The 71190-nt window shown below is 40.3% G+C and overlaps 6 protein-coding genes across 10 annotated transcripts; 2 read left to right on the top strand and 4 right to left on the bottom strand.

Annotated features, from left to right (window-relative positions):
* The first annotated feature begins 5973 nt into the window (after nt 1–5973).
* On the top strand, nt 5974–6645 carry LOC147866101 (uncharacterized). Its single transcript, XM_087316711.1, has one exon. The coding sequence runs from the start codon at nt 5974–5976 to the stop codon at nt 6643–6645; it is 672 nt and encodes a 223-aa protein (XP_087172837.1).
* Nucleotides 6646–10423: 3778 nt separating this feature from the next.
* LOC147866100 (uncharacterized) lies at nt 10424–12280 on the bottom strand. The gene is made up of 4 exons (XM_087316710.1): nt 12130–12280; nt 11857–11982; nt 11023–11670; nt 10424–10755 (listed from the first exon to the last, which is right to left on the bottom strand). Exons 1-4 carry the CDS (start codon nt 12278–12280, stop codon nt 10424–10426), a joined length of 1257 nt encoding a protein of 418 aa, XP_087172836.1.
* A 13114-nt stretch (nt 12281–25394) lies between these two features.
* Nucleotides 25395–32375, top strand: LOC147866099 (protein SLOW WALKER 1-like). Its single transcript, XM_087316474.1, has 14 exons — nt 25395–25662; nt 27138–27200; nt 27577–27645; nt 27976–28028; nt 28590–28686; nt 28767–28843; nt 28954–29026; nt 29136–29196; nt 29361–29560; nt 29713–29958; nt 30024–30143; nt 30315–30421; nt 31448–31553; nt 31849–32375. The coding sequence occupies exons 1-14, from the start codon at nt 25462–25464 to the stop codon at nt 31951–31953; spliced, it is 1578 nt and encodes a 525-aa protein (XP_087172600.1). The 5' UTR covers nt 25395–25461; the 3' UTR covers nt 31954–32375.
* Nucleotides 32376–33806: 1431 nt separating this feature from the next.
* LOC147866098 (uncharacterized) lies at nt 33807–37960 on the bottom strand. 4 transcript variants are annotated; one of them, XM_087316473.1, is made up of 3 exons: nt 36518–37960; nt 35595–36487; nt 33807–34820 (listed from the first exon to the last, which is right to left on the bottom strand). In XM_087316473.1, the coding sequence occupies exons 1-3, from the start codon at nt 37227–37229 to the stop codon at nt 34710–34712; spliced, it is 1716 nt and encodes a 571-aa protein (XP_087172599.1). In that variant the 5' UTR covers nt 37230–37960; the 3' UTR covers nt 33807–34709. The 4 variants fall into 4 exon arrangements, with proteins under 4 accessions (XP_087172599.1, XP_087172597.1, XP_087172598.1 ...); XM_087316471.1 differs by having other exon boundaries at nt 35595–37389; nt 37471–37960; XM_087316472.1 differs by having other exon boundaries at nt 35595–37408; nt 37558–37960.
* Nucleotides 37961–50608: 12648 nt separating this feature from the next.
* Nucleotides 50609–53482, bottom strand: LOC147866097 (uncharacterized). Its single transcript, XM_087316469.1, has 7 exons — nt 53167–53482; nt 52296–52402; nt 51964–52180; nt 51783–51875; nt 51553–51690; nt 51351–51468; nt 50609–50946 (listed from the first exon to the last, which is right to left on the bottom strand). Exons 1-7 carry the CDS (start codon nt 53470–53472, stop codon nt 50840–50842), a joined length of 1086 nt encoding a protein of 361 aa, XP_087172595.1. The 5' UTR covers nt 53473–53482; the 3' UTR covers nt 50609–50839.
* A 3530-nt stretch (nt 53483–57012) lies between these two features.
* Nucleotides 57013–69689, bottom strand: LOC147866096 (DUF3754 family protein, putative (DUF3754)). Of its 2 annotated transcripts, none has more exons than XM_087316466.1 (14): nt 69064–69689; nt 67912–68328; nt 67611–67799; nt 66149–66284; nt 65604–65914; nt 65260–65389; nt 62099–62212; nt 61649–61693; nt 60312–60391; nt 60067–60163; nt 59890–59979; nt 59705–59758; nt 57993–58058; nt 57013–57766 (listed from the first exon to the last, which is right to left on the bottom strand). In XM_087316466.1, exons 1-14 carry the CDS (start codon nt 69654–69656, stop codon nt 57533–57535), a joined length of 2556 nt encoding a protein of 851 aa, XP_087172592.1. In that variant the 5' UTR covers nt 69657–69689; the 3' UTR covers nt 57013–57532. The 2 variants fall into 2 exon arrangements, with proteins under 2 accessions (XP_087172592.1, XP_087172593.1); XM_087316467.1 differs by having other exon boundaries at nt 69051–69191.
* Nucleotides 69690–71190: the final 1501 nt, after the last annotated feature.

Raw genomic sequence — 71190 nt, 5'->3', positions numbered from 1 at the left:
TAACTGTTCGAGTCGTCTGCATACATATATTTATATACATACGCTAGCGTTCTTATACTCTATCTCCTGCTCAACTCGTGTCTCCTGTGTTGTTGGACCGCGTTCCCGTGCGCTTCTTGTCACCCTTTTTCTCTCTCTCTCTCTCCCTTTTTCTCACCTATTCCTCGGTCCAAGACCCCAGTGGTCCCGCCTTGGTCTCCACGCACACGCGTAACAACGCGACATCTTTTGTGAACCCGACATGAAGAGCCGGCGGCAGAGGAGTAGAAGATGAGGGGGTCGGACCTCGCAGAAGCCATGGCTTCGGCTGTGGACCGTATAGTGAGTGTGCGCGAAGGCACCAGCACCCTTGATAGGGCTATCGAGGCGGTTGTCGGTACGATCGGCCGGTTTAGTGGGAAGGATGCCACGAGCTACATGGCGTCCTACCGGTCCAAGACCCCAGTGGTTCCGCCTTGTTCTCCACGCATGCGCGTAACAACGCGATAGCGTGGCTGCCCTCCACTGTCTCTCCGAGCCTGTGCGATCTGCAGGTCGCGCACTATTTGTGTCAGCTCCTCAAGAGCCGCGCCGGTCGACGCTAGGCCAGTTTCAATCCAATCCTGGGCTTCCTCCCTTCGTGCCGGCGAAGGCTCGTCGAACTTCCTTGCCGAGGTGGGTCCCGTCGCCGAGGACTTCTCGTCGCCCCACTCTCGTCGTTTGTCGAAGCGGTTGTAGATCCCTTTGACCACGGCCCAGTCGGTCATCAACCCATCATTTGTCTCCAACAGGAGACCCACCTGGCCCCTATCCCGCACGTCCACCGATTTGACAAACAATAGGATATGGCTCGTGTCCAGCACAGTCCTGTCCAACGTTGAGAGCCGTGCGAAGAGTTCCTCGAACTCCCGGAGGAGCGCCAACGCATTCCTCCCCTTCCCGGGGGTTTCCACCCACTCCAAGAAGTCCCGCTTTAATAACCGAAGCGCATCATCAAGCTCGTACCTCTCGAGAAGCCGTTGTCGTGTGGACAACATTGGAACCCAAAATATATAGGGGAAACCAAAACATATTCATTCTATCAATGTCTGGAGCACAGAATGTTCAAGATGACTTGGGCTACATTGTGTGGTGTGCATGCTTTAGGCATACGCGTGTATGCACGACTGTGTTAACGCTTCAGACGTACGCGTGCATGGACGTCTTCAGATGTATGCGTGTGTGCAAGTTTCGGACGTACGCGTGTGTGCTAGCCGCGTGGACGTTTTCAGACGTACGCGCGCATGGACGTCTTCGGATGTACGCGCGTGTGCAAGTTTCGGGCGTACGCATGGACGTTTCGGATGGACGCGTGTGTGCGCATGCGCAGATGCGTACACTACGGCGCGGTCGAGACTTTTGCGCACGGATGCGTACACAGTGCGGGTTGGACGTGCACGCGTGTGGATGCGGTGTGCATGGCCGCATGGACGTTTTCGGACGTACGCGCGCATGGACGTCTTTGGATGTACGCGTGTGTGCAAGTTTCGGGCGTACGCGCGTGTGCTGGCCGCATGGACGTTTTCGGACGTACGCGCGCATGGATGTCTTTGGATGTACACGCGTGTGCAAGTTTCGGGCGTACGCGTGGACGTTTCAGATGGACGTGTGTGTGCGCATGCATGGATGCGTACACTACGGCGCGGTCGAGACTTTTGCCCGCGGATGCATACACGGTGCGGGTTGGACGCGCGCGCACGTGGATGTGTACACTACGCGGTCGAGACTTTTGCGCGCGGACGCGTCTACGGTTTGGTTGCGACGTATGTACGGATTGTGCACGGGCTAAACTTTATGGATGATTGTGTCATTTGGCCGAATTATACAGACAGTCGCATGCAACCAAAAGCCAAGGCCATGCAACTAAAAGTAAAAGGCATGCATCTAAAAATGGAAGCATGCAACTAAAAGCAGAGGCCATGCAACTAAAAATAGAGGCCATCCAACTAAAAGTGGGCATGCAAAGTAACATTGGGGAGGAGGATCAACAAGGAGCTCGATATATGTCCCATTTTTTCCCTCCTAGTTTTTTTTTTTTTCCTTCTTTCTTCTTCCCTCTCGGATTCGAGAAACAAATTATCTCACATATTGATATCAAACTTCTAGCTTTGTTTACTTGATCTTTCTTGTCAAAAATTATCTCTTGTATTCATATCGAACCACTCCTTGCATGGTTGTTGGCTCCTTCCTTTGAAAAATTAATCTCTCATTTCCATACCCAACCCATTGTAACACGATTCTGAAATTATAAAGAATCGATTTTCTTTTGCAATAAACTAATGATTTGTCTCTCCCACTTGTCTTATGCTTAAAACTTGCTTGTGTTGTACATGTTGCACTAAATCCTTCTAGTCTAGAACCCCGACGGTTCCGTCTCACGATCCGCACATAGTGACGGATTTTCACGACATAATTAAGTGGTGAACCCGACGTGAAAGAGGCGGTAGGGAGGATATCAAGTGCAACGATAGCTTCCACAAACAGAACTCAAGGAGAGGAATTAACGAAAGGGATGGTGTCCGTAGTGGAATACATGTTGAAGGTGAGAGATCGAGAAGCTTTAATTGACAAAGTTGTAGATCGTACGATCGAGATAGCTGGACGATTTGGTGGCAAGAACATCACGGATTATCTTGCTACCTATCGGAACGAGATGCAACAAAGGGATGTCAATGATCTCAAACAAATTTCTAGCTTCAAACGTGTGGTGGAACCAGGGATCCGCGAGCGCGTCATGGACATCCAAAACAACCATGCAACTTGGGTGGAGTTCGAAAAGGCGCTTCTTATTGCATACATGCTTGAAGACACGTCACGGATGACTCGACATACGCTCATGACGTGGATCGAGAAGAAAGGGAAGAATATGTGTGCGTCTGGAGTATATGCGGAATTCGACCAAAAGTACAACCGACTTCCGAGTGTTGATCAACGAGTTCTCGATGGAGATAAAGTCCTACTATTCCTGAAGGCAGTGGATGCGAAAGATCGGCGAGAATTGGGCAACTTTTTGGAGGACGAAACACAACCGAATGGCTTGGTAGCGAACTGGGCGATGGTGAAGAAGGCTTGTAGCCGTCTTGACAAGTGTCGACAATGGCAAGAGGAAACTGATATGGAGAATCCACAATCGTGGAGGAGGAAGTTGCCTATGATGATCGAGCCTAGCAAGCCGATCAACAATTTCGACAAGAAAGCGATGGAAGAATCCATAATCGAAGAGCTCTCCAAGAAGTTTGAAGTGTCGACAATGGCAAGAGGAAACTGATATGGAGAATCCACAATCGTGGAGGAGGAAGGCGCCTATGATGATCAAGCCTAGCAAGCCAATCAACAATTTTGACAAGAAAGCGATGGAAGAATCCATAATCGAAGAGCTCTCCAGGAAGTTTGAAGTGGTATCGTTGGCCAACTTAGGTCGACGCGGGCCCAAGGGAAAAGAAGCGTATAGATGTGTGTGGTGCGACAGCTTCAAGCACTCGCGAAGGGAGTGCACTGACTTGCAAGACGCGATTCGCAAGAATGTCGTCTATTTGGATGGCAACATGATTCACTTGAGCGAGACCCGAAAGCCACTACAAGTGAACTTCGGAAGAGGCGGGCTGAAAAAGATCGTGGAAGAGGAAGATGCAAGGCATGTGGAAGCCATGCACTACGCCGCATCGGCGGGAATACGAGTCGGAAGAGAGAATCTAAAGACTATCAAGCCGGGAGTTGGGTTTTGGCCAACGGTATTCGAGTGTGAAAAGAAAGGAAAAATAGATTTGGAGGATCTAAAGCATGCTGATCGGAATGTGCAACGAGTTATCGGATGGTCGGATCCAGTCGATGATAACAAAAGTTTTGCGGAGGTTGTGTGCGACAACTATGAGGCTCTTGTCGAAGAGAAGAGGAAAAGAACCAATGAAGAAGATGGCACCTCAAAGAGTCACAATACAAGGAATGCAGGGAAAGAAGGACAAGCCCAACCTACGCCACGAAAAGAGATAGGAGAAACAAGCATGAAGGCCGGTGGATCGAGCCAACCTTCTCGGATGGAAGTCGATGAATCTGTGAAGAAAGGAAAGGAATGAGTGGCGCCAACTTACAAGCTAAGATCGGACATAGAACAAACAACCAACTTGCAGAAGGTCCTTGAGGAGAAGGTTTTAGACAGTCATGTCGACCTTACTTTGAGAGAGCTACTTGGGATCGCTAAGAAGGAGTTCCACGATACTATCGTGGACTTGATTAAGCAGAAGCGGCAATAATTAGATGAAGAAGAGGTGAAAACAAGTGCCATAACCATGGCAAGATCCGAAGAGGAGGAGGAAGAAGAAGTGATGGCGGACAACCATTACTCTCGGCCTCATTGAGCAAGAGCGACAACGGAGACGCCGGTGAAGATCGGAGAGAAGAAGGAGACCGTGGTAGCCTTGATTGACCATGGTTCGGAGATCAACCTCATGTCGACTGAATTCTACAAGAAAGGAAGATGGCTGATCAACACAAACCACGGATGGAAGATACGAGCGGCAACGAAGGCCACGGAAGACTTGTACGGAGCTTGCCCCAATGTTAAAGTCACAATCGGAGATGTGGAGATGGATCAACACTTCTTCGTGCAAGACTCGGCTTCACATCTTGTCATCCTAGGACAACCATATATCACATCGTCCCGGATGGAGACTAAGGTGTTCGATAATGGAGCAGCCTTCGCGCGAGTCAAGAGCCTTGACAATCAAAGGTCTGTTCAATTCCTTACGGTGCATGCTAATCACGAAAGGAACCGAGATAGCCTTGGAGGCGAATCCTCTGATTTTTAGAGCGGACTATTGAAGCGTGGGGCACAAATAGTCCGAGCAATCATAAGTCCCCACAAGGAAGCGAAATAAGTGGATCGCAAGGAGAAGCAACATGTGTGACACCTAGTGGCGCATGTAAACTAACACTACTCAACAAGAAGGACAAGCGTTGGATACAAGACTTCGAGAAGATGATGAAAGAAGAAAGCATAATCGAAGAAGAAGAATTTGTGTCTCATATTCTAGAGGAAGCCTCATTTAACGACACCATCGAATGATATCTGGTTGTGCTACACCGGATATTGCTATGTTGCGATGGATTGCCTATATCAAGTCCCTCAACCCCGAGATTCGGCATATAAATGGAAAGCATAATGTGGTGGCCGATATGTTTTCAAGGGCGAGGTATGAGGGTGAAGAAGATTTGCACCCTGACGAAGAGGATGTTGGCCTAAACTTCTTTACGGTTTCTTGTGCTCGGGTGCTAGCAGTGTTCAAAGTAGAAGATTATGAGGGTGAATTCATCGAAATTGGCAAATACTTAAGCTCTCTTACAAAAGATGAATCATGGTCAAAGGAAGACTTCTACCGAATTAGGAAGAAGGCCTACAAGTTCTTCCTCAAAGAAGGACATCTATGGAAGTTTCCGAAGAAGAGGAATGGAACTCCACTTCGAGTGGTGTGCAAGAAACAAGATCAACAAACACTAATTGTTGAATTTCATGATAGTGTGTGGGCAGGTCATCGTGGTATATGGGCAACATTTGCAAAGCTCAAGGAGAAGTATTGGTGGCCGGGTGTTTACAAAGATGTAGCAAGCTATGTTGAAACATGTGAGCAATGCCAATTATACTCGAATATTCAACATAGGGATGAACTTCATCCGACATATCCATTATCAATGCACTATAAGTGGTTGATAGACATAGTGGTTATGCCAATGGGATTGGGGCAAATGAAATATCTCGTGCTAGCAAGAGAGGATCTCACCAACCAAGTAGAAGGATGGGCGCTAAGGAATAAAACAACTTCGGTCATTTATAAGTTTCTCCTTGAAGATGTTATTTGTCGATACGGATGTGTCGGCAAAATAGTAGCCGATAGGGGAGAATTAGATGTGAATGAAGCTAAAGAGTTCTTTTCAAGAATAGGCGTCAAATTATCGCTCACCATGGCATACAACCCGGACGCAAATGGGAAGGTGGAACGAGGACATAGTCCAATTGTAAAAGCTCTAGCAAAGACTTGCGACGGCAAGATGGGAAATTGGCCACGATTACTACCTTATGCATTGTGGGCAGATAGAACTACACATAGCACGACTACAGGATATATGCCCGCCGAACTCATATTAGGACAAAAACCAATAATGCCTATTGAGCAAAGTGTTGCTTCGTGGACATCTTGGCCATGGCAAGAGGAAATGAGTCAGGAAGACTTGCTAGCCACGAGGATTCAACAATTAGAACGAAGGCCCGAAGATGTAGAGTTGGCAATAGAACGGTTGCGCCAAGCTCGATTGAAGAACAAGGAGAATTTTGATAGAAAGCATCGTCTTCGACAAAGAAAAATTGAAGAAGGAGATTGGGTTCTTGTCTATGATAGTAGTCTCGATAATCAATATAGCACTACTCGAAAGTTCACAAAACGGTGGTTTGGCCCGTATATGGTCAAGAAAATAGAAAGCAATGCAACTTATTTTTTAGCGGAGTTAGATGGAACTCAACTTGCTTTGCCAATAGCAGGGAAGAGGATCAAGATCTTTAAGAGAAGAGAGACCCCAAATCTTGAGATCGAAGCTCTAGCTAATGTATCCTCGAACATCGACGTTGAAGAAGAGTAATTAAAAAAGAGGAACCTCACCACAATTGGCACATACCGGTGGATGTGCAGGTTTGGTGGGGGTGAATGTCATGTGGTTTTTCACACACGATATGAAAACTAGTAAAATAATTATTTACTATTAGCTTAATATATTGATATGGAAATATAGATGTGTTCAAGAGCTTCATAGCGTATTTTACTACACATAAAACGGATAAACGAGTATCAAGTTATGTGAGTGTGAAGTTTGAAGAAAAGAAAAGAAAAGACAAAACTGTGAGATATCCCACATAGATATGACAACATTGGAACCCAGAATATATAAGGGAAACCAAAATATATTCATTTTATCAATGTGTGGAACACAGAATGTTCAAGGTGACTTGGGCTACACTGTGTGGTGTGCACACTTCGGGCATACGCGTGTTTGCATGATTGTGTTAACGCTTCGGGCGTACATGCGTGTGCATGGTCGCGTGGACGTTTTCGGACGTACGCGCGCATGGACGTCTTCGGATGTACGCACGTGTGCAAGTTTCGGACGGACGCGTGTGTGCGCATGCGCGCATGCTTGGATGCGTACACTACGGCGCGGTCGAGGTTTCTCGATTCCTCTTCAGGTTGGTTTTCTTCATGACACCGGAATACAACATTGAGGCCGAAACATCGGATCGAAGTGAATCCAATGAGGTCAGAAACAAGGAAGGACCTCCAAAAACGGGGTCGAAGTTGGCTAAGAGGGCCATGAAATCGACGAACCAGAAGTTACGTCGATCCACCCGTCAGAAGAATCCTGTAATATGGTAGGAGTATATGGCGCATCATTATGTGTATATGGCGAAGGTGGCTGATAGGCATGAGCCAAAGAGCTAAGTAGAAGTGGCGAAGGACGCCAATTGGCGGAAATCCATGGAGGAACATATGCGAGCATTATCGGAAAACGAGACTTGGGACTTGGTTGACGCCCCCAAGGCTATGAAGCCGATCGGATGCATGTGGGTGTACAAAGTCAAGTACAACATCGACGACTCCGTCAACCGATATAAGCCTCGATTGGTGGCCAAGGGCTATGCACAGAAACATAGTATCGATTATGACCAGTGTCTGTGTTTTGCTAGCGGTAGCAACGACAAAGGGGTGGCATTTACATTAGATGGATGTAAAGAACGTGTTCCTGCAAGGCGAGCTTGAGGAATAGGTGTACATGGTACAACCCCCCATATTTCTATCCGAATAGAACACATCGATAGTTTGCCGATTGAAGTCATTGTATGGACTTAAGCAAGCCCTATGTGCCTAGAACACAAAGATCATGCAACGACTACGTAAGATGAGGTTTGCTCCATCAAAATCGGACTCTTCATTGTTCATTCGGCTGAGTTAGATTGGACCGATTAGCATTCTGCCATATGTTGATGATTTAGTCATCGCCGGTGCTGACCTTGGAAAAATCGGTCGAGTCAAGGCAAGTCTCAGCTTGCGGCATCATTCGAAATGAAGGATCCGGGGGACCTTCATTACTTCCTCGGGATCGAAGTGATCCGAACCCCCGAAGGCATATTGATTAGCGAACAACATTAGGTGTTGAATATGCTCTTCAAGTTCGGGATGACGGATTACAAATCCGTCTCAACCCCTCTGCACAAAAACGTGAAGCTTCGCCAAAATTCGGGAACAACGTGAGACCCGACATGGTTTTGACAAATTGTCGGAAGCCTCATCTATTTGACGAACACTTAACCGGACCTTAGTTACCCGGTCGGTCGGCGTGATCAATCAATTCATGTCACAGCCAAAGGCTGAACACCTTCAACGCGCGCAAAGGATATTGCGATATGTTAGCGGTAGTAAGGATAGGGCGTTGTTGTATCGGGCAGGAGTAGCCGAGGAATTAGTTGGCTACATGGATGGCGATTGGGCAAGAAATGCCGGCGATCATAGGTCAACATCCAAATCGCAGCAAGAAGCAGTTGATAGTGGCACTGTCGAGCACTAGTGTTGAGTATCGTAGTCACTACATGTGAAGCTATTTGGCTCAAAAGGCTATTGAAGGATCTGTAGGTGGAGGTGTCTAAAACGACAATGATATATTGTGACAACCTCAGCAACATCCAACTTGTGAAGAACCTTGTCTTCCATGCCTGAACCAAGCACATCAAGGTGCACTATCATTTCATCCGTGAGCGAGTCCTCTCTAGTGAAGTCGGATTGTGTATGTTTCGATTGATCAGCAAGTTGCACGAAACGTCTTGGCGTTGACAAGTTGCGACATTTTTCGACTATGCTTGGCTTACAACATCTTGACATGCCAAACTTGAGGGGGAGTGAAACCAAAAAGGAGAGAGATGAAGTCCAAAAAACCGAATCAGATGAGGAATTCAATTTCGGTAGGACTGAAGAAGTCAAAACGTCTAGAAGCGTAGCGTTGCGTAGACAAAAGATATCGTGAAAGTGAGGAAGGAATCACTGGGATTATGGACGGAAGAGACGAAAGTGTAGAGATAGAGTAAATAGAGATCAACAAGATATGACAAGATAGGATATTGAATGATATTTGAATGAATAAAAGAGATTTATAATTCTTGCATTACATGTGATGCATGATAGGCATCTCGCTCATTTGAGCTTTCATGTATGAAAAAATATATGGCGTAAGAATCAACATGAAAATATAGTACGTGTGTTGACTTTGGTATATGAGGTTGTGGGTTCGAGTCTCTCAAATATTATTGAATACAACATGTAACGTCGTTTTTATTTCATGAAGCAAATCCTTTATCTTATATATATTATTAGTATAGAGTAAATGGTAAGATTTGAAAGTCATAGGGCGGGGTTATTCGTTCAAGTCCTCTCTTGTTCGTGTAATATAATGTATTTATCTATATATATATATATATATATATATATATATATATATATATATTATTTTTCTTTACATATATATAATATTATCATATGCGTTGTTAACATTATCAAATTTTATTTTAGTTACGTATTTATCTTATTGTAGACTTTTAATGTGAAGCTTTTTTACTTCATGACATCCACCCCACCCCCTCTAGACCTGCACATCCTCCAGCATGTGCCACTATCTTTCATCTTCATGTTGATCTATTGGAGGAGGTTCAAGCTCAAACCTTTTCTTAAATACTTTTATCCTCTTTCTAGCTACCACGTTTAGGATTAGTGTCCCATCCAATTCACTAAGCTTATAAGTAAAGTTATCATATACTTTTCTTACGATATAAGGCCCAAACCAGCTTTCAGCGAACTTGCGGACAATGCTATGTTGATTATCTAAACTGCTATCATACACAAGCACCCAATCCCCTTCTTCTATCTTCTTATGTTGAATTCTGTGAGTTTTATCAAAACAAATTTTATTCTTCAATCAAGCCTCCAATCGTTGTGCTGCTAATTCGACATCTTCAGGCCAACGCTCTAATTGTTGAATTCGCAAAGCCAACAATTCTTCTCAGCTCAACTCTTCTCTCCATGGAATAGATGTCCATGACATAATTGATCCTTCTATTGGCATGATGGGTTTTTGGCCAAGTATCAATTCAGCTGGCATATATCCTGTTACCGAACTTGCGGACAGTGCTATGTTGATTATCTAAACTGCTATCATACACAAGCACCCAATCCCCTTCTTCTATCTTCTTATGTTGAATTCTGTGAGTTTTATCAAAACAAATTTTATTCTTCAATCAAGCCTCCAATCGTTGTGCTGCTAATTCGACATCTTCAGGCCCACGCTCTAATTGTTGAATTCGCAAAGCCAACAATTCTTCTCAGCTCAACTCTTCTCTCCATGGAATAGATGTCCATGACAAAATTGATCCTTCTATTGGCATGATGGGTTTTTGGCCAAGTATCAATTCAGCTGGCATATATCCTGTTACCGAACTATGTGTTGTCCGATCTGCCCATAGTGCATACGGTAGCATGCGTGGCCAATCTCTTATTTTACCTTTACAACTTTTCACGATCGCCTTAACTATTGGGCTATGTCCTCTTTCAATCTTTCCATTGGCTTCTGGATTATACGCAGTTGTAAGCGATAATTTGACCCCAATCCGGTTGAAGAAGTCTCTAGCTTCATCAGAGTCAAGTTCTCCTCTATCTGCAATTATTTTACCAACACACCCATAATGACATATTACATCTTCTAACAAAAATTTACATACAACTCTAGTTGTTTTTTGTCGTAGTGGTCTTCCTTCTACTTGGTTTGTAAGGTCTTCTCTTGCTAGTACTACATATCGCATTTGACCTTCCCCAAGTGGCATTGTCACTAGATCAACCATCCATTTATAATGCATTGATGATGAATATGTTGGTTTTAGCTCATCTCGATATCGAATAGTTGAATACCTTTGACATATTTCACAAGTTTCCACAAATTTCATTACATCTTTATACATATGTGGCCACCAATACTTTTCTTTTAACTTCATAAATGTCGCCCATATGCCTCTATGTCCTGCCCACAAACTATCATGGAATTCAGTAATTAACTTTCTCTTAATATCATCCTTACAAATGACTCGAAGAGGATTTTCGGTTGGCCTTTTTGGGCGCCTCCATAAATGCCCTTCATGTAAAAAAAACTTGAATGCCCTTTGTCGAAATTCATTTAATTGTTTCTTTGACCATGATGGGTTGGCTTCTTGAGTCTTTAAAAAGTTTCCTATTTCTAACCATTGACCTTCATATTCGGTGTCTTTGAACATTATGCTTACATTAAACTCATCATGAGGCATAATAGATACTTGATGAGCAACTTGATGGCTTGCAGTTGCCCAATTCTTATCTTCAGCTTGCATCACCCTTTCATTTATGAACCTTGCTCTTGACAACATATCTGCGACTGGGTTCTCTTTGCCCTTTATATGTTGTAATTCTGGGTTCATGGTTCTAATGTATGCAATCCACTGAAGCATTGCAATATCTGGTGTGGTGCAACTTGCTATCATTCTGATGAGTGGCAGACAATCTGTTTCAACCACTACATCTGCTCCGATCAAGTAATCTCTATCTGTTTTTAATGCAGTAAGCAAACCCCCCAATTCTCGTTTAACTTGTGCATAGTTTCTTTGTCTTTCATTTAATATCTTTGCTCCAAATCTGATAGCATATCGATGTTGGTCTTCATCTTCTTGGTTGATAACCCAATCGATCCTTATTGGGCTAGTATCAACTGTTACTATAATTGGTCTTTCACCTTTGTAGTCTGGTTGACAAAGAACTAGTGCTTTCAATAATGCTTCTTTCAACTGTTGAACAACTTGTGTATGTTCATCAGTCCATATAAACTTCTTCCCTTTTCTTAAAAGTTGATATAGAGGATCTGATACATGTGCAAAGTGTGGTAACCAAATATGATAAAACACACATGCACCTAAAAATCTTCTCACCTCTGTTACCGATTCACAAACCTCCTTCATATTTTGTATTGCATTAATTTTGATCGGTGACGGCTTCCTCCCATACCAACCACACATATGACCAACTATCAGAACTTTGTTCTGCCCAAAGCTTGACTTTGTTCCTGATAGTGTCAAATGTACCTGCTCAAGCTTATTTAAATTACTTTCACAATCATTAATGTGATCCATCACAAACTTTCTGCAACCATTTCCAACCATAGTCTCATCTTTCTCTCTTTCTAAGCATCCCTTAATAGGAATATCATCTAAAAATGGCATAGTTACCTTTGGGATGTACTCTTGTAGAACCTTGTTCATTGCATTCATCATATGAGCAACTGAATTTGTCCCACCTTGAGGTATAGTGCACATTCGAACCAACCCAATTGGTGTTTTCATTGTTGTGATATTGCGACTATCAATTGCTAGTTGAAATTGGTCGTATCCTGAATATAGGTCTCCCATAGAGTAAATTGCTCTCCCAGCAAAAGCTTCCGCAAATTCATCAACGATCGGGCCGATTCCTGCATTTCGGATTGTGACTTTGTTGACTGGTTGTAGATCTTGAATGAATCTTAGAGAACCATCTTTCTTTGGAACTGTGAACCATCGGTTGGAGTATGGTGCATTTGAAGGCTCTAAAATCTTCATCTTGACTTTATCCTTCAATAGCTCCAACAATTGAGGTAATCAAGCTCTCGGTACTGCAATAGGTTTAAAATTCCAAGGAATATGAGGGATAGTAAATATTACCATTGGCGTTACCACCTTTGGATCGACACAACCAATCTCCTCGGCTTTGAATGCGAACGCTTTCCCATGCCTAAAGATCATGTCTTTGAAAGTCGTGATCTCCGATTGTAGAAGAAATTCACCCCCTCTGACTCTTAAGTTATTTATTGTATCCGAAGTGAAGTGATGTCCAATCTTCTCTATTGGTCGAAGCATAGACTCGGTTGATGTTGCCTTTATCTTCTCTTCGCTACCAATAGGTAATGGTACTGCATTAGGTTTAATCTTTTTATCTATTGTTTTATATTTTGTGTTACATAAACCTTCTACTTCTTCATATTTATAAGTATACTTATCAATTTCATAATACATATCAATTGAGTTTACATGTATCTTTCTAACATTCTCATCATCTTCTTTCAAATACATTTCTAACTCTTCTAAAGTATTTCCAAAAGAAATTTCTTCCATAACACTTTCAATCTGCTCTTCCATTTCAAGTACTCCATTATCCTTCAATGCCTGCTGAAACAGATTAACATTCTTTTTCAAGTTCCTCTTGCATTCATACATCCTAGTCACACATATAACACCACTTTCAGAAACATGAAATGACTTATTCATATGTTGTAATGCCCTATATGAGGGTCTTTTAATAATGGGACTATTGCAACCCTCACTCGCAACAGTCCTAGTCAAAAACCTAATTATCAAAATCATCACAGTCTTTTGGTATTGAATGATCACGAAGCTCTTGCTTGTTCCTCTCATGATTTGGGCGAACTGTCATAAATTGTACAGACACCAGCTTCCATTCCCCACCGAAAGAAATCGAAGCCGTAACAAGCTCGATCTTATCCATTCGGATGTGTGGGGACCGGCACAAAATGTTAGCATTGGCGGGAGTCGATATTTCGTCTCCTTCATCGACGACTACACGCGGAATACGTGGATCTACCTCATTGAGCGGAAGAGCGAAGTCTTCGAGTGTTTCCGGAGCCTCCAAAAGATGGTGGAACGGGAATCGGAGAGGAAGATCAAATGCCTACGGTCGGATGGCGGAAAAGAGTACTTTTCCGGCCAATTCAACAGCTATCTACAACAAAAAGGAATTCGGCGAGAATTCAACTGCAGATACACACCGCAATAGAACGGTGTGGCCGAAAGGAAGAATCGGTCGCTGATTGACGCGGCTAGGGCAATGCTGGAGGAAAAGAGCATGCCCAAGTTCTACTAGGCGGAGGCGGTCCAAACGGTCGTTTACATCCAGAACCGGATCGGGGACAAGGTGTCAGCTCACGAGCTGTATTTCGGGCGCAAGCCGAATTTGAAACACCTCCAGATATTCGGCAGCATAGCCTATGTACATGTGTCGGATGAGAAGCGGAGAAAGCTGGATGCAAAATCGGAAAAATGCATCCTAGTCGGCTATGCTCAAGAGCAAAAGGGGTATAAGTGTTATAACCCCCAGACGAAGCAGGTCTGAGTCAGCCGAGATGTCGAGTTTGATGAATCGGCATCGTGGTATTCCTTACCGACTCCAACTTCCGATCCCGACCCGATGTCGGAGGATGGGGCTAGTGAGCCCGAACCGACCCAAGTAGAGAAAGATGAAGTCGGGACTCAAGATGAGAGTCCGGAATCGTTCTAGTTAAGCGGACCGAATGAGAGACTGGATCAGTCCAACCAGTTGGATGATGAGACGGCGAGTAGTGGAGACTCTGTCGTGCTCTCCCCGCACAAGGAACTGAGGAGACGGTTCACACGCAACGAGAAAGGGAAGCAGAAGATGCCGAAATTCGAGACCGACAATGATGAGTCGGATCGGTGCATATCTGACTTCGGCAAGGACATAGGCAGATCTTCGGGAACGAAGACCGAACCGGCCAAGAAGGGTCTCATACCGGGTAACGGTGAGTTACGCCGGTCCACCCGCCAGAAGGATCCTATTAAACGGTACGAGTATAATGAGTACATGGCGCATCATTATGCGTACATGACCAAGGTCGCGGAAGTGCGTGAGCCGGAGAGCTACGCGGAAGCGGCAAAGGACGCAAATTGGCGTGCCGCTATGGAGGAAGAAATGCGGGCACTAGATGCCAACGGAACTTGGGACCTGGTTGACCCTCCCCGTCACTGTAAACCGATCGGATGCAAGTGGGTGTACAAGGTAAAGTACAATGTCGACGGTACAGTTAACTGGTACAAGGCCCGGTTAGTGGCGAAGGGATATGCGCAGACCCACAGAATCGACTACAACGAGACCTTCGCTCCTGTAGCGAAGATGACGCCCAGATGACGACGGTTCGTGTGGTACTGGCGGTTGCTGCAGCAAGGGGGTGACATCTTCATCAGATGGATGTGAAGAATGCCTTCCTTCAAGGAGATCTTGAAGAAGAAGTCTTTATGAATCAGCCCCCCGGATTTCAGTCGGAGGTGAACAAGTTGGCGGTATGCCGGCTGAGGAAGTCGTTGTACGGCTTGAAGCAAGCCCCCCATGCTTGGAATGCTAAGATCACGCACCGGTTGCGAAAGATGGGGTTTGTTGCCTCTAAGTCGGACTCTTCCCTGTTCATCCGTCAAGGCTCAAACGGTCTGGTATGTATCTTACTCTATGTTGATGATTTAGTCATCACCGGCCCAGGTCTTCCGGAAATCAACCGCGTCAAGTCCCAGTTGTCGGATGCATTCGATATGAAGGACTTGGGGGACCTTCATTATTTTTTGGGGATCGAGGTGATCCGCACCCCCAACGGCATATTGCTTTCTCAACGCCATTATGTGTTGAATATACTGTACAAGTTTGGCATGCCGGAATGTCGACCTGTCTCCACACCCCTAGACCGGAATCAGAACATCCATCCCAACTCCGGACCAGCCTACGATGAGAAACGGTTCCGACAAATAGTCGGAAGCTTGATCTACTTGACCATCACCCGACCCGATATTAGCTATCCGGTCGGAGTGGTAAGCCAATTCATGTAGAAGCCGACCGTGGAGCACCTTCAGTGCGCGCAACGAATACTAAGGTATGTAAGCGGCACTAAGGACCGGGGGCTCTTATACCGGCAAGGTATAACCGAAGAGCTTGTCGCCTACACGGATGCCGATTGGGCTAGCGATGCAACGGATCGTCGCTCAACTTTCGGCTTTATGTTTTCTCTTGGGAGCGCAGTTGTTGCGTGGAGCAGCAAAACACAGCCAACAATGGCTCTATCCAGCACTGAGGCTGAATACCGGGGCGCAACTGTTGCCACCTGCAAAGCCATTTGGCTTCGGCGACTACTGCAAGACCTGCAGATCAAGGTACCGACCCCAATCCTGATCTACTACGATAACCTCAGCAGCATGCAACTTGCCAAGAACCCTGTGTTCCATGCTCGCACAAAGCACATAGAAGTGCATTATCACTTTGTGCGTGAGCAGGTCCTGAGCAATGAAGTTGAACTACAATATGTTCACACGGATCGGCAAGTTGCCGACATCTTTACCAAGCCGCTCGGGTCGGACAAGTTGCAGCACTTTACCGAAATGCTTGGTGTTCAGCATCTCGACGTGCCGCACTTGAGGGGGAGACGCAAGGGCAAAGATGACGGGAACCCAACGTTCCTTATGCACAAAGCTCGGCCACAACCGAGATTCTTTTCATACACAGAAAACGGGAAATAGAACACAACACAAAGAGGAGAAATGGTACACAGGAGGTTAACATGGAAAACCCCAAACTAGGGGAAAAACCACGGCAGCCCACAGGCTGCAAACTATCACTATGTAGGAATATACAACAGTGAGTTCACTGAGGTAACGACCTCGTGCTCACAGATCTTCGCCACAGGCGGCGGTTACAACAGAGGCAACGACCTCGTCTCTCTCTCTCTCTCTGTACAGTTACGCACTCTCTTCTTCTTGCACCAACAAGGAAGAATAACAACAACAACAACAACAACAACAGTTAAAAGTTTGCCCTAAGTCATATTTATACTAATATGACTTTTCGGCTATTTATAAATATAGCCTCGATGGGCTCTCAGAAACATATTTACGAATATGTCTCTTCCTCCGGTTCGTACCGGGCCTGCACCACCCGGCTCTCCGTAGCCGGGTACTCCTCATCTGGTTCGTATCGGGCCTGCACCATCCGGCTCTCCGTAGCCGGGTGCTCCTCATCCGGTTCGTACCGGGCCTGCACCATCCAGCTCTCCGTAGCCGGGTACTCCTCATCCGGTTCATACCGGGCCTGCACCATCCGGCTCTCCGTAGCCGGGTACTCCTCATCTGGTTCGTACCGGGCCTGCACCATCCGGAGGGACCTGTTTCCCAACAAACTCCCCCTTCACTCCGGCATGGGGTGTCTTACCAACCCGATCTTCTTCCGGCATGCGTCCAGCTTGTCGGGTGTCAGCACTTTGGTCAGCATATCTGACCCGTTCTCGGCCATGTGGATCTTCGTCAGTACGAACTCCTGGTCATCTACTCTTTCCCGGATCCAGTGATACCTTCGCTGGATATGCTTCGTCCGGGAATGGTAGGCCGCATTCTTAGCAAGGTGGATGGCACTTTGACTGTCGCAGTAGAGTCGGTATTCCTCTTGCCGGATACCGAGCTCTCCGATGAAGTCCTTCATCCATAATATTTCCTTGCCGGCTTCCACAGCCGCCATGTACTCCGCCTCTGTGGTTGACAATGCAACCGTCTTCTGCAGCCTCGACTGCCACGAAACAGCTCCCCCTACATATGTCATCACATACCCGGATGTAGACCGGCTGGTATCCACATCAGCCGACATGTCCGAATCGGTGAAACCGTCCAGTTGAGGTTTTCCGGAGCCGAATCGGAGACACATATTTGAAGTGCCCTTCAAATACTAGAGTATCCATTTGATCGCGTTCCAATGCTCCTTGCCGGGATTACTCATGAACCGGCTCACCACTCCGACTGCGTATCCTATATCCGGTCGGGTACACACCATAGCGTACATCAAGCTCCCGACGGCAAAGGCATATGGAATCTTCATCATATCCGCCTTCTCTGCTTTCGTCTTCGGGCTTTGCTTGCCGGATAGCCTGCAATTTGCCGGAAGTGTCGATCCGACCGGTTTCGCTTCTGACATGTTGAACCGGTGAAGCACCTTTGTCACATACTTCTCCTGTGACAGCCATAATTGCTTCACTGACCGGTCCCGAATGATGTGCATCCCCAACATCTGTCTTGCCGGACCCAAGTCTTTCATTGAGAAGGTCCGGTTGAGAGCCTTCTTTAGCATCCGTATTTTGACTTGGTCACGTCCGACGATCAACATGTCATCTACGTACAGGAGGAGTATCAGGAAGTCCCCTCCTTCGAACTTCTTCACAAACACGCAGTGATCGGCCTGCGTCTTGTGGTACCCTTGATCGGTCATGAAGGAGTCGAACTTCCGGTACCATTGTCGGGGAGCCTGCTTCAGTCCGTACAGGCTCTTCTTCAACCGGCATACCAGGTGCTCCTTCCCTTTCTCCACAAATCCTTCTGGTTGCTGCATGTAGATCTCCTCTTCGAGGTCGCCGTGAAGGAATGTCGTCTTCACGTCCAGCTACTCTACCTCGAGGTCCATGCTTGCTGCTATACTCAGCACCGTCTGGATGGAGGTCATCTTTACTACCGGGGCAAATATCTCGTCGAAGTCCACGCCCTTCTTCTGCTGGAACCCCTTCACCACGATCCTGGCTTTGTATCTCGGGGGTTTGCCGGCATCTCCCGGTTTCAACTTGTACACCCACTTATTTCGGAGTGCCCGCTTTCCTTTCGGCAACTCCACTAATTCGTATGTATGGTTCTCATGCAGGGAATCCATCTCGTCCTGCATGGCACTTAACCATTTTTGTCTGTGGGTGTCTTCCTTCACTTCTTCGAAGCTTTCCGGCTCCCCCTCATCGGTCAGCAGAACATGCTCTGCATCCGGAAATCTCCGGGGCGCCCTTCTCTCTCTGAGAGGATATCTACGTCTTCGGGCTTCGGTAACCGGCTCCTCCATTTGCTCTTCATCCGAATCCGATTCGGAGTCTTGGCCGGTTCCGGTCTCAGCTTCCTCTACTTCTTCTTCTGCCGATTCGGTATCCTCACCGTAACCAGCTGGTTCCTCGAGTGCTAACCGGTCTCTTGCCGGTTGGGTCTGCTCATCGTAGAGTCTATCCTTACCGGTCGACTCGGAGTTCATTATCTTCTTCTCCGACTCCCAGTCGGCGAGCGTCTTGTCCTCCATGAAGATAATATCTCAACTCCGGAATACCTTCTTGTCGACCGGGTCCCACACTCGGTAGCCGAACTCATCGTCACCGTAACCGAGGAATATGCATGGCCGGGTCTTTGGATCTAACTTTCCTCTCCAATCCTTTGCTACATGCACGTACGCGAGACACCCGAACACCTTCAGATGCCGGTAGGATACTTCCTTACCGGTCCACACTCTCTATGGCGTGTCTCCGTCCAAGGGTACTGAGGGTGATCTATTTATCACGTATGTCGCCGTCGACAGTGCCTCAGCCCAAAACTTCTTGGGTAGTTTTGCATGCGCTAGCATACTCCGGACCCTCTCCATTATGGTCTGGTTCATCCTCTCGGCCAATCCGTTTAGTTCCGGTGTCTTCGGCACGGTAAATTCGAGCCGGATTCCCTTCGAGCGGCAGTACTCCTCGAACTGCCCCCGGTACTCTCCTCCGTTATCTGCTCGAACCGCCTTCAACTTCCGGCCAGTTTCTCTTTCCACTCTCGCGTGGAGCTCTTTGAAGACGGATAACACCTGATCCTTCGTCTTCAACGGTGTGGCCCACAACTTCCGGTTGTGGTCATCTATGAACGTCACGAAGTACTGCGCTCCGGCATGTGACTTCGTGTCTACCTGACACACATCCGTATGCACCAACTCCAGTGGTGCATTACGTCTCATCGGTGGCCTTGGTCGGAAGGAGGTCCGGTTCTGCTTACCGACCAGACAATCAGTGCACTTCTCTAAGTGCACGTTCTTCACTGGAATGAGGTTGTCGTCTACAAGCCTCTTCATCCCCTTCTCGCTCATATGACACAACCTCTTGTGCCACAGCTCACCGGCAGTGTCAGATGCCACGTTCACTTCTTCCGGGCATAACCGGGCATTCATCAGGTACAGTGTGTTGACCTTCCGGGCCCGAGCCACAATCAGGCTCCCTTTGCTGAACTTCATGACACCGTTCCGGATGCTACCCGTGTAGCCTTCATCATCTAGCCGACCGGTTGATATCAGGTTTAGACGAACTTCCGGAACGTGTCAGACATCCTTCAGCAGCAACTTGCATCCGGTTGGTGTTGTCAGCCACACGTCTCCTATGCCGACAATTCGGCATGTACCTTCATTCCCCATCCGGACACAGTCGTGGTCACCGGCTGAGTAGGATGCGAAGCATTTCCGGTCCGGGGTAAGGTGGAACGACGCTCCGGAGTCTACCACCCAGGTCATCTCGTCGTCGGCAAGGTTTATCTCACTCTCCTCGGTGATGAGCATCAACTCCTCTTCACTTGCCGCGATTGCCGTCGTTCCCTTCCGCGTTCCGGTCCGGGGTTTGCTTCGAATCGGTACCGTCGGTTTCCTTGTCTTTACGGAAATGCCGACAGTTCTTTTGGAAGTGTCCCGGCTTGCCGCAATAGAAGCAAGTAGGCCTCCCCCTTGACTTTGACCGTGTCCCCGACTTCTCCCAGTTCTGGGGATTACGGTTTCTATGTCTTCTGCGTTCCGATTCGGTAAGAAGCGCTTTGGAGTCGGAGCTTGTATCTTTGTCTTTCCGACGCGCCTCCTCATCTAGCAAGCTCGACTTTACTCTTGCTAGGGATAACCGTTTTCCTTCCGGCCCGGCGTTGCCCAAAGTGACAACCAACGTCTCCCAACTATCCGGGAGGGAACCGAGCAGGAGTAGCGCTAGTACCTCGTCGGCAAGAGGTACTTCCAATGACGTTGCCTGGTGTATCAGCCCCTGGAAGGCATTCATATGCTCCGCCATGCTGGAGCCATCTTGGTACCGGAGTCTTACTAGCTTCCGGAATACCGAAACCTGATTAACAGCATTTTTGTTTTGAAACATTATGCCGATCTTCTCCCATAGCTCATGAGCCTTGCTCTCTTCATTGAAGTTGTTGTACAGGCTCATGTCGATGAAGCACCGTATGTACGCCGTTGTCTTCATGTGCATCACCTCCCATATCGCGGCGTCGATTTTGTCTGGTCTCTTGTCCCCGAACTGAACCGGCAGCCAGAGGTCTTTAACAACGAGCATGTCCCTCATCTTCGACTTCCATACTGAATAGTTGGAGCCGGTGAGCTTGAACATGCCGCCAAATGATTCGTCCATTTTCTGTGTCGATTTTGCTCTGATACCAATTGACGGGAACCCAACGTTCCTTATGCACAAAGCTCGGCCACAACCGAGATTCTTTTCATACACAGAAAACGGGAAATAGAACACGACACAAAGAGGAGAAATGGTACACAGGAGGTTAACGTGGAAAACCCCAAACTAGGGGAAAAACCACGGCAGCCCACAGGCTGCAAACTGTCACTATGTAGGAATATACAACAATGAGTTCACTGAGGTAACGACCTCGTGCTCACAGATCTTTGCCACAGGAGGCGGTTACAACAGAGACAATGACCTCGTCTCTCTCTCTCTCTCTGTACAGTTACGCACTCTCTCTTCTTCTTGCACCAACAAGGAAGAATAACAACAACAACAACAACAACAACAGTTAAAAGTTTGCCCTAAGTCATATTTATACTAATATGACTTTTTGGCTATTTACAAATATAGCCTCGATGGGCTCTCAGAAACATATTTACGAATATGTCTCTTCCTCCGGTTCGTACCGGGCCTGCACCACCCGGCTCTCCGTAGCCGGGTACTCCTCATCCGGTTCGTACCGGGCCTGCACCATCCGGAGGGACCTGTTTCCCAACAAAGCAAAGACACTACCGAAACGGGCAAAGGCAAAAAAACTGTTGAACCCGTAGGTAAGAGAAGAACTGGTAGAGGTGGAAAAAAGAAGAAAAATGAAGCTGAGTCGACAAAGGAAGTCGGCACATCCAAACAGGTCGGAGGAAGAGAAGTGCATGCTATGCGGAGGTCATCACGATCGTAATGGCCATGATGCGGAGTCGAATGAAGAATTCGACTTCGGTGAACTGGCTGAAGAAGCCAAGGGAAGCACGGAGAAGGCCAAAGACCCGGACGTGGTCCGATGTGGTGAGAGGCCTGAAGCCGAAAATCGAATCGGAGGATACCGATTCGGACAAGAGCTGGAACGAGTCGGAGACAGCCGATTCGGATCAACAGACGGATCCTGATGAGTCGGATCAACGAGAGGCCAAGGAGACACGGACGCAGCGGAAGTCGATGCCATCGCGGAGGAACCGACGGATCGGCAAGCGCCGGAGTCATAGCAGCGAAGGAGTTGAGATGGGCCTATTGAGCAGACATGCCGAAGGTCGAGGCGCGCAGAACCAAAGGGGTCGTGGCAAACGGGACCGGACCAGACAAGGAGCGCGAGCAAGGCGAAGCAACGCCAGGACAAGTCGATTGGAAGAACCAGCTGCCACAGAGGTTGACACTACGACCCTACCTCAGGTTGAGCTTGAGGGGGAGTGTTGAGCGGCAAGCTCAACCGGAGCCGGATCGGCTGAATAAGCCTGAGCCGGTAAGCGAGATGAATCGATATGCCGGTGAGCAACCGAGCCGGTAAGCAGTAAGGACCGGTGAGCTGGGGAGCCGGTATGCCGGATCCAATCCGTAAACGGAAGCCTAGTATAGGTTAGACTACTAGGCAGTTATAGTCTCATAGTTAGTGTCAGATGCTCATGTGAGCATTGAAGTACACCGTACTTCTAACAGTCCCGTGTGGACTTGTATAAATAGCGCTGATGAGCGCGTTGTAGATACAGAGCACAGAGTATATCATATAATTTTGGAAAATAGTGTGTCCTACTCTCTTCTTCTTTTTTATTATTATCGTAATTAGCTTACCCTAGTGGTAAGTCGATAACACTACAAACACTGTGTCTTGGGTTCGAAACCCAATTTCCTCACCTCTCTATTATATACTTCATCTCAATTTCACTAGATGCCACTGTGGAATGTAGGGGTTGAACCCATGACCACCTGGTCTCCATTGGGCAACCTTACCAACTGAGCTACATCCATCTGGGTTGTGTCCTACTCTCTCTCTCTCTCTCTCTCTCTCTTTGTGTATTGTTCTTTCTAACGCTTCCGCAAGCAATCTTTAAAAGTAGCATTACACCATTCCTTTGCATTCTTTTCATAAATTTATTACAAGCATTTGTTACCTCATTCCAATCTGTTGTTATACCATCCTCGGTATTTGGCACTTCAAGCATAAATTCCAATTCTTTTCTATATCTCTTGTCAATTGCCTGCAAAAATAAAGCAACCTTTTGCCAAGACAAAGAATTTCTTTCTTTTGGCTTTAAGTGTCCATACATCCTATCAAACTCTTTTTTTGTGTCAGCCACATATAACCCTTTATCTTCTTTTAAGATCCATTCATGAAATGAACGCATAGTAACTCGAGAGAAATCTTCATGAGAATATTCAGACACAAGTGCTTCTTTGAATGCATTCCAATCCAAACTATGTAATGCTTGTATTTCACGAATTCTATCTCTTAATTCCATTTCCACTAATTTATAAAAAGTTTGCTATCGTATTGACATCATTCACACCAAACATTTCCATTTCATCATAATATATATTGACATACTTTGAGATATTTGTGTCATCAAACACACCAATCTTCTCTCGGACTTCTCCTAAGGCATGAAATAATTTATCCTAATTCAATTTTTCAATAAATAACCTTACAAGATCCATTGTACTCGTACTTGCCATGTTGATGTTGATCTTTACTTTAGATGTCTCTTCTACTTCCCCGTTTCACGTCAGGTTCACCAAATTGTGTCGTGACGTGGCTTGCCTAGAAGCGTAGCGTTGCATAGACAAAAGATATCGTGAAAGTGAGGAAGGAATCACTGGGATTATGGACGGAAGAGACGAAAGAGTAGAGATAGAGTAAATAGAGATCAACAAGATATGACAAGATAGGATATTGAATGATACTTGAATGAATAAAAGAGATTTATAATTATTTGATGAAAGAGTTACAAAAGTGGTTGTAAGCGTCGTTGATCCTTCGAACTTGGTCTCACAAGATAATCGCTCTTCTCTTTCTTGATAGTAGGCCACACCAATCTTCACTTCAATATTTTGATGAAGATAAGGCTCGAACCGCCTCCCTCTTGTTGAGAGTTGACCACCACGATCGCCAAGCTAGAGCTCCACCTTTATGTTGAACTTCTTCCTTTCTTTTTCTATTTTATGGTATCTCTTATGTAATATATATTTGATTGATATCTCATACTTCTCCCCCTTTGATCTTCTCTTTCACCATTTAAATAGGTGCCCCCATGCATATGATGCATTGGAGGGTACAAGTCATGCATGTAGTGCATGTGATGCATGATAGGCATCTCGCTCATTTGAGCTTTCATGTATGAAAAAATATATGGCGTAAGAATAAACATGAAAATATAGTAGGTGTGTTGACTTTGGTATATGAGGTTGTGGGTTCGAGTCTCTCAAATATTATTGAATACAACATGTAACGTCGTTTTTATATCATGAAGCAAATCCTTTATCTTATATATATTATTAGTATAGAGTAAATGGTAAGATTTGAAAGTCATAGGGTGGGGTTATTCGTTCAAGTCCTCTGTTGTTTGTGTAATATAATATATATATATATAATTTTTCTTTACATATATATAATATTATCATATGTGTTAACATTATCAAATTTTATTTTAGTTACGTATTTATCTTATTGTAGACTTTTAATGTGAAGCTTTTGTACTTCACGACACCGGATTGGACGAGGAGCACAAGCAAGGTGTCAAGACGCTAGAAGAGGTTGGAGTGACAAACCAACCAAAGTTGACACGGTGGGACCTTGAGTTGATCTTGAGGGGGAGTGTTGAGAGACAAGTTGAACATAGGCCCCAATCAGTTGAAGAAGCCAAGAGCCGTATCAAATGGAGTTCAAATTGGGTGAGCCGAGTCAGAGGAATTTCGGTAGGCCGTTGGAGGCCTATATTCCTATTTTAGTGAATATGTTTTGAGTTTAATAAAAAAGGGGTAGATATTTACAAAGATTGATCGAGTTCCATTGAGGTTTAATTCTTCTTTATTATTACATTCCTTATTTGATGTCTATATACAACAAAATTTAGGAAGAAGAAGAAGAAGAAGAGAAGGCTGGTGGAGAAGGGCATATTCTGTAATTTAGGAAAATTAGCTAGCCACCGAGAAGAAGAATAATTAGAAGAAGAAAGAAGAGATAGCTGGTGCAGAAGGGCATAATCTGTAATTTAGGAAACCAAGCTTACCACAAAGAAGAAGGAGGAGGAGGAGAAGAGAAAGCTGGTGGAGAAGGGCATATTCTGTAATTTAGGAAAACTATGTTGAATTGCCCATGCTCTGTTTTTTACTTCATTTTGTTTGTTTCTTCTTCCGTAGAACGTTTTCAGGAGGCGAGGGTTTATGCAGAAGCAGAAGAAGCAGAAGAAGAAGAAGACGTAACAGAAGGTTTTTGCAGCGATGGACGGAGAGATGATGATCACAGACTACAGACCTGTGAAGGCAAAGAAGTTCTCCGGGTCTAGGAATCCCCGGGCCGCTGAGTCGAAGTACTGGAAATCTTTCTCTTCCAAGGACATCCAGAAGCAGATCGCATCAGTTTCAAGCATACATTTCTGTCCAGAACCTCCGTATCACTTTGCGGTTACTTCTTCTACTCGGGTATGTATATTATAACTTGTTTCCTTTCTTTTTATTCTTCTTTTTCTGGGATGATTCTTTTGTAGTTAGCAAGTTTTTGTCTTGTTAATCTTACAGAGTCGCTTCTTCTTTTTGGTTGCTTATCTTATCTGTTCTCTGTGCAAGATTTTATGTGCTACTTGGCAACTGTTTACTTTATGTGCAAAAATTGCTGTTTACTTGCTAAAGCATTCTTCAATTTTTTGTGCAAAGTTGCTATTTTTTATGTTTAATGTTGGCAAGTTTCTCTTTCTGTTGTCTTTGTAGGTGCTTTTTGTTTTTCAAGTTTTTCTTTCTTCTTTGCACAGTTTCTTTTTTTGTTTTCATTACTGGAATTGTGATGTCAGCATTCATGGGAGGTTCAATACGAAGAAAGAAAGATATGTTTACTGACTTTAGAGGTCAGAATGGCCTGTAAGACTCAACAACACATCTTAAAAAATTCTCTTATCTTTGAGAAGAAACCAAAGTAAATGTAGCTAAATCAGTAAAAACGGCATTACATGATAGATATTTTAGGTATTTAAACATTCAATGCCTGAGTTTAGATGGTCTAAAATCTTTGCATTCAAAAAGTCCCTAGCATGGACAATCTTTGAGATTAAGAGGGGTCTGAAGTGAGGTAAGAACCTTTGGTGTTTGGTGATTATTTCCTGGTTAAATTCTTTCCTTCAAAAGGTCTCTAGCATGGGCCTCTCTAAGATGATGAGGGCTCCAAAGTGAGCTGAGCATGTATGACGTTAGTAGATTATTGCCTAGTGATAAGTAGACAAAAATAAAAGAATGATTGAGAGTTTGCCACTTGGAATTGTGATTTCAACTTTCAAGAGAGGTTCAGCATAGAGAAAAAAATAGGAGAAGAAAAGATAATAGAGAGTTTCATAGCAAACCCGAGTCAAATAAGATTCTTATTCACTAAAAGTTTGTGCTAAAAAGAAAACCTCCTTTTAACTTGTTGATGGTCCAGAATACAAGGTGAGTCCATTTTGGACACCAAGGTCGTGTGCAACAAATTAGATTACTTGGTTGATTCATTAGATTATGTTCCTTGTGGTTGAACTTGGAAGGTTGCTGAGAAGCTCGTTAACACCTAGAAGTTTTAGTTGCATATAATCATTGATATCCCAATAAGGCACGTTATAGTTCATGGATTGCAACTTGTGGAATGCATTGTCAAAAGAAGGAGATAGTGTCATGAGTATCAATATAAAAAATATGAGTATATACGTACATATATAAAAAACCATAATCATCATTGCATCACGAAAATGTCATAAGACATATAAGGACGGAAAATGGTGTATCCATGGATATACTACATGAGGATTTTACAATAAAAGGGTCCTTGCTTATGGATAATTTTGATTAGTATGGATGAAATTTGTGGTGCTATGAATCTTAGAGACCATTTGACAAATACTTGAACGTTTTTCTTTTATGTCTGATTCTTTGTGCAGGTTACTGTCTATGATGGTGAAACTTGCAAAGTGAAGAAAACCATTTCACGTTTTACTGATGTGGTAAGTTTCAATTTTGCAGCTTTTAAGACCAGTTCGCAAGTCATTGATGTGATAGGTTACATTTTACAGCTATCAGCAGAATTTCCTTTTCATCCATGGAATATATACTCCTTACAAGAAAACCCAACAAATGTAGTAGGAAAAATAAATATTTCTCTCAGATTTATTCCCTGAAGTATTTCCAAACGTTCATCATAAAAATAAGTTTCTTGGGTAAATGAGTTTTTTTTTTGAAATATATGTTTTAGCTACAGCTTTTAAGACCATTTCATGCATTACTGAAATGGAATGCTACCTTTAACAATATTTTCATGCTTATGTGGTGGATCATTTGTCAATGATTTTGATATGTTGTGTCTAATTTTGCTGCAACCAGGCTTATTCTGGTGTTTTTCGACCTGATGGGCAACTGCTTGTTGCTGGTGGTGAGATGGGGATTATTCAGGTATTTGTGTATTCATTTCTATGCATATTTGTGTATGTGAGTGGATTGATCCTGAACATATACAAGGTGTCCTTAAACTATACTATTTCAACCTTCCATACTTGTGGGAACTTTTCTTGAATGGTTGGGTTATCATCATTTAGGTGCCTGAAAATTCAACCCATGCGTATTTATGGACTTAAGATTGAAGAAGACATTAAATTTTCTGTTTGCAAAAAAACAGCAATTTGCATGCTTGTTTAATGGTTATATTTATGTAAAGATGCATTCCTTGATTGCTATGCAATTAATCTCCTATATATGCTGACAATGCTGTGTCTGTTCATGCAGGCCTTTGACATGAATAGTAGACTAGTTCTTCGTCAATTGAAAGGTCACACAAGGTAATAGCTGCCTAATCCTGCTGTGTATATATTTAGTCATTCTAGAATCCAACACTCAGCTATAGTTTTCTCCTCACACTGCAGCCCACAGCTCACAGCCCACAGCCCACAGCGCACAGCCCCATGCTGTGCTGGTAACTTTGAAGCATGTAGTTATTTGTCTCATTCTCTTCACTATTTAGTTGGTCATCTAAAACATTGTTACTATCTAAAACAATTGTGATTTATCCTCTGCTTTTGAAATAAATACTAAGTCAGTTATACAAGGTAATAGCTGCCTAATACTGCAGTGTATATATTTAGTCATTCTAGAATCCAACACTCAGCTATAGTTTTCTCCTCACACTGCAGCCCACAGCCTTCAGCCCACAGCGCACAGACCCTTTTTAATGAGCTGTTTCCTTTCCAACTGCAAAAAACATGATTGTATGCCAGTGGAAGTATAGTAATCTACTGGGGAGTGCATTTCATCTATATTTGATTAAAGGAAAAAAATATGAGTATTCACTCTTAGGTCTGTCAATGATTAGTGTGTTCAATATAGTAATATTTGTGGAACAGGGCTGTGCACTGGGTACGTTACTCTCCATCAGACAAGCTACATTTGCTTTCAGGAAGTGATGATAACACGGTCCGGTGGTGGGATGTGGCAACCCAGGTAGGTCATTTAATATATTCATCGCATTGTTTTAAATTTTAATGGTTGTGAGCATTTACGATTTATTTTGTAAAATGCAGACTGAGTTGCTGAAACTAGAGGGTCATACTGACTATGTCCGTAGTGGATCTGCACATCCATCAAGTGCAGACCTCTGGTAGTTTAGAACCGTTTTATTATGTATTTGATCATGACAATTAATTAACTGTTTACTGCTAGCAGTGGATATCATCATTTAATTTTAACTTCTCATAATCTACTCCCAAGGGCTACAGGATCATATGATCATACAGTAAATTTGTGGGATTTACGGACAGAAAAAACTGCTCTACAGATTCAGGTTCTTTTTTTTTCTACCTTAACCTTAATCGAATATCCAATAAGGTGTTTCAGAAACACATTGCAACCTCAGCATATTTACTATGTGATGTATTGTCTGTGATAATCAGCATGGAAAGCCACTTGAAGATGTTCTGTTTTTTCCATCTGGGGGCCTAATTGCCACAGCTGGTATGGGCTGTTTTAACACCAAACCTTCATTTATGAATAACAATTCTTATTGAATACTTAGGTGTAAAGAAGCATAATCTTTGATCTTGATCTGTTCAAATTTTGTCCTCGTTACATAGAGATCATAATTTTGTGAAGATATGTAATGTTTTATTCATATACAGGAGGTAATGTTGTGAAGATCTGGGATGTTTTGGGAGGTGGAAAGCTTTTGCATGCGCTCAAAAGCCATCAAAAAACTGTGACATGTTTATGCCTTACTCCATCAATGAAATTGAGTCAATCTGACACAACACTTGCACCACGGCTTTTGACGGGGTCTTTGGACGGCCATGTCAAGGTGTTTGACATCAGCGATTTTAAGGTATTTTCTTTTTGTCCTTGTAATGATGTATAGTCTATCTTTCTGAAAGCTTGCTCAGCTTTTATTATGATATAGAAAATGCACAGATAATCGTCAAGAATGAAGGTTTACTGTCAAAAGTTCTTATGGAGTGGTTAATTGATTTGTACCAGGTAGTACATGCTTCAAAATACCCATCCCCAATTATGTCAATGGACCTTTCCCAGTCAATGTGGACAATGGCTGTCGGGACATCATCTGGAGATCTGTTTATTCGTCAGAAAAGGAAGATGGTAGTGGCTGATTCAGAGGTTGCTGGAAGTGTTTCAGGAGTTATCCAGGAACAGCCAAAAACAGAGAAAGTATTGCGGCCCAGTAATTACCGCTATTTTCTGCGAGGACGCACAGAGAAAGCCACGGTATGAGCAAGAGTTGGTCCTCTAGCTACTTGTGTTTTTCAGTAACTAATCACTGGTGAATACAGGAAGGAGATTACATTGTAAAACGCCAACGACTACCTCGTCTTGCAGAGCATGACAAATTTTTTCGCAAATTTCAACACAAGGATGCACTTGTTTCGGCTCTAAAGACAGCCGATCCCACTGTTAGTACTTATTTTATAATGATATGTTGCATACTTTTAGTACTAAACTGTTTCCATTGTTTGAATAGTTTGCGTATGGATGAGTAAAGAAATTCTATTGTTTTGTATTCTTATATTACAACTTGATGTTGTAACGTAATTCATGCTAAACGTAATGTTTTGCTGTTGCAGGTGATAGTTGCTGTGATGGAAGAGTTAGTTTTTCGTCAGGGGTTGATTTCATCAATATCTAACCTGGATGTGGCATCACTGGAGCTACTTCTAATTTTCTTGCATAAGTAAGCATGTCTCATGTTGTCATGTAATGTTCTTCCATGTGCAAAATATATGTATTTTCGTTAAGTGGGTTATTGTGAGTTTCTTTTCTTCCTCAGTCTTCTTTCTCAGAGATGCATTAATAAGCCCGCTGAAGCTTTGTTGGTTGGTTTAGAATGCACTTGCTGGCAGTGCCACTTTTTCTGTGTTATTTGAAGGAAGAAAGTAACTGGTTGATTCTTTATTCATTTACATAAATTTAGGAACAAGAAGCTTGAATCACATCTGTATAAGATCCCCTTGACTCAAAAGAGATGAATAATCTGTTGCCATCATGCTGAAGAGAAAGTATGGGGGAAGTATATAGGAGATTGCGTCTTGCTATTCTGATAATTTTGGATGCATCTGCAGAGAGCAAAGCACTATCCTAGAAGGCACTGACCTGTTCGTGTTTGTGACAACCGTCTCTGTCTGGGCAGTTCCCTGCATAAAGTCCCTGATATCTACAGAGTTGCCGCATGTCCTTGCTTTGGAGGGTTTTGGCAACTCTGGATTGTCTTTACTATTATTCTATTGGTTTCTCTGCTATAAAGAGCAGTTTTTTACCCATTGCCTTCAGAACCAGTTCTTTCACTGTGATCTCCTCCTCTATAGTTCATGTAGGTGTGTTCGAAAAAGAGCAGAAGTCATTATATACAGAACGCTGTCACTTTATGACAAGAAGTTATGTACCCTCCATGCTAAAGTATAGGGAAGTTTATACAATTATTAAAAGGGTTGAAGACAAATGATTCATTCAACAAGACTAGGAACTAATTTTTCTCCTAGCAGAAGTCTGTCTTAGAAGCATTATAATAGCCTTATCAAATGCTTGAAATTTTTAAATTGGAGAATCTGGGGCAAATGATTTGTGGTATTGATAATACTTTGTGATACCCTCTGTCTTATGCGTTTGGATTTTGCTTGCTGATTTACTTCTGCTACATTTTAATTGATCATTTCGTAGATTCACCTATTGTCTGTGACAATTCCCAAATTTTGTTTCATAGGTATGTGACAATTCCCAAATTTTCAAGGGTACTAGTTCCATTTGCACATAAGGTGCTTGACAAATGTTCTTCAGATTTTACTCAGAGTACATCAATTTTGCATCAGGTAAATATCGACTTCTCTTTTCACTTCCAAGTTACCTATTTGTTTATACATGCATGTGATAGAATTAGAGATTCAGATTGGACAACTTGCACAGATTTAGACTATACTTCATGCCTGAGCGCAATGTCCTTCTCATAATGAAATGATTACTTTAGTTGGAGCACAACATTTGTTCTTATTAATCCAGAACACATATAGTGGTTGTTTTGCATCATATTTTGAGAACTTAACTTTGTTTTCAATCTTAATTTGATTATTAAAATGGAAAAGTCAAGTGGTTAGTTATATGCTTTAGGTATCGGTTTTAAGAGAAAAGGTTCGAGATGAAGTTCGTCTTCAGGAAAGCCTGCAATCTTTACAAGGGTTGCTTCAGCCATTACTTCGTGCTTCTCTTCAATGATTTTGATGTCAAAAGGGATCGTGTCTGAGAAATCCTGCAATCTTTACAAGGGTTGCTTCAGCCATTGTGTCAGGCTTCTCTTCAGTGCTTTGGTGTCGGGAGGGATCATATGACAGTAGAGGAATTGTGAACACATAATTGCCTCTTTATCTCTTTATTAATATACCCACATAGCACATGTGCAGGGATGTGTTTATATTGTGAGGTCGAAAAGCACATGTTGTACAATGTCGAGAGCTCATGATCATCAAAATCTCTGGTGTTTAAAGGTGGAAATATCTTCCCCTTTATAACAGGGAGAAATCACATTGATCGAGCTATGTTGTGGATGCCAAACGCTCATCTCAACAACACAGCTGTGATTCAAATTTTGTAATAGAATTGTTTTGCCATTGAAAGTTTTTTTTATCAATTTGTTTTTTAACAGGATTCAAACAGATAGTTTTGCAAGCCTTTGAAAAGTGTTTATATAGTGGTTAATACTCTGGATAATGTTTCTACTGCCATGACACTATTCGGGGCTGCAAGTAGTGAATACCCTTGACAATGTTTCTGCTGCCATGACACGTGTCATATATGGTCTTCCCTAAAAAACATTGATGTCATATTTTGCATGTTTTGGAAGATTGAGATGCATCATGATTGCTTCATGATGTCTTAGGCAAATCATATGATTATGTGTTCATGATTCCTCTGCAAAGATTATATCCTACCAGTTCTATAATGTCTTTCAGTCACAGTTTGGAAGAAGGGTGGAATCCCATGTTGTACAGAAGTATGAAATTGTCACCTTTGTAATCATGAAAATTGTAAGTGGTCATACATGCTAAAGACCATCCTTGGTTGTCAACGTGCCCTTTCTTCCTTAAAATTCAGCTCACAATCACTTCTATGAGGAAATTTAATGAGATACATTAACCATGTAAAAAAGTATGTTCGTTCTGCATTTAAGGGGCTTCTGTTCATATTTTGCTTTCCACACATTTCCTTTAAGGGATTGTTATGAGGAGACTCATTAATCACACTCAATTGTGATGCCCTACCTTTAATAACTGTTTTCACCATGGTTTTAACAATAATCAATTCTTACAATTTTCTTTGGTTGGTAACGATTTGCGCTTTCAATAACAATGCACATCATTAAAACAGTTGGAGAGTAACTTACCAACTCCACACGCTTGGTGTAAATGTTCCAACACTAGCATTTGTGTGTGTATTGATTGTTGCCCGGCACATGTGAATATGGCAAGATGGCGACAATGTATATGATGTGGACATAGGCTAGGTTAGGAAATTGAGTGGTGTCTTTAAGTAGAGAGGACGCTTATTTAAGGTGGAACATGATTATTGGTCTATCAACCAATGGATCTAACTTTCTGGCTAAAACATGCTTGTAGCGTTTAAATATAGATGTTTGTAAGCCTTCTATCTTGTATCACAAAGCTTGTAACTTTTCTAAATGGTGAATGGTGTATGAATACAAAGCTTACGAGTAAGAAAGGGGCGATCATTGAGTGTTTTTGATAGCATCATCAAGGTGGAAGCAACACTAGTTGGGATTTTATAACTTGTGAGGATAAGATTGATATGTTTGGTAGGTGATTGATAGAGTGTGGGCAATCTAGCAAGAGGTAAGATACAAGCAATTTGTGTGGATAGTGGTGACTGGTCGCTTATGCAAGCTTCATGATTCTCCGAACCCTACCATGTGCAATATACTTCTTTTGGGTACCATAGCAATGTAGTGCATGTGAATAGTTACCAAAGTTAGAAGAACAATAGGAACTAGACAACAGACAATCACCAAAACTCAGAGCCATACGGCATTGGCCAATAAGTTAAGATATTGTAAAAATGCATCCAAAAAAGGGTAATATATTTGTAAAATAAATTTATTACATTTACTACTAAGTAGAAACCTAACATAAAAACTACTAGGAACATAAAAAGTTCAATCAATGTTCTAGGCCCACCAAATAAACTATCTCATATATGTATGGAATGGTCCTACAAGGGGTACTACGCGGAGTGAGAATTTGCTATTGTGTGGAGGTGGCAGTTACTTGGGGTACATTGAGAACTATGGTCCCCATGGTGCTCCATCGAATAAGGTATAACCAGGCCTTACGAACACACATGTACTTCTTTAGAGTTTGTAAAGTATGCATCGATTTTATGTCTCCTTAGAAAGGCTACAACGAAACTTCGGCACAAAGACAACGCATGTTCCAGTGCGAAGACATGCATGTCCATTGCATTGAGTATTGGAAACATTTGGCTAGGAAACTTGGGAAATTGTCTAATCCAAAAATCCAAGCTTTCCAAGCTTATAATCATTCAATTGTGTATACACACATACCCCCAAAGCATTATGAAAGCATGGTAGGCATCCATTAGCACAGAATATGATGAAGGTAGGAATGCAATCAGGGTGAGGGGGAGAGGAAATAAAGCATTTTCCACAAACTAGAGACATAATAGTTCTGGAGAAAGAGAGAAAGAAGCATGGTGTATTAAGTTTATGTCTTAAACTTCTAACTACTTTATTTATAAAAGTTCATGAATCTTTGTATGTGGATTATAAGGCTTTCAATTTATGGCATGTTATTTTGGCTTTGCTTTACACACCTAAGTATGCATATAGATAGATAAAAGTTTGTCATAGATAGATAGGTACCCATGACAACAGGAAAACATGGTGTGGATTTTACAAGTCTAATCTTCAGAGATTGCATCATTATATCATATGTGGAAATCTATGAATCGAGGTTATGATACTCCAATGTTGAATGGCTGAAGACGAGCTTCGATCGGTTGGAGGTCCTCTTGCGACGCAGAGCTCGCCTTATGGCTTTATATGCTGCAACCTAAAAAAACAGGAAAAGAAAAGAGAGACATGCCTTAACATGAGAATGCTTGCTTTTGTATCATCCATCGTGATGTAGCACCATAAATCATAACAACAATATGCATTTGAGAGTGAAAAAGTATCTAGTGTTTCAGGATATGGTCTGGCCTTTTAGAATGATATACTGCTTCCATTGATGATGATGATGATGCATCCTATCTATTGAGAACTAATTATACTGATATTGTGATCAATATGCATTTGAGAGTTAAAAGTATCTAGTGTTTCATGATATATTGCATTATCTGGTCTTTTAGAATGATATACTGCTTCCATTGATGATGATGATGATGCATCCTATCTATTGAGAACTAATTATACTGATATTGTGATCAATATGCATTTGAGAGTTAAAAGTATCTAGTGTTTCATGATATATTGCATTATCTGGTCTTTTAGAATGATATACTGCTTCCATTGATGATGATGATGATGAAGAAGAAGATGCATCCATCCTATCTATTGAGAACTAACTATAGTAACAGTACATAATAATGCTTTTCATAATATTGTGATCATATATCCATTGAGAACAATATGTATATGTATGTGCATATGCATATATGTATCTAATGTTCATGCTTCTTAATATATATGCATCATTTCCTTTGAGAACTGCAACAAAATCCTTCATTTCATTCATCACAGGCATAAATGAAGTATCATTCACTGAGCATTCTCTGATGCATTCAAGAAGGTAATTTGTGCTTCTGGGTATTTTGTAGATGCTTACAATGACTCTAGAGCCTGTCCTAGGCAGCTTGAGGAAGAAGTTATAGCTCCCCTTCTTCTTCTTCTTCGCTTTCTGCTTCATCTCCTTTCTGTTATTGGATATCTCAGAAGAAGGTATTCCACTTCTGGATGGTGATCCAGACATTAACTTACTCTGCACTTTCAGAGTGTCTGAGTGGCTATGGCTACCTTGAGATGAGACAGAATTACATACACTCTCTTCCACACATCCATCGGCTCCTAATGGAAGCAGAGACGAGATGCTGCTCTCCGCAATGGTCATGGTGCTCAAGGGACCGCTCACCCTGTCGTTCTTCCTGAAAGCACCATGGAAGCTATAACTTGTGGTGGGAAATGCCTTCCTCTTCTTCTTCTGGTTTGATCCATCACAATTATCACCACTTCTCTGCTGTGCCTTTGCTGCTGATCTGCAGAAAATATTGACGAGAGAGGCGACGTTGAGCTTTCTGGAAGCAGGAAAAGGCGAAGAAGATGAGGACGGAACAGTAGAAGTAAGATAAGACGATCTAGAAGAAGAAGAAGAAGAAAAGGATGCGTCAACCACAGGAGAAGAAGAATGGTTAGCGAGGAGAAGGCGAGGGGGAAGGGGTATATAGTTACGAGATGGAGATGGAGATGGAGATGGCGATGGAAGCTTGATGAGATCAAGAGGAAGAGGAGGCGGAAGAGGAGAAGGAGAAGGAGGAGGGGATAGCTGTTTAGGTCTGCCTGGTTGATCTTCCCAGAGGAAAGGAATGGCAGCCATGTGCGCGGTCGACATACCAGAGGGCGTACTGAGCTCCCCTGGCATCCTAACTTGTAGCAGAAACCTCGCAGCAGGTGAAGACTGAAGATCAATCACAGGGATTGCTTCATCACCATCTTCATCTTCATCTTCATCGTCATCTTCATCTCCATCTTCACCTTCATTCTGCACATCGTTACCTCTAAGCTTATTCCTCGCCGTCTTCATCATCGAACTTCTCACCATATGCGTCTTCCTTATCACCATGGCTTTCTCCTCCAGCTCTAGAGGTGCCACCATCGCTGATGTATTCTTCTTCTTCTTCCTACTGCTGTTTGATCTGATCATTTCGCTCTCTGCGTAGGTGCTTTCTGCTTTGTTCGTGACCAGGGTAGGGAAGTTCAATTCCACAGTGATGTCGTCTACTTTGCGATAAGACGAATCCACTGTTTCTTCAGTGGGATTGTTTGTACCATTCAGGACGCGGTGAGGAGTTGGGAAAGAGAAATCATCGCCATAGCTGGGCTCGGCAAGACGGTACTGTCCGTGAGTGGGAATGGATACAGGAGAAGTAGTGAACGAAGTTAATGAAAAAGCAGAAGACGAAGAAGCACAGGATGAAGACGAATCAGCGGCAGAAGATGAAGATGAAGAATTTTCTGAAAAATAAGTTGAAGACGAAGATGCAGAAACTATTAAGGGAGAAGATGGAGGAGGAGAGAGGCAGGAAATTTGATCAGCCATGACAGGGTTTCCATGGATACTGCAAAGCTGAAGCTGTGAGAGGTCGAGCTTGGACAGATCTGCAGAGGAGAGAAGGATGGACACGATGCCTTGGGTACTAGTGCTGTTATGATTATGATGGTCATTACTGTAATTACAGTCGAGCATGGTAGATCGCAAGCTTTTCAAGAATGCTCTGTATGGCCTCAAAAACAGCTTTAATGGAAAGCTCCGAGTCAGGAAGTGAGAAGCTGTACGCGGAAGCTTAGCGTAAGTGGAGGAGGGAAGCTGCAGGTTCAGTAAAGTGGCTCACTGCAGGTTCTACTACCTCAGATTATATATGGAAGCTTTAATGGAAGCTTGTTTAATAGAGTAGACAGTAAAATTGGCTTACTACAAATTCTACTACCTCAGCTTGTACGTGGAAGCTTTAATGGAAGCTCGGTTGCTGGTGTAGACAGTAAAGTGGCTTACTGCAGGTACTACTACCTCAGACTGTCTGTGGAAGCTTGATTGCAGGTTTAGCCGGTAAAAGTAAAGTGGCTTACCGCAGGTTTAACTACCTCAGACTGAATGTGGAAGCTTTAATGGAAAAAGCTTGATTGCAGGCGGCAGGCCAGTAAAAAGCACGGATTGCTGCAGGTTCTATACCATCAAAGCGCGGATTACTGCAGGTTCTGTACCATCTTCACCTCCATATCCATCTTTACCTCCATCTCCTCCTCAGACTGTATGTGGAGGTTTCTACACGGCTTATTACAGCAAGATTCTATACGTCGTGACTGGTATGTGGAAGCTTTAATGGGAGCTGCTTGGTTGCTTTCTTTCCATGGGAAATGGAAGGAGCTCTGCGACAGACAGACAGACAGGCAGACACAGAGAGATGGTGATGGTGATGGTGATGGACGGATTCGAACACACGACCTCTTTTTGTCGAGACACTGTCTATATTTTATATGTGTACAGAGAGATCTCTGTACAGATAGATATGTATGTGTGTATGTATGCCATGATGTACATATGTACACATATGTATGTATGTATGTGTGTGTATGTATGTATATGTACACATACGTTATGTACGTATGTATACGTATGTATAGATGTACCGGGCTAACATAAAAAGGTTTTGTTACTAACACATTAACACCTTGTGTATGTATGTATGTATGTATAAAAATATAGAAATGTATGTATGTGTATATATATGTGTGTCTGTGTGTATGTGTATGTATAGATATGTATGTATGTATGTATAAAAATACAGATATGTATGTATGTATAGATGTGTGGGGATAACATTTAAAAAAATGTTGAGTTACAAACACATTTTACATCTCATTGGCGCTCCTCATCACACATTGAGAATGATCCACATGAATGAGAGTGAATAAATTCACGTTTGTTTGCTATGGGGATGTAGTAGGAGCTTCTCCTTCCCCCATGGGGAACATGTATGTACATACACACATACATACATGTATATGTACGAATACATACATACATACACACACACACATACGTACATGCGTACATGTATATACATATATATGTATGGCAATCTCTTTATGTTGCTTGCTGTCTCACCCATAACATCTCGAGCTCCTCCTCCACTAGCATGGATCATACATATGCGCAAGGGCCTCGCTTCGGTTTGGCAACATCTTGCTAGACCTTTTTCTTCTGGTTCCTTTTCGATGTGTGCATACCCCCGCCCGCATATCGGAACAAACTCGTACGAGATCGCCGAAGCCTTGTCGGTAGCAGCATCACACCAACTTCTTTTGGTTTGTCGGTTATATATATGTATATATCGGAACATAACTTCGTACCAAACTCATTACGATCATATAAGATGTCGGGTGTTACTCTCTCTTCAAAGCGTTTGAATGCATTTGGTTAGGAACTCCTCTTCACACTCTACTATCTAGTAGTAGTACTATGGGCGTTGCATGTTAATGCTAAAGTTTGTCATGTTCATGATAGTACCATGGGCTTGCATGTTAATGCTAGAGTTTTGTCATATCTTTAAAACCGTAATGTATCAACACTGTATGTACTCTTTCATCATAGCTCTCGATGTTATGACTATATGAGGGTGTGATTTTTCATCTTCCTGGATTCCAATGTAGGTTTTACTAAAAAAATTAATACATATGTGGTAGGTAAGCATGTGAACACACACACACACACAAATAGAGAGAGACGCACAGAGCGATTGAATGTAAAGGGAATGTGAGTCAATGAAATGAAATGGGCAAGCCACATGAGCTCTAGAACGTTAAAATTTCAAAGGAGCCACTAAGATCAAACATGTTCAACATTACTGTAGCGATGTGCTTTCTCACAATGATGACCATCCATTATCATATAAACAAGAAACTAGACAATAACGATATGATGATATAAATGCAAGAGAAGAGGTATTTCTGAATTTGAAACCTAGATGGACATTGGCAAGGCGCATTTTGTTAATGACTTAAGATATCTCTCCAGTTTTGGAATGAACAAATACAAATGCAAATACAATATACGTAGAAATAAACTAGAAATAAAGGGGAGCAGGTGTCGTGGATGAAAAAGTATCCATAAACCATGTTATCCTCTGGTGTACTAGATTTTTCATTTCTTTTCCTTTAATATAGAAAACATAGATTGTTGTGTTTCATTTGGTTCCTAATGAAAATAAGGGATTTAAACATTTCCATTATCTTAAGAAATATTCCGAATTGTACACTATTCAAAAAGTGAGTAGACCCCAATATCCTTGGAAGCCTCGACATTGTGTACTTAGTTTGAAAATTAAAGTTGATCTTTGGGGTCCTTCAAAATAGACTGCATACATACATATGTGGATCATTACTACACGTTGGTTGTAACTTGGAGTAGCATACAAAACATTTGCTCTTGCCATTACATACAAAACAAGTCATGTCTAAGATTAGAAGATTCATAAAATGCTAACAAGGTTTTGTCATATATTCAAAAGATATAAGCCCTAATGGCCAATTTCAAGGCTTCTCGATGACTTGGTATTAGACATGTGAGCAAACGGCATCTTGTAAGTTGTCGATGCAATAAAAAGATAAACAATGTGTTGCACATGGCCATCATTACGACTTAGACAAGCTTGGACTTTGTACTTGTATTCAATCAATATTGGAGAGTTTGAACAACCTTTATGAGTATGCGACATTCATGTAAGTACTTTAATCAATGTCGAGTGCTAGTATGAAATAACACCGTAAAGCTATTTAAAAGGATTTGGAAATTAAATAACCGCTACATTCAAGTATAATGCGCAATACATATTTTGTTGTTGACAAATGGTTTCATTTACACATAAACCTCCTGAAAATGTGCGAAAATGTAATGAGATTTGATTCAATATAGAGCTCTTGAGGAAGCACATAAAACTAAAGGGCTACATAGTGTATGTTTAAAGAGTTATGACAAGTATGCAAAATAGGCATTAAAATATAATTGTTCCGACCCAAGTGAATAAAGTTTTAACACGCTTCTCCATGTAGGACAAGATTTTCATTTAAATGTATGTACTGAAAAATAAAATTATATAAAAAGAATCGAGTTTTAAAATGTGGTTCATTTTTACTTTTTTGGGTTTGTTGTTCTCATGTCACATGTGTATCTCCATCATACTATTACCTAGTAAGAATAAAAACTCTCTAGTTGATACACAATTACTCATCTATGAAGGGGCTATCATTTGTTTTAATCGTCTCAATTTCGGTGGCCACTGATGAGTTGACATACTTGTCCACCCCCCTATTTGAATGTAGGATACTGCATAGTTTTGGTAGTTCGTGTATGTCTTTCGTCACTACCAATTGCCATGGTTCATGGTATGAAATTGTCTAACGTATGGTTCATCGATGAATTGAAATTTTCAATTGACCAACTATTAACTACCTTTATTGTTCCATTTGAATAACTTTCTACTACTTCTAATCATTCTGATGAGAGCTAATATGATGATGGCTTTTAACAATGGGTTAGCCACATATGAATAAAATATTGTTCCATCATCATCCCAATACAATTTTTCATCTTGACCGTTCATTGTGACTTTGGTCCTAAATCTAGAATCGATGTATGGCTTGTAAAGACAAGCTCTACCAAGGGTAGCCAAGCAAACTTGTCATCGTGCTAAATTTTCATGAAATATTTGGAAATCACTAATAAAAGTTTAGGCTTTTATATTTAAGAAGAAGACATAAACTTAACTTGTACAACATGAAGAAAAAGCTTGAGAAGAATAAAAAGTTTAAATAAATAAATAAAAGTCAAGGTGTTGTGGTAGAAGGGTGATAGATGGGGATTGTGTTGTGGAAGAAAAATCAAGGTGAATAAAGTAGGGGTTTGGTGTTTGAAACTATGGTAAGAAGGCATGTGACTCTAAATGTAGAGGTAGGTTGAGGTGTGGCATGCCGAGGATGGGAAAGTCATGATATGGACAAAAGTCTAGGGGATGAGCACACTGGAGCCACTGGAAGCTTTATGATGATTACAGGGCATCTTGTGTTAATGTGGTGATTTGGAAAAACTCCTTCATGTTTCAAGAGAACTAATGTTGCACCATATATTGGGCAAACATTGAAGGAGGGTTTTATTCATAGCTTATGTGAGCGAGGATGAATTGTTTCCTAACCATCATTGATAGGATAAGGGTAGTTTGAACTCATGTCCACAAGCCAATCATTTGGCACCCATTGGGGTCTATATTGAGATCAAAGGTGCACCCATAACTTGGAATATACAAGGAATTGGTGGCACCCAATTCCAGATGAAAAAGAATGTATTGGCTGCTGAAATCCAGCATTGCATCGAGGCAGTGGTGCCTAATATTATCTTGGTGCAGGAGCACCATCTAGATGAGGATAAGATCAATAAAATTGGAAGCATTTGCCCTGGGAATTGAACCAATACATGGTCAACAGTTACGGGGAATAGGCAGATTCAGGGGGGAGTACTTATTGCCATGAAAGCTAAGTTTACTGTTGATTGTACAAGCAGGGGGAGTTTAATAGAGGGTCGTGTTGTCTACATAAGTATTAAGGATAAAACATAGCTGTGGGCACTTGGGCATTCTGAACATATATGCCCCAAACTCAACTGTTGAAAGACAAGAATTCTGGTTGCAATTAGTGGCCAAGAAGCCAGATGCTGAGTTGTGGATCATTGGAGGAGACTTTAATATGGTGGAGCATCTAGAAGATAGAAGAGGCAATGCAAATGGCACGGTGCAGGGGATAAGCTAATACATGGATTTCAGCAGCCAATACATGGAGAAGTATGCATGGGATAAGTTTTGTTTAGCATATAATGTGATAGACTGTTGGAATGCAACTGACTTTCAAATACAAAAAGAAAAATATCTTCGATACTCTAGAGTAGGAGGAAGTGTGCATGGGCGGACGATGTCCAGGTTGGACAGATGGTATTTGGACCCTCGACTCATGGATAGGAAAGGCAGATGCATTATTTGTCCGAGTACAATGTTCTCTAATCATGCCCCAGTTCTATTGCACATACAAGAAAACAATCGATGCAAGCCACATAATGTGAAGGTGTGCAAGGCATTGGTTATGGATACTAAATGGACTGATGATATACGGAAAATATGGTCTAATATCAAATGGAGGTACCTTGACCCTGCTCATAGGCTGGCTGGGAAACTTGAGGCATGTGCAAATTTTTTTCAACATAAAGCGATTGAAATTAGAAAAGAGATAAGGGAGAAAATGCAGAGAATGCAATGGTCACTCGCTTCTATGCAACAACTAAGAGAATTATACCCACATAATGTATGGATTGAGGCTCGACTAGAGGAGGCCAAAAGCAAATTAGAGATGTACCAAAAACTTAGGAGTACCTATGCCTATCGAAGTAAGGCAACAAGCTGGATGAGGGTAGGAGATTGGGTTACTAAAGGCTTTTTTGAAGCTGTTAAATGCAAAGGATCCGGGATTCAACCTTCATGCTTAAAAAAGATAGATGGCACAATGACCACATCCAAAGAGGAAATGCTTGAAATAGCCACAAGCTATTACACTCAACTACTAAGTGTATGCAATGAGGAACTAATTGACCAGGTTGCCTTCAGAAATATAATAAATAGGATACCAAGGAAAGTTACAACTCAGATGATGGACCGACTAAATACCCTTATAGGTATGCATGAATTGTGGGATGTTATTGGGGATATGAACAAACAAAGCTATGCAGGAATTGATGGACTTCCTATATACTTTTACATCCAATATTGGCATCTAATTAAGGATGACATGCTGGCAAGGATGCAATACATTATGGTAGAAGGATTAATGCCCACAACAATGTGTAGAGGCATGATTTATTTAATACCCAAGGTTGGTAAAGACCTAACAATGCTTGATAATTGGCGACCATTGACGATTCTCACAAATGCATATAAGATAATGGCCAAAGTCGTAAGTAAGAGATAGAAAATGGTTCTTGGGAACATTATACATACAACACAAACTGGCTTCCTCGAAAACCGGAGCATTGTTGACAATGTGATAACATTCTGGGAATACTCAGCATGGGCGGAGGAGCAAGAAGTGGACCTACCAGTAATGCTACTCGACTTCGAAAAAGCATATGACAGGATTTCATGGGATTTCCTAGAAGCAGTGATGGCAGCCCTAGGCTTTGAACAACAATGGATCCTTGGAATGAGTGCCTTTTACAGAGGTGCATCCAGCCAAGTGTTAATGGCCGGAAGTATGGGGAAGAGCTTTAAGATGCTATGTTTGGTACGCCAAGGATACCCATTGGCCCCGTACTTATACATCATTGCAGCAGAAGCTTTGCATTATCAACTTGCTGATAGATCTTGGCAAATACAAGGCCTTACCTTGCCCGATGATGAAGGTATGGTGCTTGATACGGCATATGCTGATGACACAATGACCTATGTCAAAGGTGATGCACACAACTTGGGCAGATTGCAAAACACAATTGATGAGTTTTGTAGGGGATTGGATGCTAAAATAAATTGGAATAAATCTGTGGGCATTTGGATCAATAATAAGCCCATGTTAAATTGGGTCCCCGACCCCAATTTTAGATGGTTGAGGAAAGGAGAAACTACTAGATACTTGGGTTTCCAAATTGGTATGGACATCGATCGAGTAGAACATTACAATCTACTAGTGGACAAAATAAAACCGAAGTTAATATGGTGGAATGCAAGAAAACTATCCTTTGCGGGCAAGATTGTGATTGCAAATCAGATTCTAATGGCCACTATTTGGCATACAGTTGCATGCTGGATAATCGTGCCCAAGTCGATGAAATTGATAAAAAGGATTATCAGAAATTTCTTATGGGAGGACACGGAGGAAAAACAGGCTTGTGCAAAGGTTGCTTGGACCACGCTTATAAAAAGGAAAAGTGAAGGGGGGGTGGGTTTGATAGATCCCGTGGTGCAAACGAAGGCCTTGCTAGGCAAACTAGTGGTCAGGAGCCTACAACCTCCTGAGGCACCTTGGAAAGTTCTATGGCAACGTAGATGGAAGATGTGGTTGCCGAGACCAGGTGGACGATGGCCAAGCAACCCATTTTGGGGCTTTGTGCCAGAAATGAGACCCAAATACTGGGGAAGTATGCAGAGTTGTGCTATTGGAATTATGAAAGCATGACAAGAAATCAGAAAGGGGATCACATGTAGGTGGAGAAATGATGCATATGCGCGGATGTACAAGCCAATTGTATGGAACCCATTGATTAGAGATATGGATGGGTTGATGATAGGCCAAAAAGCAGGTTTCAAATGGGCTGAGTTAATCAATACCCAAGGGAATGCATTAGTGGAGTGGGAGAGGTTTTTGTCCAATGAGGTGGGCACTCAAAAGGCTAGAATATGGAGAATAAGCAAGGGTAAAGGCATGCTCAAGAGAATTACAGATGTCATTGCATGCTACAGGAATACCCTGGAAGAGGAAGAAGTAGCAACCTCTGAAATTGCGTGGACAGAACTTATAGATGTTGAGAACTATTTAATTGGCATTAAGGGAATAAAAGTAGAATCAAATGAGTTATTCTACTACACACTAGAGCACGGAATGGTAAGAGTTGAGCAACTAGCCTTTCAAAGAGAAAGGTTGATTAGGCTAATCGCAAAAAATAGCAAGAATATGATTATTGACCCTAAACCAACGGAGATCACACCAACGTCAGTGTGTTGGCCTATACAAGGGCATTTGGATCAGTTATCATGAGACCTAGCGATGTATTGTTGGAGAACTCAAGGACGAACTGATGGGGAAAAGCTGGTTCAAATATTTAGGTATAACACGAAGATTGGGAGGCAAATTATACTAGAACAAGAACACGACAAGATTGCAGCAAGGAAATTTTGGATACAGGAGGGCATTAGTGAAATGAGACTACATAAATTCTGGAAAATGATATGGCATGACAGATATGACCGCAAGATAATGATGTGTTTATGGCTTATTGCACACAGAGCCTTGCTGGTAGGGACGTGGGGTAAAGGCCCCAATGTAGACCTTAGATGTACTGCTTGTGGACAGATAGAAAGCATTTCCCATTGTCTATGGGAATGTTGCGAGGTAGTGGCCGTATGGGGAAGGGCACTACGTTTGCTTTGCCATGCCTCTAGTTCGTTCACCCTCAAATAGGGACATGCTTGCTAGATTTGTCTTGAGGATGATGTGGCAAAATACGATAGCACATGCGATGCTAAGTATAGAGGGGAGAATGGCATTGTGTGGCTGATCACTAACAACAGGGTACCTACAACTTGTGCACAAAATAAAAAACTTGGAGATTTTTGGATGTTCCTTGCCCCCATTACTATATGGTATATATGGACAACAAGGTGTACCAGGGTATTTTCAGCACACAAACGCTCCCCAATTGAATCGATGAAGCTAATCTGGCACACATTAATAACTACACTAAGAGCTCAATATGAGCGGATTGATGGTACTAATGATGTTGCAAAACTAATGAAGTTGAATTTTCGAAAGCGATGGTGTACTACACCGATAGCTGCAACAAATGGAATGGATATACTATGGAAGTATGAAGTACCCAAATGGTTGTTCCCCCCTCCCATTAGATAAATGAGGGGAGTGAAAGACATGGCATGTGGGATAGTGAATGTAGGTGATGGCTAGAGCCATATGTGTAAGTGTAAGATAAAGAAGCAAGATCTCTTGTGTAGGATAGGATAGTCTTGGCTCGGCCTTCCCGAGAAAGGGATCGAGTTTGTGTATATTTTAACTAAAGGAGTATATACTTTTTTTGGAAAAAAAGAAAAGAAAAGAAAAAAACTATGATGGTCATATTTGATGAAAGCATTGATGTTGTTGGAACTGCTAACAGAATAAGTTTGATTAGTACAAACAGTGGTTGCATGAATGTCATAATTAGGATTATGTAGATGGTCGTCTACATTTGTCACAAGTTTAGCCAATGTTGATCTATCCATGCCCTTCATCATGGGAGATAAGGCAACTGATTTTTCCCATGGAAGTGCCTTGATACAAACCATGGGCATATATGCAACTCTATCCGATCGTTTTTCATTCACATAAATTTGAAGTTGCAGAAATAAATGTTGAGATCTATGACAAAGATCATTTGGCCAGTGTCAAATCCTCTGTAGTAATGGTTGCATGGTTCTCCCCATAGAGCAATTGTCTAGAATGAACACAATAATCTCATAGATTTCCAAAATGCAAAAGTTCTTAATTGACAATAAGCTTGTTGGGTGTAATTTCTTTTAATGTGTTTTAATTTCCTAATCACATCATTTTTTTATTATTGGAAATAAATCCCTGTGGGTCTTCATTACCTATGGTTAATGTTAACTAATGTCTTCAAAACAAATGTAGATTCAATTATTCTTAACTCCATTTAAAAAAATATTTGTTAATCTACTTTCACTCGAATACTATTCCAAATTGTGCTTCTTGATTGAGATCCAACCATTGGCATAAAACTCATGATCAAATTCAATTGGCAAAATGGCATACATTTTGAAATATTCTTCTCGAAGCTCACAATACTTTAGAGTTAGTAACCACTAACTATGACTTGCCTCAAGTTTGTAATTTTGTTGATGATTGTATATATTTGGTCTAGGATGTTGCACTCTACTAGTTACAAAGAGTCCATGAAAATCTAGTTCTTTAGATTTCTTTATAAACATCGCACATTTCCTTGCATCCACCGTGTTTATTAATAGTAGGGACACAACAATCTCATTGTGTGAGAAGTATTCAAGCATCATAGTTTTTTAAATCACACTATGAGCGCTCATGGAACTGTTATATGTTGGGGACAACAACTTCACTTTGATTATGTTGTCTAGCAATACCAACGTTAGCCCAAGGTAACAATGAAAGGAGTAGGACTTCAAAACGCTTGAGAAAATTCTTGGGACAAAATTATATATATGTATAAACTTTTTACCTCTTCTTCATATTTTCACCTTGATCTTGAGTCTTGACCTCAACCTTTTTCTCTCCCTCTCCCATATAAGATTTGAGCTTAAATAGTAGGGTTTAAGGTATAACGTAACTCTTTATCTTGACACATAATGCCCCTATTAGGGACTAGGTGGGCGCAAACAACCTTTTGATTGAGGTTTTTGTAAGGTCTTGGGATGGAGAGAGGAAGAAACATAAAGAAACCATTGCCACTTTACTTTGTTGGCATACTTGAGAGTGGTTGATAGCCTCTTTTGCCCATCTTGCTAACAATAGAGTGTTTGCCTACTTGAGCCTCCATGACAACAAATCAACAAAGAAAGCCCTAAACTCGCAAGCCTCTATCTTGACATTTAACACTATTGTTGGGGACTTCGCGGACATAAATATATGTGTCGTTGAGCCTTTTATAAGCTCTTAGGATGGATAGAGGAACTAGCATAAAGAAGGCATTGCCTCAAAAAAAACTTTCACATTTGTTTTAAATTTTAGTTTTCAATTGCAAGTGTATTTATATTTTTTTGGTATCAAGACATCAACATAATCCCTCTAATTAATTTTAACTTGTCTTGATTAAAGCTATTTTTCTCCTATGGTTTTGTTGATTTCCAAAAAATTCCCTACAGTTTAGTTGCAATTGTGTAGGTGTATTCCCCAATAAACAAGTTAGTAATTATTAAAGAAGTTTCAAGAAGATACAATGTCAAGAGCAAAATAGAAGGTTTTATTTTTGGAGAAAAAGAAGAAGGTTTTATGTACCTCGAAACATTTAATTTAATACAACCCAAAAATCCAAGTTGGCTGAATCCCCAAGCTGAATGAGCCCTACATGACTCAAACTAGGATGAACCAAAATTTAGATGAGCCTTAAAACTTCAGCAATATGCTTGAATAGTCATTCAATGAGGTTTTATAGTTGGACTAACCCTCCTATTTCAGTTAAACAAGCACTAAAACTAACATTCTCACGAGACTCCATTTATATAATTTTGAATAAGTCTAAGATTCCAATAAAACTACACTTCAACGAGTGACATTTTAGATAAACTTGACTTCGATGAAGGCACACTTGACAAATTGTTGAACTAGTACTTCAATGAGCCCTTCTAATACTTGAAACTAACATGAACTTAAGAATTAGTTGAGGTCATCTTTCCAAAGAAGCCCCTCATTGTGACGATTATTGAGGCACTGTTACAATGATTGTGTTACGTGTATTCAAATCAACCTAAAACTTCCATGAGGCTTGGTATGAAATATAATCGGTCTCAAGTTCTCAACAACATTTTAACCAAAAAAGTAAAGCTTAAAGTTACGGAAGTAGAAAAATTGAACCCGAAGCCTTGGTATGAAATATAATAGAATAGATATTTTATCGTCCATGAATAGGCCAAATTTGACCTATGGGACCAAATATCAACATATCATCTTGTATGTGACTCCTTTAAGAAGGGGGTTTCGTACTCTATAGTAAAAATTATCGATGTGAAAATAATGCATGCTCCTATGTGCTCACCCGTCTTGGTGGACATTTGAGTATGGTACTCACATCGTCATGCTCGTTTACAAGTCATCATATTGCGTGCAAATTACCTTATATGTGGAACATGTGATAATTGTGTGATCTTCATCCTCCACTAGGTTTTCATTGCATATCTTAATATTTGGGTCATGATACCATAACGCTAACCTAACTTGTATGAGTGAGTTTCCAAGTATGTGTTAGAGCCAAAACTCATGGGAGCATTTGTACCTTGTATTGGGGCAAACAATCGGGATTAATCTTTCCAATGTAATATTACAATTTTGACATTTTGGACTCTTTGCCCCTTCATTTGTAGTACCTTTAATGATCTATCTTCAATGATCACATGCTACATAGCATCACGTAAGAGCTCTAATAGATCTTTTACTCCCCATCTCTTACATCATTTCAAAATGTCAAGCGCTCAACCAAATGAGAGGATTTTGCTTTTGTTAGGTTTTTTCCCCGTTGCTTGCATTGTACTCTATGTTCCAAGCATGTTTGGGCAATCTATGATCGAACATATTCTTGACTTTTGTTGAGCATAGAAGGAGATATTGCAATACCCCATGGAGTAAAGCCATGGAGAAGGTTGGGAACAAGAAGCATAAGTAGACTAGGAGCACAATTCAAGATGATAAATAGAACAACGATGCCAATAACAATCAACTTAGATTCTACAACTAGCATCATCAAATACTATTGTTGACAATGGTGGGGAAGCCTAAGATGGTTCAATGGTGTGCAACTCCATCTTAAGGATAGAAGGAAAGATATCGAATCATGATTTCTAAATGTCTAAAGTAGAATCCAAACTCAAATTTAAGGTTTACAAATAAGGTGGTATATGCTTGCTTACTAGGCCAATCTTTCTTATGAGTTAGCTAGTCGATGAACTTTTAAAAAGATGTCATCTACATGCAAAAATCTAAAAGTCCTATTGCATCCAAGTGTATACCCATAGTGAAGGTACTATCAAACAAAAGACCTATTGCATCCAATTGTATACCCATGGGCCATAAAGTGAAAGTATTATCAAACAAAAGACCTATTGTATCCATTTGTAGACCCAAAAACAGAGAATTATTGAGCTCATCAATGGAAGACCAAATGATTACCACAAAGTTTGACTCAAGGTTGTACGCTAGCAATGCCAAAGATGATCGGCAATTCCACCATCGCAGCTAGTTTTGGTCTGATCGTAAGACGAAGGCAACTTCACAGACTAGCACCTCCTTAGACTTGGATTATATTCATGTTCTATCAGATGCCATACAAGATCTTAGTCATTGAAATTATCCATGGCATGCTTGTAAAACCATCTCAAGAAATCGTTATCAATTGTATAGCCAACTCATGCATTAAGATCACTATCAAGGATCTTTATGAAATCGAGAGCTTTTATTTTTATTCAAATACAGATAACTTGACTTCACCCATATTTATAATAATGATTTGTCACATGAACTGATTTCAGCCTTTTTGTTAGACGCAAGTATATCTTCTTTCTTTCCCTCTTTTCTAATTGATGTTATATTGATAAATAAAATATAATGGAGGAATATACAAGGTCAAATGAACACTAAGTGAAATGGCTCAGCATCCAATAATTACTAATAACATCAATCTGGAAGCGGAATATGCTTCGATATGACGAATCTCTCAATCTTCCTCTCCCTCTCCAATCTACAAGATGCAAAAATTTAATTCCAGGTTTACAGCATGATCTAGATAGAATTTTTTCCTGTCTATTGTGAAGATGATTTTAGCAACAAAGGAAGCCATTTGTCAACAATCTCTGGTGATCCATACCATCTCCTCTCTTGTCCTGGAACAGCTGGAAAATGTTCAACTCCTGCTTCCAACAATACAAATGCAGTTATAAAAGCATCAAAATGGTAATACTGACTTTCCACAAACTTCTAATGGGGAAGAACTCCAAAGTACCCTTGACTTTTTCTTTGTTTTCCCAGATGCCCCTGATTTTTCGTTATTTCCCAAACACCCATAACCCTTTGACCATATGATTGCTCAAACAGCACATCTTATTGAGAAAAAGAGAAGAAATTGACTAGATGATTTGCTCAAATAGCAAATATATTTCCTCTTTCAGATGTTCAATTGGAGAAATAACGAACACTAAAGGGAATTTGAGGAAAAAAAGATCGAGCTGGGGGTATTTCTGAGTTTTTCCTTTATTACCTCATCATGTCTAAATAAAATAATAAACATGGGGAATGTTAAGAACTATATAAAAACCTTCTAGAATTGTGGAGTGAGCACCCTCCAAAGCAATCGCACAGTCTATAGGAATGACTCCATCTCCCCAAACATCTCCTCTTCCACAACATAGTTCATAGCTTTGCCACACAAAATCCTGTGGGTTTGAAAATGGGCAAACTGTAAGTTTCAGCAATGATAAAAATAATATAAATCCTATGAAAGTTTTTAAAATTTTTACCTTTAACAGACCCCCTAGTCGGGATTCTCCTCGAGAGGACTTCCCAGAAATACAGACATAATCCACTCCTTGGTCTCCCTCAGCAGTCCCTGGATAATTCTCATTTACAAAGTCCATATTCCTTTTCGTAAGCTTGTCCTGCCAATCTTACCGATTTTCAATTCTTATAATGTATATTAACCATGGATACAGTAGAGAAATTTATTTAATAATCAATGTTCAAAACACACCGTGCACACATGAGGTGTTCCCAGTGTAATCAATGCTCTAACATTTTCTGAAGCTCCATATATCTTCCCATCATAAGGAACTTTCCGCCCGAGCTAATAAATTATTTTAAGAATGGAATTCAGTAAATAAATTTTTTAGGGCGAATACTGAACAAAGAAGTAAAATTAAAAAATAGCATACCAGAATACGACAAATCCATCCACCTGCCGAATGTGCCACCAAAGTGACTTTATTTAGAGATTTTTCTGGAGGAATTATTTCTTCCCTGATCTGTAATGGAGGTTGTGCTCCATTTCTAGGATTCAGGAATTCCTTTACAAAGTCCCAAACTGTGTACTGATATGTTTTTTCTCCAAATTGATAGGATACATCCTTATCCAAGCTTTCAATCTCCTCCCTTCAGGAACAGTTTCACTCAAATCAAACCTTTTCATGGTAGGAAATTTCTGCTTTATTTATCTATGATTTCACAGCCAAGACATGAAGAAATAAAACATACTGTAAACGCTTACTCTATCTTAAGAGCAAGACCAATAGTTGCATCTATTCTGTCTAAAATAGGCCGTACAGAACGACCTCCAAGAGATGGAATCCAGTTGTACCACTTTAATGGTACAATCTGTCTGCAAAAGAGTATAAAATCAAACACAGAGGCAATATACAGAAGTTATCAGATGATATTTTGTCAAATATCAATATGTCTGTCTACACAACACAATATCAGTTTTATGTTTTCCACATACTTTACGTTGAATTTATGTTTGCTTTCTTTTACTATACTTCTATACGATTCACATGCCTGTAACTTGGCTTTCACATATCAGTTTAGACTTCTGAAGACGTTAATATGACATTTTATTTTATTTCCCCAAGTTACGGAGTCACTTTCCATTGAATGAATGTTGTTGGTTATCTCCAATGTTAAGAGGAACTCAAAAGATTGGTTCTTTGCATACTGGAAGTGGCACACAAACTCCATTGCTATTTTTTCGTTCTTGCTATTCTCATCTAAATACCGTGTTCTCTCATATCAAGGAAGGAAACAACTCTCTACATGAAGGTGCAGTAAGACTTCCCAAGGTATAAATGTGTTTGCTTCCCTCCCATTGTATGATACATAAGAGGTTCAACATATGATGTTTTCCGATCGTATGGGACATGAGAGGGCTTCAATGCAGGATGCTTTCCTATGGTATACAAGAGAGAACCTTTATGATTTTCAAATGGCAGGGTCCATGAGATGGCCTCAACGTATGATTTACATGTATGATCATACGACCAGAAACAATTGCATATTTCGAATGACTAAAGCAACTGCAAGCATTATAATAAGATCATAAACGGGAAAACACGAAGTAATAAACTAGAAGACAGAGAACATACCAGTGTTTGAAGGCCCTTGGAACGGAGGTAGGAAGACATAGCTTCGTACTGAGAGCTATCGGAAAACCATCCCGGAACTATGACCACAGGACCAGCATCGGTAGGTCGTTGTTGCAACTGCCGGCTCGTGCAACAAACCCTGCGCCTTCTCCTCGATGAAGGAGAAGAGACCGAATTAGATCCTCCGTAGGAATGTAGAGAAGCTGAGATTATGGAGCGATCTCCTGTAGATGGCGATGAAGACAGTGGGAGCCCTAAGTTCAGGCAGCAGGAGGAAGAGGAGGACATAGCCATAGCAATGGCCATAGAAAGAATGGAGAAAGCTTCAACAAGAAGCCATGGACAGAGCATATGTGTATGTGTGTGGTGGTTATGAGACTTATGATGATAATTAGCAATGGGCACGGTTCGGTTCGGTTTCTTTGCCTTGAAACCGAACCGAACCGTTTATTTAAACCGAAAACCGAAAACCGAACCGTTTATGAACTCTCAGACTTCATAGTACGTAAAACTGGTGTTCGTCTGTCTGCCATATCATTCGTTTGTATACGTTGGAAAACGAACACGAATATTATTCAAGCATTCGTGTGTGTGTTTTTCCCCTCTTTTTTCCCTTTTTCCCTCTACACTTCAACGCTACGCTCTCCTCTCCTCGATCTGTTGCTTGAGCCCTTGAGCCTGCATAGTGCTGCCACACTAGTGAGTCACTGACTATACATCTTCTCCCGGCCATTAATTTCTTTGCATAGCAAGTTTCCTTCCTCTTGCATTCAAGTATGTTTAAGGTTAGTAATAAAGTTTAAAGTTCTTTAAACTTTAGGTCATAGTATGTAGTATGTGCTATGTAATACATAAATTTCAGTAATTTTGCAAGTTTTTTTGTACTTTCTGTAATTATTTTGTAATTATAATTTCTTTCTTATTAAGAAGGTAATCTGTTTTTTGTAATTTTCTTAATTTTTTTACCTTGAAAAAAGATTTATCTTATAATAAATAATTTATCCAAAAGTACGGTGTTTACCATTCTTCGAGGGTGTTTACCATTTTGGAATGATTGAAACATTCTCAGTATTTAAACCAAACCATTTCAAAAAAAGATGAAACCAAACCATTTAGGGAAAAGTTAAAACCAAACCGAACCATTTAATAAAAAAATTTAACCAACCACTTACGTCAAACTAATTAAACATCTAAATAAATAAAAATACATTAAATTAAATAAGCATTTAAGTTAAATTTATTAAATCAATAAAATAAACTTTAATTGAACCATTAAATTAAATAAACAATTAAGGTTTAAAAAAAGTTAACCAAAAACCTATAAACCCGAGTTTTAGAATTGAACCTAACCGTTTATCGAAAATCCAAACTAAACCAAACCATTAAAATCTTCTGGAACCAATAAACTGTTAAACCATGGCTTAACGGTCCAAATCGGATTGAGCCGAAACCGTGCCCATTGCTAATGATAATGATGATGTCCTCTCAAAGCTAAACATTAATAGCCTTAATTATATCTTGCTTAATGTCTTTATCTATAGGAGATTAGTGGACCCTTTCTGCTAATCAAGGTGCTTTAAGTGTTGATTTAGCACCATCTTTGTAAGGCTCTTAAATCATTGTAAAAGAGCGGGATTTCTTTCCTGAAAATCACTTTGGATTTCTAAGGGGAAAACGGTAAGTAACTTATTGTTGTTTTATTAACCTTTGTGATAATGAAGTATCCGGTTGCAAGTATTTATTCAGGCATGATTTTATTAATTGTGGCTGTGTTTATCCAAGTCATTGTTATGATACATGATCTTGGTTTTTAAGGGAGACCTCATTATTTGCGTTCTAGATCATCTCGAACTCTCTTATACTAATATGAAGTTCAAGTTGTGTTTTGCAAACTATGCTATGATAGAGGCAAATCATTACTCATGGTAGCAAATAATCTATAACACCTTAGTATAGATAGATGATGGTAATAATTTTACTTCACCAATTTGCAAGAAACATGACCAATGAGACAAAAAATGTGTGTTGTAGACAATCTCTTTGTTGGTATAGACATATGGGGCTCATGAATGTTCTTAAGATTAATCTTATGTTTTAGCGAGCTCATATATGTGTCCATGAGGTGAGCTTCTCACCCTTGATCCCATGATTATTATAGATTATGAAAAAACAATTTGATCTAGCTAGCCATCTCCAAGCGTTGTTTTCAACTCAAGACTATGATGGTGAGTATGGAGCAGCATGATTGCTCATGTGAACTATGCTTGAAGGTCTTAACTAAGATTAGATATTTTTTAGTGTCTGTAGAGAGGCCAATAGTGGACAACATTTATTAGCATTCATAGAGAAAGAGTAAGAGACAAAATTTTGAGTGATCACAAGAAAGAAAAATAAGTTCTCGTGGTCCTAGTAGGTTTGATAATGTGCCTAGCTAAGAGACAACAAAATAAAAAAGGAATGAAAAAAAGGCAAATGAAGCATGGAAGTATATATGACTAACCTACATGTCAAGGAGCATAGGACAAGAAACAGTCTAGTGGGTATAGGTGGGAAAGGAGGTACTTATGGGTGTTCTAGGATTGTTTGAAGCAAGGGCAAGGGGAGAGGGGTGGGTAGGTGTGTGGTGGTAGCATTAGAGGCACAACATAGGGGGCAATATTGAGGGTTGTGGTGGTGTGGTCACTACTCACAACTTAGGCAATTGCATGCTTGCATTTGAAATGTTCAAGTAGGGCCACCTCGTCTGCTAGCATAGCATTTAGTTCAGGGAGAAGGGATTTAGAACCATAAGGGAGATGATGGGCATGTCAAAGGTTGTAGAACCCATTGGTGGAACAATAGAGGCAACTTAAGTGTTCATTTGTACTAGTACATTTTGAAGTCAAATTTATTAGTGTGTAACAATATTTGCATAAGAATAAAAACACAAAATTAATCTTGAGGGGTTAATTTAGAGAGAGAGAGAGAGACTTGCACAAGATGGCTAAACAAAAACAAGCTTCACTCCAAGTACCGGGGAGCTTCAATACCACCTTAACATCTTTATTCCATTATGTCGTGACTACATAAATAAGGTACAATTTAATGTGTCGTGATCTTTGCATCTATGTGCAGCTTGTATAGTACTATCATATTCCACCATTTGCATGTTGTGGGTATCCATGCTCATCACCAGTAGCATTATAGAACAAAATTTAAAATTCCATCTCTCATACACACATTGCATATTACTTTCTCATAAATTTCATAAATTGTAAGCATATATATTGGCTTGGTACCTCAAGTTCTTTTATGCTTTTCCAAATATGTTCACGGGGCACCATATTAAAAGCTTTCGTAAAACCTACAAAGCAACAATCCAATCCTTTACATTTCAAATAATTTTCCTCTATAGTACTCAAAGAGTGACAACATAATGTATAGATAGTATTGTGTTTTCAAAAAACCAATTTATCCATGAGCCATCTTTCACCATTCTTTCCAACCCATGCACTAACAAGAAAAATATAAAGAAAACAGAATGCTCACAATATACAATAAACAATATACAAGATATACATGAGCTAGGTACTGAGATGTAGAACATAAAGGACAATAAGACAAGGTACATAAATTCAAGAAGCCATGTGTGCATGCTCTTTAAAATGATATCAATATCTTCCTAAGCAATGTCAATTATCAAGTATGCTTGAGGGCACACAATAATACTTCATATGTTACTGTGCATCACAAGTACAGGATATGATATGAAGCTTTGATATTAACGACCCCAAACAACCTCAGAGTCCAAGCTATGATAAAATGCTTGATACCAAGCAAAATAAAGAATATACATCTTGCCGGCAATAAAGCAAATAAAGAATTGGTTGATACCATGTTATCTTATCATGATTACAAAGATCAATGTTAATGATCTTAATTCACAATCAGTAAAGATTTTTGAGATAATTTTAAAAGCATGGAGTAACTAGTATGAAGGTGTATGAAGGCAAAGACCTGTGATTTTTTGTTGGTGTGGTACAAGGGAACGATTTACGATGACTGCATCTGGGTAGCCCAGACATGGGGAGCGATTATCTCCTTGTGTTATGGCCCATATGCCTTTTAAATTGCAGAACTCATTGCCTCCGTTCTTCACATTCTTTGCTCAATGGAGTGTAGATTGATAATGGTTCTCCATTGTGCCCGTCTTAATGCACTATTTAGGCCTTTAATAATGAAGTGGTTGGTGTTCAAATTACAATTGATGCTTCAAGTCTCCAACCAATTACATACCAAATACAGAATCCCCATTTTTGTAATTGATCATCTTCAATGGGTCTGTGCATCATCAAATGCACAACAAATATTCACAAAATAAAGATAATCAATATTGTTTTGTTCGGTAGTTGTGATACAAGGAACTCAAAAACGTCGTTGACATTGATCCATCCTCAAGAAGTTCATTCCACCTATTTTGCAAAACTTCTACAGGTTTCCTATTAGGAAGAATGTGGGGAGATTCCACGAGACCTGCACCGTTACTGGAAGCAGTTTTCTTTTCCATAACAAGTCCTAACCTTGACAGAGTTTTGAGAGCCTCATCAATTGGCATTTCAACCTGCAACATAAATAGTTCTCAATCATGTTTCTGATTTACTTGAAACGTAATGCTTACACTAGACCTATTTCTTCAACAGTTCTCCATCATTAGATTCTACTTCACATCAAATTTATCCTTCTACATTGTTTGATTTCTACTTTACATGAAAACTAAAACACACAATACACTTATTTCATTTATTTAAACTTCCAAAGGGATCCCTGAATGCTTCAAATGTATAAACCTGCTCTTTGAAGTGGCTTAACAGGAATTGTTCACACTCCACACAAAGACTTTCCCGAGTTTCCACCTGGGAAACAGAAATCTTCATTAGATTCAGTTCTTTACCTTCATCTTAACATGATGAATATTAGAATTTCCTTCTGAGCCCTGTTTAATGATTTATTTACTTATTAAGCAATCAATTTATTGTTTTAATGGATAATGGCCATGTTTGAAAAGGTCACAAAAAGCAGAAATCAAGAGATGATCCTAATCAAGAGTAGAGGAAGCAATGCTTGGCCAAATCTGTATAATTCCTACAATTTTATCCTCAGGATCTTATCATTTTATCCTTAGTTCTCAACATACATTCAATATTCCTTACAAATAATGACAAGCAAAGAAATGATAGAACAATGGATAGAAAGATATATTAACGTCCTTTTAAGAGGCCAACGAAGAGATTGCATCATAAAATGTTGTCTCGTCTTTGAGAACAGTAGACCAAAATAAATGTAATTACATAACAATTAAACCAAAAACTGACTAAAGGATCCCATTATCTATACATGTAAGATGATCAAGTCAGATTATTGATACAATACATCGATACAAGACATATAGAATATAAGGAATAACTGAAGATTATTGGCAATACAAATTAAGTTTTGAATACAAGACAAAAATAAGTAACATGACAAGAATGTAACCATGAAAGACATACCTAGCATGACCTGCATAACAGGTATTGTCAATACTAGGTGTGAAAGTTGAATATTGATCATTGTAGAAAGTCAACTATCAATAAAGCTAAGAATCTTCTAGTTCATGGTCAACAATAAACAGCATAACCAATGACACATGCAACTATGACATCCTTCGGGTAGCAGTTTCAAGAAATGTAAAGAGCTTCATGAAACTTCTAGAATTTTTGCGAAATTTCTACATAATTCATATCCTAGGAAATTTGTACATCTTCATTATTTTTTCCAGAATCTCTAGAGAACTTCATAATATACCAAGATCATCATAATGTCTATGATATTATGCTCCTCCTAAAATCCCCCTCTAGAGGTTGGCAACTGTCAGCATGAATTCTTGTCAACATCTCTACACTATGATTTATATCTATCAATGCAATATTGATGATTCAGCCAAAAGACCACCTTCCTATTTCAGCTAGTATCTTATAAATATCTAAGTAATCCACTCTTGGCTTACAAGGGCTTGTCTATTTTTCAAGCTTCCATGCTATATACCCCTGAATGATGCTCAGAGACACTGTGTTTAAGTTTATCTCATTGAGTTTCAATAAAAACCCAATTGATGTCCTATGTTGTTCCTTGGGAAGGTTACTGTTGTAATGATGGAAAAAGGGAAATTGTGGTACCTGCAGGTATATGACACTTCTCTAATAGAATGTGGCAATATAGGGAGGCCCTCATAGATGTGCTTGGAGTCAACATGGTACAATATCCTCATTACATGCTATTTATTGAGCCCCTTCTATGAGATACTCTCCGAACTTCCAGCCACTTCTGGGGTCTCTCACATGTCCTTTCACAAATTTATCATGGCACATGTTGAAATTGTTCACTTGTTACATACAGTGGGAAAATAATGTGGTAAAATAAACCATTCTCATAAGGAATCCCAGATTAATGCAATTATTCTAATTTGACTTCATTAAAGATTTAAAGCTCTGAAATATACATGGAACAATAAAAAACATACCTCGTTGATCTTTGCTTGCATCAGCATGGCAAAAGCCAAAATGGATTCTTTGAACTGGTAGCATAAATAAGAAAAACTAACATGAGAAATTTTCAAAAGACTACAGCAGCTTCATTTTCATCTCTATTTGATGATTGAAATAAAAGAAACAAGCAAAAGGAAAATGTACTTGAAAGATCTCTTACTTCTTGTTGTTCAGAGGCATCAACAAGAAAATGAACTGCTCCAAAGCCACTAGCAAGTGTTTTCTCATATAGGGTCTTATTTACAAGAAGCTGTCATATAAGAAACTTTTAAAATAATGCTGAATCCTTCCAAAATAAAAATGTATGGCAATGTAGTGATTGAGATATATGCTAAACCTGATATCGATCAAATGTTTGCTTGTATCCTAGAACCACACGTGACAGGTACACAATCAGAGCAGAAGATGCAATAATATCAAGCAAAAATGCAGACCTGTTACAAATAAAAGATCCAGACTTTTAGAACCATGTTACGAATTTCAAACATGTCATGTAATAGTTATGAATATAAGAGTGCATTTAAAGATTCTATGGTTTGATTCTAAATGTAATCAAATAAAAGCATGAGACAAATAACTCACGGAGAACTTAGAAAGTCATCAAACCGATAATTGATTAGGAAAGCAAGAAGCCCTATGATAGTTGCAATATCTAAACGAACCTGCAAAACATAGATCAGATTAAGCTGTGTTATAAATTGTGAAATAATCATATATTGCAATATCAAACCAAAAAAATTACGTACTCCAGCGTCCAAGCTATATTTTCTCAGAGAAATGGGCCAATATATTAGAAGTCGTGGAATATAGAGTTGCTATCACTCTTATGAAAATAAGAGAGTTGTATGCACAAAATTCAATCAGGCAGATGTACATGAGACAAGGTTTTCTAGCTCACTAATGTTCTTGGGCATAGACAATGTGAACCCAAATATCTGCAAGAGACCAAATCGGTGAGAAATAAAGTTCTCTATTATTGCAATCCTTCTAATTGTGTTCACTCACATGCTAGCATTGCCCATGAGTGCAATACAAAAACGGCATTTTGTCTTATCTTATGCATCAGACATGAATGAAATAATGCAACTGCAATCCCACACTTTTAGGATTTTGCAAATGAAGTTGTATATACATCTATCTATACACGTTCTAACATTGAATGAACAAGGCTTTTATTAGGTGCATCTGTGTATCTGCATGCAAATCCCCATACTTACATCTCCATCAGCCATCCAAAGTGAGTATCACATACTCAGTGGCTACAGAAATTCCTCCCAGAAACAGTGGCGATGTTAACATCTACTTCTAATATCATGGTAATATAATCCTTTGTCAATACACACAGAGCCACCATATTGACCTTCCTCGGTGTCATCATCAATGTGGATATGTTTATAAGACTCTTCTTCACATAAATGGTTGCCAATTGCTTGTGAAGCATGTGACATAATAATCTGAAGATATTTGATTCTTGGAATGAAATGAATTGGCACTTTCAAAAACAACAAGTGAACATGATGACAAAAATAAATATGATACCGCGGATATAGGTGGCCTCAATCAGTTTATTATCCAGAATTTAAAACTTAATGATCCTCGTGTTATTATCCCTTCAGATTTGTAGACAACCAAGAAATGAGGAGTAGTAAATGTCACAAAGAGAAAGCAATGCATTGCCATATTTAAATTTCATTAAGGTTAAACACCTAATTCTTAGATAATATTATCCATTTATTCTTATAAAATATAGTGAGGCTCAATTTTGGTCCCATTTGCCCCAGATAGGTATAACTCACTGAGGGGAGCAAATTTGAGTCTAAATCATCATCTAACTTTCAAGTAAAGATATATACAAGCATAAATATTTGTAAAGTGGAAATAGATCACATATAATCAAGAAAATGGTAGAACTAACATACTGTATCTAGAATGCGATACGAGAGCTTCTTATTTGGGAAGATAACCTGCACATAAATCCATGAATATAAGTCATTATATCTTCATGCTCCAAAGTGTAATTAGAGTACCTGGCAAACATACATACAACCATCACTGAAATAGAACAAAAGAAAAACATACAAGATGGCATTCAAAGCAAAACTTGTCACATTAGTGAAATGGAGAAGGTGTGAACCTAATACTGTTTCTAGTAAATCCAACAATAAATTTCTAGTAAGTCAGCAAGATATAAATGGACTCCAGAATATCTGATATCATTGGAGTACATGAAGCACCAAAGTTATCAACATCATTGATCCTTCTTAAAAAGCCCAATGAGATTAGATAAAAGCTTTGGGACACCCAATGTTCATGGCTATCAACATTTAAACTATCCAAAGAATTAACCTTGTTAGTATGATCTAACAAACCTTGAGATCTGGAATCGGGATCTTCCCATATATTTTCAACTGCAAATTGGGAATGTCATCTGCATCATCATTTGGTACGTTGTAAAGTAGCACTAGTTCCTTGTATGCAGGTTCCTGCATGTAAGCGTAATTATAAGATATTTTAGATGGATGGATTTAAGGCAGAGAATGCTCATGCATGATTGTTTCCAGAAACAAGAACCTTATAATAACCACAAATTTCATATCTCCATCTCCATCTAAACATTCTGTGGATCTCTCTCTCTCTCTCTCTCTCTCTCTCTCCTACACATACCTAGGAATAACATTTACAGGACCTAGGTTCTCCTTACAGGAGGCTGCTTGTGCCCGACTTTCTTGTGGATATGCAGCCCTTGGAGCTCTCAAGAGACAATGTGCACATTTGCAGTTCCAAGAGCCACAGATTAAGCTATGGTTATTTGATACACTTGTCACTCCAACTCTTCTCTATGGAGTAAAAACATGGGGACAGAGTCTTGACAAGGAAAATCATTGGAAAGATTTAGAGAGACCTTTAGTGTCAATGATTGCTCACAAGCAAAGCATCGGTGCCCCACGATATATAATCCAGGCAGAGATGGGAGCAGCGCCTATAATAACCGAGGCATTGTTCCGATCAGTGACATTTATCCAACGTCTTTGGGAGCTCCCTAAATGAAGGTACCCAAGGTTGGCACTTATGTCATCAAGACAACTGGCTGAAAATGGAGACACTCATTGTTGGTATGCTGAAATACAGCAATGGTTCGAGTCACATGGCATGAGTATAAATGCACTACCCCCGTTCCAACATAGCCTGGACAGTCCCCACCTAAAAATGACCAAAGTGGAAAAGAATAGAGTGATCCGAACTGATATTATTAACTTGGAAAATAAGATAACATGGACCACCCACAAAATACCACTTGGTACAAAGATGGTCCACTATAAGACGCACTTCTAACATGCATCGGAGGATGGATTCGTCATCAGGCCACCTTATATGGACATACATCTATCCTATGTGTTGCGTAGTGTGATAGGGCAGCTGCGAACTTCATCACATCAGCTACAGATTGAGGTAGGCAGATATACACAACTACCTCTAGAAGAGAGAATTTGCCAATTGTGTCATCAAGGAGTGAAATCTAAGGAACACTATGTTTGTCATTGTCGTGTCTTTTATGAAATCAGAGGGAGATACCATTGCCTCTTTAAACAAGGCTTTGGCCCACTACGCAAGGTAATGGAATATGAGGACCAACGATGCCTAGGACTTTTCTTGCTAGAGCTCAAGAGACATCGGGAAAAGTTGTTGAAGAACACTGCCACACAAGCTCATCCACAAAGAACAATCCAACTTTCTTTAGCCCCATCACTCCTACTAATGCTACAAGTCCATCATGGGATACACAAATGGGCTCCAGACCAAGACATAACAAAGGGGTTACAATTGATCAGGCAATAGCAATTTGTCGTGCACGTAGGCCCCAGCCCCATGGACCACGACCTCGACACCCTTGTCATCGACAAATAAAAGCCATTATCTCCCGCCATCATAGGTGCTTCCCTCGATTCGGAGACATTTCCATTTTGGATTGACCTATGCTAGAGATATTTCGAAGACAAAAGCTACAATATACCTAACTTGAGAATCTCACATGTGCCAAAAACCAAATTCCCTCGTTTCTTCTCTTTTCATCTTATTTACTTTTATATTTACTATGTAATATTTATTTTATTTTGATTTGTTCTCAAAGACAAGACAACATTCAAGATGTAATATCTTATTTGGTCTTAAAGGCCATTTTGGCCCCTCCCTCCCTCCCTCCCTCTCTCTCTCTCTCTCTCTCTCTCTCTCTCTCTCTATGTATCCTTGAAGATAGATAAGCTGCTCTCAATTGATATAGTATGCTAACAGATCATATGTAATGAGGCCCTCTACATTTGTGTCGATTGATATTGTTCCACAACACTATAAATGTTACGGGCATGACCATATTCCGTTGTAAGTTTTACCGTAGTATTCTTTACACTCTCATTTAACCCTCATACTTTATCCATGTGTATAGAATACTACAGTATAGAATACACTCACACTTTATTCACGTGTATAGAATACTACGGTAAAACTTACCACGGGATATGGTCATGCCCGTAACAATAAATTATCAAACCTAACTCTAATTGGAGTTTAATCCTCAACCTTCATGCTCTGGTACTATTTGAGTCTATATTTTCTGATATTCAAATCTCTATCCTAAGTAAAAAAAATACAAATGATTAATGCAACCTAGGTTCAGTTTAGTGCCTAAATAACTATCATTCAGTTTGTTACTTCATTGAAATCGCTCAAAAACACCTTTGTGAGCATGCAGCTCAAAGGCATTTCCAAAATATTTTGCTTGATATCAAACACCCTAGCTCTTGGTAAACTAGATCTGTATGATCTCCAAGACCTATCAAGGATACAGTTGTTAGGCAGTGATGAAAACTTCAACTCCATTGCTGTACTATAGGGGTCATTCCATGAAAGTGGCTCTCCACTAGACACCATCACATTTACTATTGCCAATATGTTTCCACCTCAAACCATAGAATGGGATTAGCTTCCCCACTAGATAGAATAACCAATGCTCTAGAGGTGGATATTGTCAAAGACAATGGATATCAAGTGTATACTTATAAGATTTGAGTGCCCTACCAGAACGGTAATAAAGATATGAGTACCATGATTCCGCTGCTAGTTAGAAGCATCCTTCATAGACTCTATAGATTCACATCAATGTCCTCACTTTTGAAGCATCCACACTCTAGGTTCAGGATGCTTCAGTCTATGCACTACTTAGTTTCAGCTCTTCACCTTTTTTAATCTAGAATTTGTTATGGCTAGAATCATAACACTCTGGCCATTTGAGGTTTATGCAGAAGAAATTAAAATCTCTGTTGTGTTTACAGTCCTTGTACTTCTGTCTGTGATCAAACTGATTTATACTGCGAATAATAAATACAATGGTGTATAGCTAGCGGTTATAAATTTCAAAATATAACATTCATGTGTCTGCCTTGTGAGAGAGAATTATAATGAAAAATATCAGGTTGATGATGAGGATCAACTAGTAAAACATGGTGTTTATATCACAACTAGGGATTCAACCGACCTGTAGTGTGGAACGTGAGAAAAACACTGAGAATGCAGCTTTTAATCGATGCCATAAGTTTGTCCCACAAACCATCTTAGACGCTGGAAGCCAAATATCTCTCATGGAGATGCGAGCCAAGCTACTACCACTACAAGAAACATTAGAAGTTTGTAAGTTCTACATGGATAACCCCACCTTTGGATTTTGGTGTCAAGATTTTATGGAAAGTATGGAAACAAAGACATCTTGCTACTTCAACTTTCAAATTTAAACGTGCGAAATTTCTAAAAATGATAAGATTTGCAAATAATATGTTTTAGCATCCAAAAAAACAGTATATGTTAGGAGAATCAATTAATAACCTGGAATCATCTTCAACATTCAATATGCCTTCTAAATCAAGTGGTGGCAGAATGCGCATCCATACAAGCAATCTTCGCAGTAAGACTCCTCGGGATCCAACAGAAGAAAGAAAAGCCTCATAACGAGGGACAGCTTGTTGTGCCGCAATCCAAACGGGTAGGTAGTCTTCTTTCTCTTCCTCTGTAAGAGAATCTGCTATGATGCTTGATATGTCATCATCCATATCTGGTTTAAGTGGCTCTTTTAACCACTCTGTAATTTCCTCCGCCCAGTTCCTTGACCCGTCCTCTTCTCTAGATTGCTTCAATTGCTGCACAATGAACAGAAAATCAAGTCTACTTCACTCAAACACATTTAAATAATTCATACACTCCAAACATTATATGGTTATAAAGGATCTTCTCAGCATCAAGCTTCAGGTCCTTATAAAGTCTAGTTTGAACCATTGCTTTTTGCCAATGTCAAAAGCTAGAAGTTCCATGATTTAAAAAGATGATTCTCAGAAACTTCACCCCGATAAAAGCCAATATATTCAGAAAAATACCTTATTAATCCAAGTGCCACCATTTAAGAGAGGTCTTGATAGCCAATTCAAGCTTTTGCGCAGTAGAAGGGACTGTAAATAATCTAATTTTGCTCCAAATAAAAGCCCCTCTTGACGTTCTGCTGCATAACCTCTCCTAAAACATAGAAGAAAACATTTCACTATACATCCATTTCATGATTCAAAAAGTAAACACAATAGATCCACAAGCTGCCAAGGGTATCTTGATTTGTCACAATTAATCATTTACCTTCATAGAGTCTCTGAAACCAAAAAATTCTAGGTTAGAATGGGAACAGATCCCTAACGGCTTATTTTCCAACATTGTTGTTCATATTACAGTTTTGAACGTATGCAAAAGTAAGTCTTACATATTTGTTATTGCGCCTACTGACATTCAAAACAATATTGACACCAATGCACTATAAATCCATATACATGATGAAAACTGTAAATCTGGCACAGTAACCCATCCTTGTGTGATAATAATTTCAAATTGAAATTGCCAATGTAGAAGATGGTGTGGGCATTGTTTTGTGGTTCATGAGACAACACTACCCTTAAATTAAAGCTTAGTCTACCTTTACATTAAATATCAAACGTAATTATATTTTGTTGAAATCAAAGCTATGACCCCTTAGATATGATGAATAGCTATTATCATTAGCAGGTGCTTCCCTCACTTCAAAGACCTCTCCATTCTGGACTGGCCTATGCGAGAGATCTTTTGAAAACAAAAATTACAATATATCTCATTTGAGAATTGTACTTGTATAGATTACGAGCTTCTTTAGTCACGTCTTAGTCTATTTATATTTACTTTTTTGCTTGGTTACATTTATTTTGGTTTGTTCTTCTCAAAGACAAGACAACATTTTAAGATGTAATCTCTTGTTTGGTCTTTTGGGCCATTTTAGCCTCTTAAAAGCCATTAATATATCTTTCTGGCTGTCTGTCTCTCTATCGTTCTTTCATCTAGTAGGTGGACAGCTCCCTTCTTCCGCTTGCCCATAACAACTACAATCTATATCCTGACCTCTAACTGTACATTTCAATACTTAGCTATTAGCCATTAAGACACTCCTCTCTCCACCATAAATACAAACAAGATTTGCTTATCTTCCCATCAGCAAGATGCTTCAAGATATGCCTGTCTATGTAATCTACATTCACACATGCTCCATCAACCTCCAGCATCAAATGACGTTGCAAGAATCAAGTGGGCAATGGAGTGAAGAACAATGAAAGAGGTAGATTTTCACAATTATTTAGGAAAACGCCAACAATAGAGTTAGCAAATCCAAATTAGAGTGTGTAAACTCTAAAAAATATAGATCATGCCCTTTTTATAGAGACCCCATAAGTTGAAACTTCAAGAACCTTCTACGATAAGGTTGGCCTGGCCCATAAAGTCCTTGTATTGCTAGTAAAAATCATAAGCTCTTGCAAGAAAGGATTTTACCTGAAAATAATAGCAATTTCTGAGGATGAATTTTTCCAATCAACTTCAATTGGGAGTGTAAGCAAATAATCTGTGTTGAGTGCAGATGTCAACTGTAAGTCACGAGCAGAAAGGCCTTGGAAATGAGCATTCTTAAGAAGGTTAAGGAAGTTGCGTTGGAAACGAGCAGCAGCAGCAGCAATGCTTTTCCTGCAGATTTTTTCAGAGAAATCATGTGTTCAACTTTCTTTCAGTTGATATTTTTCAAATGAATGTTTGCTAGAGTTGCTCACAAGACTTATGGTCATATAGATTTTTGTACCTGATGGTCACATCAGGATTTGCATCCTCATTCACATTATTTTTAGTTGATATTGTCCCATCAGAACCATCAATTAGAGGCAAAGAAAATTCTTGTTCGTTTGGTGTAGGAGAAGAAATATGCGTAGCTGACCCATTCACTTCTGGCCGCTTATCCACTGAAGACATACTTCCATTTCCACCATCGATTTCATACAGAGATTTCTTCTGTGCTACCCTTTTTGTCTTTTTCTCTTTCCGATTCCAAATATTGTTTATCTTTTCCCACCATCCCTTTTTCTTACTCCGTTTAGGTTTTTGTGAATGAGTGCTTTTTTCATGTTCCTCTTTCTTCAGAATGGAACGTGTTATCTTATAATCCAGTCTCATTTGCTCCAGGGTTGTCTTGTGTTCCGCATGAAGAATGAAATCAAGAAGTCTGCAAAAATTTTATAAATTTTAACATATAGAACACTATGATGATAGTTTAAATGCCAGCCAAATTTTGCGCTTTCTAATTGGAAATGTTCATAAAGCAAATAAAATTGACACAAATATGGTAATCTTCAACTGAATCCCTATAGATTGTTTGTGTTTTCGCATAGTTTACCACATGTTCATGCTTCCGGAAAATTTAAATTTTCTACTAAATTCCTATATATTTGTTTTATTTACTGATTCCTATAATTTTGTTGTATTTTCTCAAAACTTCCTCTGAATTCAAACACAAAAAGAAATACTCTTATGCCAGATAAGATATGAACCCTCGTTCACTAAAACACCCATCACATTTTTGAAACTTTCTTGTTTGGGAATATTTAGAAAGGAAACAATGTTTGACAGAAATGTATAAGACTTTTACTAGATTTCTATAACTTTGTTGATATTTTTTCATAATTTCTTATTCGATGATGCGAGAAAAGAACTCTCAGCTAATCTTCTACTAAATTTCTATGTCGTTATCGTATTTTTTCATTATTTCCTCAGTTAAGTTTACTTCAAAATTTCTATAAATGTGCTCCATCTTCTAGCAAATCCAATGAATTTATGAAGCGAGTTTTCCATTGTATTAGATGAGATTTTAGCAATAAATACATTAAATAAACCAGAACTTCTTCAAGAAACAATTGAGATACAATCAAAGGAATTTAAAAGACTCACAAAGAATTCTTACGAGCAAATCACAAGGAATTCTGAAGCTTTCTCCTCATCATTGAAACTGTCGCAAAGAGATTTAACAAGCGAAACTTTTGAGACAGGAATATACTTCTCTTTCAGAACGGATATCCTTGTTATTTGATCAAATGACTCATCCTCATCTGACTCTTCTTCGGACGACTCAGAAGAATTAGAGCCCGTCTGATCTCCCGGATCAGGAATCAGAACTTCTTCTTCTTCTTCGTGGACCTGGTCTTTAAGGATGCCTTGACCTAAATCAATCCTTTCAAGTTTTTGTGAAAAAACACGGTTTTCTTCTGCCTCTGCTTCTTCTACGAAATCTACAGTCAAACTGGAAGAAGAGGAAGAATAAGAGAGGATATCTATTTCCCCAAATCCTGCTTCGAAGGAAGAATGTCTGACCAGACTTCTATACCTATAAGAAAGAGCGGACATGAAGCAGAAGCTAGTCGTGAAGTGGGAATGGAAGACCTTGAAGGATCCATGGAAATGAAGAGAATTGAAAGGTAACAATGAAGAAGAAGAAGAAGAAGAAGAAGAAGAAGAAGGAACAGAAAGAGATGATGAGTGCAGATGGAGCGCTGCCATGGCCTCCAGCTTCTTTGGATAAAGAAGTCTCTAGTCGCGACATCTCCGAACTGTAGCTCCTGCGCCCGTTTCCACTTATTTCCCCAAATGCCCCTGTATTTTCCCTTATTTCCCCAAATGCCCCTGTATTTTCCATTATTTCCCCAAATGCCCCTGTATCTTCTATTAATTCCCCAAATGCCCCTGTATCTTCTATTATTTTCCATTATTTCCCCAAATGCCCCTATAGTTTCCCTTATTTCCCCAAATGCCCTTGTATTTTCCATTATTTCCCCAGATGCCCCTATATTTTCCACTATTTCCCCAAATGCCCCTGTATTTTCCACCATTTCCCCAAATGCCCCTATATTTTCCATTATTTCTCCAAATGCCCCTATATTTTCCACTATTTCCCCAAAATGCCCCTATATTTCCCATTATTTCCCCAAATGCCCCTATATTTTCTTCTATTTCCCCGAATGCCTTTAACTTTTCCATTATTTCCCCAAATGCCCTTATCTTTTCCTCTATTTCCCCAAATGCCCTCTATTTTCCATTATTTCCGCACATGCCCCTATATTTCCCTAAATGCCCCCATCTTTTCCTCTATTTCCCCAAATGCCTCTATCTTTTCCTCTATTTCCCAAATGCCTCTATTTTTCCCATTTATTTCCCCAAATGCCCCTACATTAACGTTTTCACTCTTATGCCTGAGTTTGTTCGAAATACGATGTGGTTTTTCCTTATTTCCTTAATGCCCCTCCGTTTTTTGTTATTTTTCTCATCGTGGCCCCTTCTAGGCACCCCCTGACCAATCATATGCATAGAAAACCTTTTTTGTGCTACTTTTTCGTTATTTACCCTAATGCACTTCACTTGAGCAACCCCTCTCAAGCAATTATATGGTCAATTCGTCATATGTTTCCTAGATTAATAAGTGTTTCTAGTTCAACCCCCTTCTCGAGCTATTCATCCCATTTTTCACAAATGTGTGTGTTCCTTGAACCCAACTCGTCCTATTCTCTCTTGGGTTGACGAAGGACATTTACAAATTTAAAGAAAATCCGATAAGGATTTGGGAATTTGTTTTGTTGTTTGTCACATCTTATCATGCCAATCTTTATTGTATAATCAAAGTGCCAACCTAATGCGGGTTGAGGATGCACATTGGGATGCCAAAATATTTTGTCCATCGTATAGTTGCTTAAACAGCGACAATTTTGTGGTCGTCCATACACTCATATTATGGAAACGCAACAATTTCGCACATGGTTATGTTCGACCGAGTCATTGGCAAATTTGACCACAAAGATATCTTGTTGCTCCCTTATTTAGTTAGCCCTACCACATTGATTTCGGCGATAATGATTGAGATCTAATTGAACATTCATTCACGATATCTAGTTGTGCAAAACAAAATGGCATGTGCTTAGTGTTCAACAATGCAAAAGGTGAGTGTAGGTGCATGCACTCAATAATGGGGTCATCGAGATCATGCTCCACTCCGGCCAACAAACTATTGGAAGAACAAAATCCTTAAATATCTTTGACACTT

The sequence above is a fragment of the Azolla caroliniana genome, unplaced genomic scaffold, assembly GCF_043228905.1.
Source record: "Azolla caroliniana isolate FFs.n. ecotype wild unplaced genomic scaffold, voAzoCaro1.0.p SCAF_3, whole genome shotgun sequence".
NCBI classification, from domain to species: Eukaryota; Viridiplantae; Streptophyta; class Polypodiopsida; order Salviniales; family Salviniaceae; genus Azolla; species Azolla caroliniana.
This window is presented reverse-complemented; position numbering and strand designations above follow the sequence as displayed.

Coding starts and splice junctions, on each gene's coding strand:
- LOC147866101 (XM_087316711.1), top strand. CDS start 5,974: ATGGCATACAACCCGGACGCAAATGGGAAGGTGGAACGAGGACATAGT.
- LOC147866100 (XM_087316710.1), bottom strand. CDS start 12,280: ATGGTTGGAAATGGTTGCAGAAAGTTTGTGATGGATCACATTAATGAT. Junction 11,671..11,856: donor TTGTCAACCAGACTACAAAG/GTGAAAGACCAA, acceptor CATTAAAAACAG/ATAGAGATTACTTGATCGGA. Junction 10,756..11,022: donor AATGAAATTTGTGGAAACTT/GTGAAATATGTC, acceptor AAATAATTGCAG/ATAGAGGAGAACTTGACTCT.
- LOC147866099 (XM_087316474.1), top strand. CDS start 25,462: ATGGACGGAGAGATGATGATCACAGACTACAGACCTGTGAAGGCAAAG. Junction 29,027..29,135: donor AAACTGCTCTACAGATTCAG/GTTCTTTTTTTT, acceptor TGTGATAATCAG/CATGGAAAGCCACTTGAAGA. Junction 29,197..29,360: donor GGGCCTAATTGCCACAGCTG/GTATGGGCTGTT, acceptor ATTCATATACAG/GAGGTAATGTTGTGAAGATC.
- LOC147866098 (XM_087316470.1), bottom strand. CDS start 37,229: ATGCTCGACTGTAATTACAGTAATGACCATCATAATCATAACAGCACT. Junction 34,821..35,594: donor GGACAGGCTCTAGAGTCATT/GTAAGCATCTAC, acceptor CTGTTTTTTTAG/GTTGCAGCATATAAAGCCAT.
- LOC147866097 (XM_087316469.1), bottom strand. CDS start 53,472: ATGGCCATTGCTATGGCTATGTCCTCCTCTTCCTCCTGCTGCCTGAAC. Junction 51,691..51,782: donor GAACACCTCATGTGTGCACG/GTGTGTTTTGAA, acceptor TAAGATTGGCAG/GACAAGCTTACGAAAAGGAA. Junction 50,947..51,350: donor TCACTCCACAATTCTAGAAG/GTTTTTATATAG, acceptor TGTTGGAAGCAG/GAGTTGAACATTTTCCAGCT.
- LOC147866096 (XM_087316466.1), bottom strand. CDS start 69,656: ATGGCAGCGCTCCATCTGCACTCATCATCTCTTTCTGTTCCTTCTTCT. Junction 66,285..67,610: donor GAAATTGCTATTATTTTCAG/GTAAAATCCTTT, acceptor TCTATGTTTTAG/GAGAGGTTATGCAGCAGAAC. Junction 65,915..66,148: donor GTGGCACTTGGATTAATAAG/GTATTTTTCTGA, acceptor TTCATTGTGCAG/CAATTGAAGCAATCTAGAGA.